Source organism: Bactrocera neohumeralis, chromosome 4, assembly GCF_024586455.1.
Source record: "Bactrocera neohumeralis isolate Rockhampton chromosome 4, APGP_CSIRO_Bneo_wtdbg2-racon-allhic-juicebox.fasta_v2, whole genome shotgun sequence".
Taxonomy (NCBI): domain Eukaryota; kingdom Metazoa; phylum Arthropoda; class Insecta; order Diptera; family Tephritidae; genus Bactrocera; species Bactrocera neohumeralis.
In genome coordinates this window covers 20,323,865-20,388,473 of record NC_065921.1, presented here as the reverse complement: position 1 = coordinate 20,388,473, position 64,609 = coordinate 20,323,865, and the positions used below count along the sequence as shown (strand labels likewise).

At 35.2% G+C, this 64,609-nt stretch overlaps 2 protein-coding genes and 1 non-coding gene across 3 annotated transcripts; 2 read left to right on the top strand and 1 right to left on the bottom strand.

Annotated features, from left to right (window-relative positions):
- The first annotated feature begins 13,501 nt into the window (after nt 1–13,501).
- Nucleotides 13,502–14,627, top strand: LOC126754985 (uncharacterized). The gene is made up of 4 exons (XM_050467225.1): nt 13,502–13,960; nt 14,035–14,120; nt 14,185–14,335; nt 14,395–14,627. Exons 1-4 carry the CDS (start codon nt 13,669–13,671, stop codon nt 14,529–14,531), a joined length of 666 nt encoding a protein of 221 aa, XP_050323182.1. The 5' UTR covers nt 13,502–13,668; the 3' UTR covers nt 14,532–14,627.
- Nucleotides 14,628–18,857: 4,230 nt separating this feature from the next.
- Nucleotides 18,858–32,139, bottom strand: LOC126754982 (serine proteinase stubble). Its single transcript, XM_050467220.1, has 8 exons — nt 30,653–32,139; nt 29,068–29,201; nt 28,430–28,660; nt 22,615–22,726; nt 21,699–21,952; nt 19,701–19,839; nt 19,040–19,194; nt 18,858–18,973 (listed from the first exon to the last, which is right to left on the bottom strand). The coding sequence occupies exons 1-8, from the start codon at nt 32,137–32,139 to the stop codon at nt 18,858–18,860; spliced, it is 2,628 nt and encodes an 875-aa protein (XP_050323177.1).
- A 31,298-nt stretch (nt 32,140–63,437) lies between these two features.
- Nucleotides 63,438–63,632, top strand: LOC126757711 (U2 spliceosomal RNA). The gene has a single exon (XR_007666782.1). It is a non-coding gene; the product is annotated as a U2 spliceosomal RNA (small nuclear RNA).
- Nucleotides 63,633–64,609: the final 977 nt, after the last annotated feature.

Sequence of the window (64,609 nt, the reverse complement as noted above, 5' to 3'; positions counted from 1 at the left end):
GAAAAAGTTAATACTTTCGCGCGTTATATGTTTAAGTACAATATTCAATGGTGGATTGCACAATATTTTATTACTGGCTGGTTTTTATAAAGACCAAACAATTTCATAGCAATCTCAATTCGATTTTCTCAAAAATTTCAACACTTTTGGGTTAATTAGTTAAATAAATTAAAATTTAAGAAGTACTGATTAATTTATACACCGTCTAATTGAATTAACATTATTATTCACAGTTCTCTACTGTTTTAGTTAGTCAAGTTTTCTATCTGTTTACACGTATCACATACAATTTGCTAATTGACTCAATTAATCGTTGCTCTGAAACACATGTTTTGCCAAATTTGGAATATTATTAAGCAGGATATACTTGTAATGCAGATAATTATTTTAATGTCAATGATTACATGACTATAATTTACGATCTTATAAGTGTGGTAGATATCTGGTTAGACTAGATGTTTTTCAAATATACTCTCAGGCTAACGACTTCGATTACTATAATTATTTAAGCTTAGAATTTTTAATTTGTCTTTAATATCGTACTTAAAATTGAGCAGAATGTATTGGAAATTGGAATGTTTGTGAGTTTTCTCAAGCTTAGAGAAAAGCTGAAAATAGTACTATTATCTTAATTGATATACAACTATCACTAGAGTCTTCTCGCACTTAGACGAACTTGGTATTTAGTAACAGTTGTCAGCTAATCCTTAAAATTGAGGAAATTATCCTCTAACGATTTTTGCTATTAAACACATATCTTGTTGTTTAGTTTGAAATGCCTCAAAGTATTTGGAAAGGGTCCAAAGCTCCTCCGTGTCTCAGAACCTCGATTAACCTTTGAGATTTTTTTAAAGAGATAATGTATTAAAAAATGTGCATTTACAGAGTTTTATGTAATTCAATAATTGATTTCGTAATAGCAATTTTGAACTCCTTCGATCCAGCAGACGATCTATAGAAGGACCTTCAAGAAAACGTGTTTCGCGATAAGAAAAATTATTTGAAATTCCAAAAACTAGAAAAAGTATTTATTACTAAAATCAATTACAAGAAAGGAAGCTTCAGCGGACCCACTCCAAAATATTCGGTTTAAGGGTATGCTGAAGTCGAATAGCAGTGCCTGTTCACCAGATAGCGAAAAGGCTTAAAACAAGCAGCTTGCTATATAAATGTGTATACAACTTTATACTGGTTGTGTGCTGTGTTTGGAACTCGCCTCGTAGAAAACGCTCCCAATGAAAAAGCAAACAATTGCTTCGGATGAAAGCGCCTGGTCGTAAAGTAAAGGCTAACATCACCATCAGGGCCCTGCAGGGGCGCCAGATTCAGAAAGTCCTGTTTACTTTGGAACGCACTTTGTATTTTATTTTCCTTTCTAAGGTTGCAATAATTGGTGAAAGCTGTTTTCTGATATTATGTGCATCAGTAACAACTCTATTCCAAACTATGGTAAAATAAATGCCGAATTATTTTCCATATGCTTGTACACCTTTTGTAATATTTTAAATACTTTTTCTGTAGACGACAATATTTTTCTAATGATGTACTAAGTTAGAACTACAAGTATTTCTTCGTATTTTTGATTGAGTATGAATACTTAAGTACCTTACATTTAAACATATTTTGTGACAAAAAATTGTTATTCAATTCCCCGGGTAAATTATTCAAAAAACATATATTTTGATATGTTGGTAGGACTATCCTTAATTAGAGTGCCAAATATGAGCGTGATCTGTCAACCAATTTGTTTACAGCCGCTGCTTACGTCTGGCCACCCCAGTAGTGCGTTGCGATTTTTACAATGAATAAAAATATCGAACAAAAATTTATCCCAAATTTTGTATTTTTAACCAAATTTCGTGTGCAGAATCGTTGCGAATGTTTGAAAAGGCTTACGTTGATTCAGTTTTATAAAAAAAAGGCAAGCCTATGAGTGGTACAAAGCATTCAAAGACGGTCAAAAGATCGTTAAAGACCTGTTCGTTCTGGACAACCTCTTCAACTGATGAAAATATTAAAAAAGTGAAGAAAATGGTACTTGAAAATCGTCAGGCAGGTGTTAAAGGAATGAAAAGAGAGCGACATCTCTCGCGAGTCGGTTCGAATGATTTTGATGGATATTTTGGTTATAAAACGCGTTCTTGCGCAACTAGTTCTGATAAAGCTGAATTTTTTTTTTTCAAAAATAGTACCGTAAACAGGTTTCACCGTATTCACCAGATTTGGCTGCGTGTGATTTTTCCTTGTTCCCTAAACTGAGATTGCCACTTCGTGAAACCCGTTTCCAGTTGATCGTAGAAATAAAACAAAACTCGCTTAAGGAGCTGAAGAACAACCCAAAAACAGCTTATGAAAAGGGTTTTGAGAACTCGAAAAACCGTTGGCATAAGTGTATTACATCTGATGGGGATTACTTTTAAGGCGACAAAATTAATATTGATGAATAATTAAATATTTACTATTACTTTTTATATTTTCCGGCAGTCAATTCGAGTTCCATATAAATTCCAAATGATTTGGATATAAATAATTTTTGATTTTAATACATTTTTGTGGGATAAAGTAAAAAAGTCTAAAAATTATTTTAATGACTTAAGGTTGGATTTTCGACTTTGGGAATCTTTTCATGATGTTTAAGGAAAAAAGTATAAATTTATGTTTGGGCCAGCGTAATATACGTATAAGGTTAAGTTAGGTCAAATGGCTGATCCCTCACCATGGCGGAGGGATTACACTTAGACTATTATATTCAGTGCTTTGAGAAATCAGACGAAAAATACTCTTGTGCTTGGATATTAGCTATCGAAAAAGCATTTTGAACGTATCACAAATTTGCTAAGGTGTTTTATTTCTACTTTTGCTATTTCTCTGGATATCTGAAAGTATGAAATTCGAGGTGTTTTTGCCTTGCTCTGGCAAAAGCAGAACATTCAAGGAAGTATTGAGATAATTTAATTTTATCGTCTTCCAAACAGCTGATGCAATTGGAATCCGAAGACTGAGTAGTCTTACTGCATGAATTCCGATTGGATAATGCCCTAATGTTAAACTAATGAGGACTTATAATTATTTTGCAGACAATTGATGGGCTATTTTTGGTAATGAACTCTTTTCGAGTTATCGAGCTTTGAGAACAAAGAAAATTATCTTTTTTAGTTCTAATGATGCCAGATAATTTAAATAATTCTGAATATGATTTTTTTAAGGTTGTAGTATAATTGCATCGAGCAAATAGAAGAATTTTTTCCAGCCCCTTGGATCAATTAAAAATTTTCCTGATTTTTTGTATGGTTTCGGTGTCCAAAAAAATCATTAAAGTTCGACCGAGTGTACTTAACTATTCGGAGAGTGTCTCGGCTATATTTATACTCTCGCAACAATATAAGGAGAGTATTATAGTTTTATTCACATAACGGTTGTTTGTAAGTCCTAAAACTAAAAGAGTCAGATATAGGGTTATATATACCAAAATGATCAGGGTGACGAGTAGAGTTGACATTCGGATGTCTGTCTGTCCGTCCGTCCGTGCAAGCTGTAACTTGAGTACAAATTGATATCATGATGAAACTTGATACACGTATTTCTTGGCTCCATAAGAAGGTTAAGTTCAAAGATGGGCAAAATCGGCCCACTGCCACGCCCACAAAATGACGAAAACCGAAAACCTATAAAGTGTCATAACTAAGCCATAAATAAAGATATTAGAGTGAAATTTGGCACAAAGGATCGCATTAGGGAGGGGCATATTTGGACGTAAAAGTGGGCGTGGCCCCGCCCCCTACTAAGTTTTTTGTACATATCTCGGAAACTACTATAGCTAAGTCAACCAAACTCCATAAAGTCGTTTCCTTCAAGCATTTCCGTATACAGTTCAAAAATGGAAGAAATCGGATAATAACTACGCCCACCTCCCATACAAAGGTTATGTTGAAAATCACTAAAAGTGCGTTAACCGACTTACAAAAAACGTCAGAAACACTAAGTTTTACGGAAGAAATGGCAGAAGGAAGCTGCACCTAGGCTTTTTTTTTTTTAATTGAAAATGGGCGTGTCGTCGCCCACTTATGGACCAAAAACCATATCTCGGAACTACTATACCGATTTCAATGAAATTCGGTATGTAATATTTTCTTAACACCCTGATGACATGTACGAAATATGGGTGAAATCGGTTTACAACCACGCCTTCTTTCAATATAACGCTATTTTGAATTCCATCTGATGCCTTCTCTGTATAATATACATATACATTAGGAACCAATGATGATGGCGGATTAAAACTTTACACAAATACGGTATTTGAAAAATTTGTAAATGACGGATAATGAAATCTCGACTATCACTTTATCATGCGAGAGTATAAAATGTTCGGTGACACCCGAACTTAGCTCTTCCTTACTTGTTTTTGCTATCAATTGATTCAAAAATATATTTTAAAATCACGATATGCGAGTTATATATCGATAAAGTATCAACAGAATAAGCAAATAAGTCCACCATCCTTCCATCAATTAATTTAGAGCATCAGACGCAACTTTTCCTTTAAAAACATTTCAGTTCATTCATAATTATATACTATGCTTTATGACCACTTTAAATACACATATACATACGCGTATGCGCACACACACACTCGTTCAATGAAATTGCGTCCTTGGCCATGACACCATTCCACACACACACACACACACACAACCAATACGCAGCCACACCACAAGCAACCTGTTCGCAAACCAAAAACACAAATTCCGCGCAGTTGTAAATTACAAATTTCATTTCATTTCAATGAGCTTGTCTTGGCCAGAAGGAATAGAACGCAAAGGCAGCAACAAGAGCGGTAACAGGAAAAAAAGATTGCAAAGAGCAAGCTGTGCAAATATGGCCAGTGTACTCAATGAGGTGGCGGTGGCCGCAGCTATTATTGCGGTTGCTGCAGATAAAGTGTGCCACATACAAAATGGGGCAACAGTGCGTCCAAACATACAAACAAATATCTATATAAACATACCTACATAGTATATATGCACATGTATGAAAAATGAAATAATTGTGGTTGCTTGTTATGACAGCTTATGACAGCCACAGTGAAAAGTGATGAATAATTTGTTTGTATGTCAGCTAGAATAAATGCTAAAAATCGCAACTAACTATGAAAAGTAATAACAACAATATTTTAAGCGGTTATTTGCACATATCTACTTGTGAGGTTTCGGAAAAATATTTTTTTCAGCTAATATATGGAATGAAAAATTATTTGAGATTGTTCTCCAAAAAATTGAAGTTGATCTTGCAAATGGTGTCGAAGATATGAACGCATTTGTGTAAATATTTTAACTTAGTGCACAAGCTCCTTAGATTAAATTTTCAAGAAACTATCGAAGAAAGAAGATGAGGGATAATAACTTCGATTTTTTTAACCACTCTGAAATGTAATTTTTTTCCACAAAAGAGAGAAGTTTTTTTGAGAAGTCGTCATTTTGTGAAAAATAAAATGTTTTATTAGCCCTTCGATCCATACATATATTTATCTATAGTAATAATAATTATACCACGAAGTTTCTAACACCCAAAATAAAGCATCAGAAAAACTAAAACTCATCAGCATGACGAGCTGAGTCTGATTTACCCATGACCGTCCTTCCGTATAGTCCCTCAGTTTTTGAGAAATCGATCTGAAATTTGGCACATATCTTCTTATACCCAAAAAGCTGCTTATTTGTCGCAAATGTCGATATCAGAGCACTATAGCATATAGCTGCCATATAAACTGAACGATCTGAATTAAGTGCTTGTACGGAAAACTTCTTCATTTGAAGAGATATTTTCACGAAATTCGAAATGAATTATTGTCCAAGACATTGCCACGAACTCCTAAGAAATTGTTCAGACCGGACAACTATAGCATATACCAAGCCATACAACCGATCGATCAAAATCAAGTTCTTATACCTTGCAGATGGGGCTTAGCTGCAACCGAAGTTAGCTATTTATCCTGCTTAGGTACCAAATATGTGGACCCCCGCACCTATATGTACCTTTTGACCGAAAATATTGGTCAATGTATGGGATATACAATTGAAATTCAGAGAGGATAATAATCCTTTCAAATTTAAGTCGGTTGAATGCGGTCAATACTTCCCTGAGCTTCCATATATTTAATACAAAGATTTTCGAAGTTCAGGTTGACTTTATACCGCATATAGCGGCCAATATGAGAGTTATAGTAATGAAAATGCGACAGCGTTAGTACTTTATGAAACCCAGGGAACATTTTTTTCGTATGTGGCATGTTAATAGTTATGGTATTGACAAAAGTAGATAAAATCGGGTCGACACTAAAGTCATTACTTTATATAAAATTTTGTTAACATCTGAAGGAATTTCCCGGTCTTTCGTCTTTGCAAGTTGTAAGAGTATAAAATTTTCGGCTACACCCGAGCTTAGTTCTGCATTACTTGTTTTCGTGATAATTTTATGCAAAATAGTTTTTCTCACCGCCTGACAGCTTTTTTTTTGGAGGTCCTCTTGGAGAACAGCAACGGTTCGTGGGAATACACAATTTTTTAAAATGAATCACCGTTTACTAAAGTACATTAAATTATCTGAATGTGCATATAATTATTATATTTTTTAAATAAAATACACCTTTGAAAAAAAAAAACACAATGAAATGCTTTTTTCGTGACATGCAAGTGGATATAACCCCTTAATTTCGTTGGTATAGTAGCAAGCTGCTTTATGAATTGGTATAGTTGATACGAAACATAAATTTCGTACAAAAAAATATTGAAAAGCGTTGCAAACATGCATAAATATTTATATTTATACTTACATATATATTTATTTATATAATTTGTGTCTTCAAAACTGATTTATTCAAATGAGCTTTCAATTTAAATATTATACCCAACCTTTTTTTAATTCTTTAGAATTCTTCGAAGCACATTACCGTTACTTTTGCCGCACTTTCAATCATAAAAGCACTAAAACTATATGTGAGCACCAATTTTTTATTAGAATTTTCTCCACACTGCGTGCATGAAATTTCACTTTAATAACACTTAAGCACTCTATCACATGCGCGTATAAATCTCTAAATATTTCTGACACCCAAATTACTTGAAATTCTTTCTAAATCACCTTAGAAAGGTTTCACTACCACTTGTTTGTTGTTCTTTTCACCAGCTACAACCGCGGTGCTTAGCTTTTGAAACGCGCACACACGCCGCCACTAACGAGCAGTCTTCAGCGCGAACGAGTGCTTCTACCACAAAGAACCACAAAGAATGAATGTTACGATGGAAGAAAGCCAAAATATCAGACCAAACGCGTCAAACGACAGAATCCAACTGATCTTGCAGCTTGCCGCTGATGCTGATGCCCACCGCTGCGGCGTGGCTGGTGTGTTTGGTGTCTGCTAATTGTGCGTTACGCCAACCTGTTGCTGAGGAAATGCCATAAGTAGCAATCTAAGCAACTATGTTGTTGCACTAGCAAGAACAACAACGCCAACAGCTCAGCAACATGTTTCACCAATGTGCGGCGCCGCGTACTGAGAGTTTTCAGCTGAATGCCGTTGTTGGCGTGTCTAAGGAGAAGTTTGTGTGTGTGCTGCCACTTAATGTAATGAGTTGAAGATGCGCCCAAAGCTGCGCCTCTCAATTCTTTTCAACTCGCCTGCAAATGGGCATGTGCTCAACTGATTATAACAGGTGTTGCATGTCCAAAAAGCATACAATTGCGATTATGAAATTTTCGTTGCAATCACTATCTCGTTGTGTTGCAATGCGCGCTTGCTGTGAATAAGGTGTCGTTCAAATACAATGCACGTATAAATAAATAAGTAAATTAGCAGTAACCGAATTGCAGATACTTGTGTTTATTTTTAATGGTGGGAACTTTCAAGTACACGGAGAAAAATTATGGAATAGATTTGAATCTATTGAATATTTTACGAAAATTGTTTATAGAATATAATATTACGAATTTGTTTGAACAGGTCTTCCAAGTCAGCAACAAAGCTATGTTTAATTATTGAGCAGATTGAATTGTATCATCTCAATGAAATTTTCCACAGAAGTTCTTATATTCCATAGTTAGACATAACCTCAAAACCGCGCCGTTATCTTTGCTTTCTCCAGACTGGATAAGGAAACGAAACAAATGGATCTGGTATTGAACGAGGTCAAGACAAAAAAATCTTCTGTCATCATACAAATTGGCGCTGCACTCGCGTAGATAATTTCATCTATCTTGTAACCAGCATTGAAAGCAGCAACAATATCAGCCTCGAAATCCAACGCCGAATAACTCTTGCCAACAAATGCTACTTCGGACTAAGTAGGCAATTGAGAGATCTCTCGATAAGCAAAGGCCAAACTTCATGCTATATGGTGCAGAGGAATGGACAATGACATCATCGCGAACAACACTGGGGAGAGATGTTTCTCCATCTCACTTTAACTCGCCTTTAAACGGATGTGTGAGACCGAAAGTCGTAAGCTGCTTGAGACATATATGTAAATAATCGTTTCTGGCCGTTCCCGAGTGAATGGAGTTCAGAGAACTTTCCTCATTTGCGTGAACTTCTCCACATGACTCCAACTCGGCTATAACCGCGTAGGCCATGTCTACGCCAGTAAAGAAGAAGAACATCAAAAGCACTTTATAACTGTCGAAAAATTCATACATTATAAAATTCTTCTGGTATCACAAAGGGCGTTCTAGATCGATGTTATTCAGACACTGAAATTGATAAATTGTTCTCTTAAAACAGGAAAATCAGTTCCAGCAAAGCAATGCTCCGTATCAAAAATTGAGTTGAGTTTTCTAGGTATTATTTGCTCTGGAAAAACTTTTAGTGACCAAGCGTCCGACAAACATTCTGAAAGTATGCTGTAAAACATTTGGAAGATCACTAATATGAATAATAGCCATCGATGACAACTATTTTGAATAATTTTATTGAATTTAGCCAAAAGTTTTTAAAGCAATCAGAACTTGTTTGCTTGCCTGCTATTTTTAAAAAGTTCTGTTTTATTATTATTAAAAGTTTTAGGTAATTTGCGGTATTTTTTGTAGACGTGTGGTTTTCAATGAGGCAAAACTTTTTTCGGCGTCGTTGTTTTTGACAACTGTAACTTAATTTATACTCAGTTTGGTTTGCCATTTCATAATGAACAAGCCGAACGACCATCAAGGGCCTTGCGCGTTCGCTGAATGGGCGCAATAAAAGATGGTCACCGATCTTTTTATAAAAATTATCTATCCACAAGCCATTGGTGAGACGTAGTTAGATACCCAAAAGGTCACTGTTTAATGTGATTTATGGGCAGAGAGAATCATTAGTCCATATTTCTTCAAAAATGAAACCAGCCTTAATATTATAGTCAATGTGGAGCTCTTAGCTTTAGTTTCGGCACTGAAAATATTTTATATTGATTCATAAAAAGTATGTATATATTTATAATGTTTTTTTTACTTTCTAGATAATCACTTAGTTTCTTACTTTTTAAAGTCACCACCTAACAAAGAAGATTTTGAAGCAGTAGCTAACCCCTGTCCGTTTTGTGTTCATATCTTCTTACCCCATAATTCGCCAACGAAAGCTCTTTAAGCTATTCTCTAAATTGAAAGTATACTTCGATTATAGCAAAAGTCCGGTTTGCTGCATTCAAAATATTTATAGTAGTGCTTTAGTGGTTTCGAGAATTTTCCAATTTTTTGTTACTTAAGAGTTTTGAAGAGTTTCGTTAGAAAGATTTCTTTTTTTTCTTATTTGGTATTTTTTTTTTGTTAATCATGAAAGATTCTCAATAGTAGTTCTCCAGTTGATTTTTTGCACTTACAGACTGCTAAAGAGAGTATACTCCTACATATGGAGAATACACATGATAAATTCTCCCAAAAACTCAATCGCATGCAAACTTAAGCAAAAATTATCCAAATCGCTCCAATCATCACTTCTGTATTACTCTCAAGTAAGTTTATTTTATTTGAACAGTTTTACTTGTATAAATATTGTATTAAAAATTTGAAAACTATTTTATTGCATCAAAATCTGTTTTAAAGTTCGATTGTGTGTTTATTCTTAAATAATATTTAAATTTTTTTAAGTTTTAAAAAATTAAAAATATAATTTTTGTTCTATCTTTCAGTTCCAAACAACATGCCAATCGAAAAGTAAAGCGGTAAGTGCTACTATTTATGTATAAAATTTATATTCCAATAGCAATTGATTAAAAAAAACTATTTTTTTAAATGTATACAAATTCATTAATTGAATGAATTATAATATCTCATTGATTCAACCATTATTATAAAGCCTCTGATATATGTATGTAGTTAAATTGTTTCTCATGTGATGCCACATTTATTTACATGAAAGAGAGAAAAAGAGAGTTTATTAAATTTCGATTTCACATTTATCCGCGCATCATCAGTACTTCACGGCATTCTTCACTCGTCCACAAGTACTATGAACTTCTCATTCATCATTGCACCACGCAATGCCAGCTGCTTAAGAACCTTTATAGCTACAACGTGCTTGAGCTTAACTTGATTGCGTATAATTGCACTTTCTCCTCGCTATTGATATTCTAAATAATTTTTTCATTCATATGGTAATTTAATTTTTCTTGGCAGCGCCGCACATTAATAACAAGATAAAAGCAAGAAATGTGGAAGGTAAATGCAAATGAGTAGATCTTCTTCGGTTTTATTAATGTGTGGACATAATTCTTTCGAAATATGCACAGTTGTGAGGAAGAAAATAGAATGAATGAAAATTGTATCGAAAAAGCTTTTGTTACCTAAAATATTTGAGTATTATTGTAAAATACAGTAGAAGCTTCTAAAAATTTTGGTAATCTTCAATAGTAAGCCTTTATATTTACAGCTAAAATAATAAATAATTTAATATACACTTAGAAATCAACTTTCCACAAACATTGATAGTAAGCACATAATTTTGTCTAAAGCCTTTTACGACAAAACTTTAATCACAAAAGGTTCCTATTAGAACTGAATTCTGATCGTTCAGTTCAGATGATAGCTATTGGCAATAGTGATCTGATCTAAATAATTTCTTAAGAGATTGCATTACTGCCTTAGGCAATAAGTCATGCCAAATTTTGTGAAGGTATCTCATGAAATATATACACTTTATTCCGGTCGTTTAAGTTGTATGACAGCTATATGCAACAGTCGTCCGATATTAACGATTGCGACAAATGAGCAGCTTCTTGGGGAGAAAAGGAAGCACGAAGCATTTAAGATGAACATCTCCAAAACTGAGGAAATAGTTCACGTATATACAGACGGAAATGGTGAAATCGACTTATGTACCTCATCATGGTATTCATTTATATATAGTATATATACATATATACATTTTATGGTACATATATCCGACGTTTTCTCCGGGTATTACAAATTTCGTGGCAAACTTAATAAGCCCTGCTCAGGGTTTATCAAACATAATACCTTCAGCTCATGTCTAATGTTATCAAAAAAGACCTCACTTCGACAATTTATTTTGAAAGCAAGCAAAAGTGAATCGAAGTTCTCCCTTTCAGGTTGTATTAAACAGGAATTTGTGGTAATAAAAAAGTTTTCTATAGATAATTTGATACAATGTGATGGGTTCTGGGCCAATCTGCGGAATCAGCATTTCAAGAGGGCCTTTACAGGAGACGAAAATTCTATGAACTGCTGTTGCATCAAACTATATAATACATCATTCTGAAGTTTATGCTTTTTACTTTTACAAATAAATTTAATTTTCCTAAGCAATGAGCAAAGATGAGAACAGTGAGATACTTTTTCTCTTTTCTATTAATTGGAAAATATTTTGGGACTCTAGATTGTACTTTAAATCAAAAAAACGAATTTTCAAAAGTTATAGGTTGGTATATCTATTAATCTTTCCACATGTCGGATGAAAACAAGGTCATTCTGCAAATATTTTTTTCAATATTTCTTTATACATATATGGGGTTTGCTTTTCTTTTTTAAAGCCTAACAATAAGTTATAAAATCTTAAATCGATTTAAAAACTAGACAACCTCAAGCTAGTGATTGAGCTGTTTTGGTGATACGTTGCTCTTCAGCACGCAGGCATATTTCTTCTTTTTAGACGTGATTATTTAATTGCAGGAATATACTAAAGCATTAGCCAATGGGCTTGGGTGATCTCGGAGTTTAGATATATATTTCACTCTGCTGTCTTCTACTTCTTTCTTCACCATAGGAATACCAAGGTCTTCACGGATATTTTCATTACGCATGTATCATGGCGAACAATCTTATTATTATCTGTTGGAAGAACAGATATATTGTTGTATCGATTTGGGTCTAAAACACTGCCCTGTGGTACACCAGCTCTTATCTGTCAATCATCAGATATAGGAGATTTCCTACATTAACCATAAATTGACTATTTTTTAAATAAGACTCCAATGTTTTATAGAATTCTAAAGGTAGAATACGCTTGAGCCATGTCTAGAAATATAGCTGAACAGTACTCTCTGTGATAGCAATTCTATTTACTTGCTCTATCGTGCTATAGTTTCCACGAAACTCGAATTGGTGCGTTGGTATTATATTGATTTCGTGGAGAAAAGGAAACATTTGCGATAGTAACACTTTTTCAAATATTTTGGAAAGACAGGGTAGAATTTTGATTGATCTTTATCAAGACGGCTATGTTAAGTCTTTCTCAGGTTTACCTATCAGGATAATCTGCGACTTTTTCCATGAAATTTCATATACATTGCATTGAAGGGCAAAGTGAGCACCTCTACAGCAATATTTGGCAACTCAATTAGCATTTTTGGGGTAATAATAACATATCCTGGCGAATTTTATGGTTTAAGTTCTGTTATAATTGTAATAATTTCCGAAGGTGAAGTCTTAAAACACTCGAGCGAGTCAATATCTGTGTTGAGTAAGATTGACAGTTTAAAGTTGTTTTTTGGGCAATTGGGTTCAATTGCCTTTTCTAGTTGATCTGCAAAACAATTACCCTTTTCCTTATCACTAATAAAACGATGTTTTTTGTTGTAATGAAGAGTAATTTCCTTGTACTTCCAAGGCTAATGTCTTCAACTAGTGAAGATTTGCGTATGATTATGACTCAAAAATTTTTTTCTGAGCCATATTTTAATGACCGGCACTGTAGACGTGCCACAGACTTGCTGCGGCAGCTTTTGTTGCAAAAAGAAATTCATTACCGCATACTTTTAGGCGTTTGAAAAGGTCAATATTGAAAAAGTTCAAACTTTCAAGTAACGCTGCTGTCAGCTTTAAACTATATTTTAGAAAATTCATGCTTTCTTAAATGATTTACAAACTCAGTACTACATTTATACTTCTGACTCGACTATCGTTCTTTTTATACACACTGATGGCCAAAAAAACCTGTATGACTGGCAATATATGTACATAAATTTCCCATATCACCTCTAGAAAATATTTTTTGGAAAACTTTTCACTACACAAAAGTCAACAATCATTCAAATGTGATTGTCTAAAATTTTAAATAAAATTTTTTTTGTCATTTAGTTGAACAAAATTTCGAATAATTTTAGTTTTTTGCAAAAATATCAATACATAAATACCAAAAATATAAAACAACAACAAAAAGCAGCCATTTGCGAAACTGCGCAAATGAAGCCCAATCGCAAGGACCCCATAGCGCCGGTGTGCCCGAAAACGACATCCACGATCGGCACAATAACCGCCGCCGCATTTGCAGTCGACGCGCCGAAGCATGATGACGAATTGCGTAATTTGCGCGAGAATGTCACATTTATCGGCTGGATGGGCATCATTGCCTCGACGACGCTGCTGCTGTGCACGGGACTGACCATGCAGTGGCATCACGATGTGGTGCGCTATCTGCTGCTGGTGCTACGCAGATCCACCGAAATGGAACGCTCACGCGCCATGTTGCGACGGGGTGAGTGATTGTGCTACTCCAATAATTCAAACTGAACTTAATTTCAATATTAATTTGTTGAATTTCGTTCAAAGTTGTATTGACGGTCAGCGTCAGCGCTTATTTCCTCTCCGCCATCAATGTTCTTATGAATATGTTTTTGCTCACCGGCGTGGCGAAGGTCAGTCGCTTTTCACCATTTTGTACTTTCGGAAATTAAATTTTATTATACTGTGAATTTGTAGCTGAACCACAAGCTTATGCTGCCTTGGCTGCTATTTCATGGCTTCATATTTGGCCTATTCGCCCATATCGCCTTGTACATAACCGTCTCCAGCTTGCTGATAGACCTCAGAATCTTCGTTTTGCTGCTCGCCTCCTTTTCAATGATCATAAGTAGAAAGTTAAAGTATCTTTTGGGCCACTTTTATCAAATAATCGATATTTATTTGCAGTGATTTTCGTCAAAATAACCTATGAAGTATTCAATCTTTGCAAAACCATACGAAGAAACCGGTTGACGAATGAGCAGAATTTTTTAAATGAGGAAGGTAATAAAAATAGTTATCTGATTTTACAGTCAGAGGCTTAAAAAACGAAATAAGAGTTCGAGCACAATAACCACTTCAAAACAATGCTTGAAATATTAAAATTATGTCTGTACTGCTTTAGAATACACTTTTAAATTAGACATTTAACATATCATTTCTAAAATAAACTAAATTCACAAATCAATCTTAAAGAAATTTATTTTTTAACTAAAATATGACTGAATTGTTCGACATTTTTTGTATTCTTTGCAACGGTCTTCAAACATTTCGATACCCATTCGATAATGCGAATTGAGTGGACTACTTTTTTCAGGCACTTTTTAGACCTAGGAAGACGCAAATACAGTTTTGAAAATTGAGAAAGGTCACTGGGAGCCGAATCTGGTAAAGACGGTTGCTGAGCAATAACTCTCGCGTCGTTTTTTGCCAAAAACTCAGTCACAATTATGAAAGGAGGTGACGATGCATTCAATTATTTCGGTAAGAGTATAGCGTTGTCATGCTTCCTACCCAAACTAATAACCAAAATACGTTTGAGTCAATTCATAAGAGAAGTTGTGATTCTCTGCTAACTCTCTAATGGCAACACGACGATAGTCAAGCACGGTTTGTTTAACTTTTTCGATGTTATCGCCATTAACAGAGGACTCACATGAAGCACGTTTTCGATGACTTCACGACCTTCTTTGAATACTTTGTGTCACTCAAATACTTGTAATAGCGATAAAGTAGACTTTCCAAAACCTTAATGCAATATTGTCAACGATTTCCTAGTTGTGATTCAACGGAAATCCAAATTTCAAGCCAACTGACTATAATATTTGTCCTCCAAGGTAAATATCGTCAGACAATTTTTTCGCGCCGTAAATAAATAGTTGCTAAGAATATGTTAATGAAGGATTTAACAATTCGATTCAAATTTAGTCTTGAGTATAGTCACAAATCTGACGTAAAAGTTCCGTTTTTCATATTGCTTCAGATAGTCACAGTCCTTAAAATCACCGTCGCCAGTACGGCATCAGTGATAAAGGTGATGGTGAGGGTTAGCCTTTTTATATCCAATGTCAACGTAATTTTTTTACACACTCAAAGTTTTAGAAAAGCTTAAATAAGAGAGAGTTTATTCCTTTATTAACACTCCTAGAAAAAAAAGTGAAAGTTAGGTCATTCTAGAGCTAAATGCTGGTCCAACCTCTTGCACACAGTTTTTTTTTATATATTTTAATGGAGTTGGAATTGAAATATGTCCCAAATCACTGAATACATATTGTCTGTAAAATATTGATGCTGTATATAATGCCTGTGCCTAAACTAAAATTATAATCAAAATCAGGGGTGTTTTGAAAATGTCATATCAGTACACATGGTATGCCTTCAAAATAACCAAATTTGTGGATATATATTAAAAATTATTATTTATTCAAAATAAGTTGAATTCAATCGAATATTTAGAACGATCAACCAACGTCCGCATATATTTTGTATGTCATTTATAGGAATGTTCGTCTGCACCTCGATTTCGGCTGCTAAATGGCTGGTATATCATCATAAAACGATTCCCTGTTGTTGGTTTTAAGTTTTAGAAATAGAAAAAAGACACATGGTGATAGTTCAGATGAATACGGATAATAAGAAAAATTAATTTATTCATCAAAAAAACGTCCACTCTTTTTGATTAGACAAAGACCTTTCTTTTACCCAACTCTTCAGTTAAAATTCTCCAAATCCTTTGAAACAAAATCGATGCCATTATTTTTTACCACTATATTACAATTTTCGAATGTGGCTAAATCTGGCTTCTAGATAACTCTCTCTCTGATCGCACTTTAAATCCTCACAACCAGTTTTAAATCATGCAGACCACATATGTATGTATAAACATAAGTTCGATTTACATATTCAACACTAGTTCTAAACAATTCGTGTGTCTTATCGAATTTTAATTCACTCAAAACGGTTTCCCCGGAGCGGTCGTTTGAGTTTGCTGAATAGTCAGAAGTCACACGACGATAAATCAGTCAAATATGGTGGCTGCGGCATCATAAAAAAAATTTCGCGAAAAACTCATGAAGAATCAATGCAATATGCAACGGTGCTTTATCGTGCTACAAAAACCTAAAGTTATCGGCCTCTTTTTACGAATAGCTTCACACAAACGACGCACAGCACTCCAAGCGTACTACTTGTTGGTTTGGGCGATCGAAAAGAATTCGGAGTACACCATACCTCGATAATCGAAGAAAACTGTCAACATAACTTTACTCTTTGACCAGCTTTAACGTGTTTTCTTCGGATTTGGGTCACCTCTGGCACGATATTCGGCCGACTGACCTGACCGTCTGTTTCCGGGTCGCAAGCATAGATCCAAGACTCATCGTCAGTAATACAAGGTGTGTTCCAAAGTAAACAAGATTTAAAAACAAAAAAAAAAAAAAAAAAACAGAGCAAATGGTTTCTTTGGCAAAATCAATTTATTTTATTCAAAATAGTCTCCTTCTGCTTCAATACAGCTTTTTGCACGGTCCAAAAGTAAGTGGGACGAGTGTTTTAGCTCGTTGGCCGGTAGGGCCGCCAGTATGCCGGTGCAAGCCTTTTGAATGGCCTACATGTCTACATAACGCTTTCCTTTCATGGGCAAATGCATTTTTCCCGAAAAGGAAGAAGTCGCACGGTGCTATATCAGGTGAACACGGGGAGTGGTTAATGGTTAAAATGTGATTTTTGGTCAAATAATCGTCCTTCGTTTTTGGTCGTCAGTCAATTTGTGCGGAACAAATCGTGCACACACCTTTCGTAAGCCCAAATGTCAAAATGCGATAAATCGATGTTTTGGTTTTGATTATTTTGATGTGGCGCTTGGCGCGAATGTCACTGACAGTCATGTCATACCAACCTAGATAAATAATACTTCGACGAATGGGTTTTTGCGCGAAATTTAAATTAAAGAGTCTTACTATTTTTCGCCCACAGTGTATATTTGATCTTTGTGGGCAATTGTACACTTTTTCGTTTATTGAAATGACGCAAACGTTTACATCTATTTAAATGAAGTTATGTGCATATGAAAGAGGATGATTGTATATTTGAAATATTGCAACTTGGTATTTAATATTTTCATGGAGAAAAATAGAGATCTTTAATATTAACACTTTTTCAAATATTTTGAGGAGCCAAGGTTGGATACTCCGTGGTCTGTAAGTCACGTACCATGTTAAATCTTTCCCTGGTTTATCTAACATGAGGATCTGCGATTTTTTCCATGAATTTGGATAATAACCAAGATTGAAAATTGCATTTAAAAGCGAAGAGATTATTACTACATCAGTATTTGGTAGCTCAATTTGTTAATTTTATCATGCCCAGTTTTTTTTGGGGGCACACCCTGTAGACATAAAATATTATCAAAATTATGATTTTATGTATATATGTAATTATTATATGGTGTTTGCTGACTTTATTTTATTAAAACTACTTCTAGTCTTTATTATATATGTAACTGATGAAATATAGACCCACCGCTTGAGATTGCAGCGTAAATCTACTACTGGGAAAAGATTGCCACACTTAAAGACCAATTTCTTTTAATAATGTCATACATTTAAAGAAGTTATTTTCCAATTAATTTATTGTTTCTTAATTCACATATAAATTATATAAAAATTAATAACTAATTAATAGCGCTACACACTATTTACATCACTACTGAAGCTATACACATTCGTAAATATATACTTATGCATGTATTTATATATATATTGCTTTCACTTGCAGAGCATTTAAGTGCATAATTATGACTAAATAGTATATATATAGTACAATAAACCACCGTTATAACCAACTAATTACAAATATATATGTATATGTATATTAAATATACAAATCTCTTACCAAATATGTATATATATGTATATGCTCACTTAGGTGATATATTTATAAATATTTTCATTTCATTTGTTTTTAATATAAATACAAAGCTTAGCTTACAGCTGACAGCTTACACTTAAATGGAGCAATGACCCGTTATGCGCTTAACTCATTAATTTAACGATTAACAAACATTAGTACATATTATATATGTATAAGTGAGTGAAAATGCCAACAACAAAGAAAAAAATGTGTTTCAATAAAATAAGAACTATTTACAAAACTCGAAATAGATGTGAAATCGTGAAACGCTACAAATAAATATGCTTTACTAAAACTAAAATAGAAAAGTGGCTAGCGAAAGGTTGTAGAAACATTTTTGGAAAAATTAAATAAGAAATCGATAAATGTGAAAGTTTTGAGCATTTTTAGTTTGCGACATATAAAGTATTACAATTTCGCAGTAGATTTGATGTAAGTGAAGTCGAAATAATTCACTTGTACTACACATTCGTTGTCAGACCGACGACATAGGATATCCAATCTACCGTATAGGGTACACGATGATAGATGCCCGGCTGGCCGCGCGATGCGCACGAGTAGCCAGCTGAAACCACGCCTGCGTGAGGGGAAAACGGAGTAATTAGCAAATGTTGTGCAGGGATATTAGTTACGATTTTCTTACCTATTAAATACCAACGGCCATTCTTCTCATGCATCAACGGTCCGCCAGAGTCACCTTGACAGGAGTCCTTGCCGCCGTTGCGATAGCCAGCGCACATCATTTCGGGATAGATGACAACGTTGATGCCGTTTTGACGGTGCCAGCGTTCGCAAATGCTAAGACAGGAAATATATATATAGTTTTTTTTTTTTAAATAGAAGCAGAATAATGTAGAAAAAATTAATCGATAAAAGTTCAAATACATCGGAAGTCTCAATAGTGTATGTCGACACCTAAAATGAAAAATTAAAAGCAGAGTTTTTTATCGCTTATTTAAATAAATTTTCAGCTTGATATAACAATATATAACCATTTCATAAAAAATCAAATGGTTTGTATAACAAGTTTTCCTTCGTCTGTAAGCTTATGGAAAGTGATGTTACGTTATTTTGCATTTTAGGTGACGATATGTGCTATACATAATCTCAAAACAAGGCTTCAAATTTATATTAATTTAATCTTTCACAACAAAATAATGTTCTCCGTACATTTTAATCTTCGATTTTCTAAATTTAATATTTCTTTTTGTAAATCGATATAATTTTTTTTTCTAATTTATTATTATTGCTTCATTAATTTAAAATTTGCCTCAAATTATAAGTTCGCGGTTAAGTTTACTCACCGGTTCTCAATCACTGGCACATCCACGGCTTGTAAAGTCTTAGGCCTCAGTCGTGAGCCGGGATTTAAAGCACCCCAGCCCGCTGCCCAACCAAATTTTCCCAGAAAGTCCTCATTCTTCTCCGGTAAGCAGATAGGAGCTTTAATGAAATTAAAATAAAGTTTATTGAAGTAAATTTAGTAATCCAAAGGCATTTTAATTGTAAATAAAATACAAAATATTTAATTATTGATCAATATTTATTTTGTCGCCTTCAAAGTAAACCCCACCAGATGAAATACACTTATGCCAATGAATTTTCCAGTTCTCAAACACATTTTAAAAGCATTTTCTGGGATGGCCTTTAGCCATCTACGACGGTCCTCCAGAACGAGACTTGTCCCACTGGTTAAAAATACACAATTTGAGACAAATTCTTTTTTCGATATTTTTATCCATTTTAAATCGCACCGCTCTACTGAGGTGGCACCACAAAAATAGACTAATGATTTGTAAACATTCTTCGAGTTTAACTTCTTAATAAGTTGCCAAAATGTATTTCGTTTGACAAATTTGACAGGTATTCTTCTTTCTTTCTGCTTTCGTTACTAAAAAAATTTCTCTTCTCCTACCTTGTGAGAGCATTACTTCATATTTTTTCATCAGGGAAAGTTTTAATTTTAGAACCCTAAAATCGAAGTGGTTATTAACACGAGACCACCTAAAATATTAAATTAGTGAATATTTCAATGTTTTTCAAAAAAATAAAGTTTTTCCCAGGCGCAATCAATTCACCGTAATCCTTTTTCATTGTTATTATACTCTTGCAACCAGTTGATATAAGTAGATTATTATAGTTTTTTTCTTTGCAAGTTATCTCATTGCGCTTAGGATTCGGAAATAAAAAAATTAGTGCTCATAATAATAAACATATTTAAGCAGTCTTTTTAACGAAGCATCCTAAGGGCCCCAAATGGACTATTAAAAGACTGCAAGGTATTTAAAAACGAGTTTTACATTTTCGGAAATGTTCTTTGACCATTAAGGAAACGTAGTGGATAAGCCACGAAAAAAGGAGAAATGATGGGACATCTAAAAATGAATCAAATTTTGTATTAATCAACCCCTTGAGGTAGGTTTAACTAAGAAAAGGACAGACATTCAAGTAAAAAATGCATACAGGGACTTCACAGCAAACCTAAACAATGTTTGAATGACAACTTTGTATAAAAATGGTTCACTGAAGTCAGCTGAACTTATTTGCGGCAAAAATAAGATGGATTGGATATTGCAAGAAGACGGATTATCGAAATATTGGAGCAAACTCTGCGCCGTACTGTTACTTTAAATTGACCATCACAGTCATAACGTCGTGCATTAGAGAATATGTGGGTATTAATTAAAGTGAAAATATCAAGAAAATATTTGACGCCAAAAAAGGTCCAACACACCTGGAGATCGCACCCTGTGGAATATGCGGAAATTTTAGATGCGAGTTTTAGCAAAGATATCAGGCTGCAATAGACAACACACGCTTGGGGCAAGTATTAAATAAACGTCAGCTATAACAAAACAATCTATTTTCTATAATTACAACAGTTTTCCCAATAAACTCTAGTTACACCTTGGAAAACGAAAAAGGGATGTTTTGAACGAACTTTAATTTGATATTTATTGTTCGAGATTTTTTAATATAATATTTTTTTAAGATCAAAGCTAAATATTTGCATTCTAAGCAGTGCAAGAGCGATCCCTGCAAGGATCGACCTCTGAACCAAACCTAACTTAACTTAATGAGGGTCACCTAAATTTAGAGATATTCTGTCCTTATAATCGCACTAAAATTATATTTGCTGTAAGTTATAACCCCCATGGGTTCAAATTCGATCAAACTTATATAACTACATTCAAATCTTTAGAATAAATTTCCATTCAGAAAGGTGGAATTATAAGAATTTGGATAGAAAAATGTGCCAACATATGTTGAGCCTAAGCTCTCATCCATAAATCAACACTCACCTATATGCGGCATAAAGTGCACCGGTCGCTCCAGCGTCAAAACGGACACATCGAAACGATCCGCCTGCGGTGTGAATTTGAAATACGGATGCACATCGATGCGACGCACACCGAACGTGTAAGCTGGCAGTGGTTCAACCGCGGAGTTGATTACATAATCGCCAAGAGTGACATGGACCTGGCGTGGTGTGGCACGTGCCACACAATGACCAGCGGTGACGACGTGACGGCGCGACACCAATGAACCGCCGCATCTGTGGAAGAAAAAAAGAAGATTTAAGAAAAATAAGTGCAAGATAAAAAACAATAATAATAAACTTGCAAGAAAATGCATATGAAAGCATGTGGCAAAATGGAAAATAATTTTTTCCAGATAACACAAAGCACGCGAGTCTGTGCAGGAAATAAATGTTGCGTATACGCCAGTGTTGACAAGCTGGTGATTAATTGGTAAACAAACTTAAAACTGGTTGACGCTTGTTGTTGGTGGCTGGTGTTGTTGAGGTCAACATGTGCATAGGACAGGATGGACTACATGGATTTATATACATATATATTTATATTAATATTTAGACATATATTTACTTATGGAACATGCTTTAAAGCGCCTGCGCTGCAAGTTGTGGCAAGGTACTGTGACGCGCCGCTTATGCAACGCAGCTCTAAAGTGTTGCAGACGGCATATGAGCAATCACTTACTTGCATATTTACCAAAATACAAACAACTTTAGTGATTATGCAACCGCTGCGCATTTTGGCAAAGCCATTTCGCGAGCTCAATACTTCAATATACACATACACATATATGTATGTGTGTGCGTGTTTGTTAATTTTCCACTTTATGACGGAAACGCTCAGTTCCGGTTGTTGTTGTTGTCATTTTTTTGTAAATAAAAAATTTGATGTCAACACTTACCGCGAGGATCCGATACGTATGTACGCCTGCCAGGGAAACGAACCGAAACCGGCATCGTCGCCGCCGACTATGCGCCGCTGAGCGGCCTGTTTGGCCAGCGAAATGCCGCAACCTGGAAAATTTGCAAAATTTCTGTGAATATTTTTTTTATGATTTTTCGGTTGGTGAATGGTGAAAGAGATATGAGAGTTTGTGATTACACTGCAAGCTACAAGCAAATGTCCGTTAACAATACAACTACGAGTATATACGACCAGGAAAGATGGTGGTGGTGGTGTTTGTTGTGGTGGTTGGTGGTGAGTGGTGGAAAGCGAAGTTCACATTTAACGAGCGATAGTTGCGATTAATGAGAGCGTAATTTTGGATATGTAAATGAGCGAGAGCGGCAGAGCATTAGTAGTGCGAATGTGTAGCAAGCAACGCTAGTGGTTGTGGTGTGGCAGGGCGCGCTTGCAAAATACCAAGCAATCAATTGTGTAATAGCAATAACAATAATAACGGTAAAGTAACACAAAACCAATTTTCGGTGCAATGCAGTAGATTTCCGAAATCGTTAACCATAATTTCGTTTCGATTTCGGCGCATGCGCGCCACTCACTTGCTGATCTTCCGCAACAAATTGGCCAACCGCAGCCGCAAACGAAGGTTGCGCTTACTTTGACGCCGTTTAGGGATTAGTAATGCGGTTGCAGCAGCAACAACAACAACAATAAAGAGCAACAGTTACCGTTAAGACACGGCTTAGCGGTGTTGGCGCGTGCTTTCGCAGCAAAAATTTTACAAAAACAATACAGCAAACGCGCGCTGCATAAAGTACGTGTATATAGTGGCATTCATGCCACAAATTGTTGCACTAATTATTTTCATTAGTGTTTGGCGCGTAACGGGCATGCAGCAGCGCACGGGTGAGTGGCTTAACGGTATACATAAATATATTTTGCATTTGTCTATATATATTTGTTGGTATGTAGGCAGGCTTAGGCGTTTATACTTGTACATATGTTGTTAATCGTAAGTAGAAAGCATTTGGTTTGTTGAAATAGCGGACGGTTCGTTGGTTTTTGAAGGGAACTCTACCTTTTTGTAGTTTTTTTACGGTTTAGTGAAAGGATTTCGTACTTAAATGTGGGACCTTAAAGCAATCGGTTATAGTAAAATATGAGTATTTAGTCTACTATCCAACTAGATTATTAAAATTGTTGTATTAATTAATTAATTTTACCGAGCTGAGTGCAATGCTCCAACTAACTAGGCAATTATTGCATGCAATATAATCGAATGTGATTAAGATAGCATTATTAGAAATATGTTTATTGTATGTGTGTATATAGATTTCTTGTGTAATACTATTAGGGTGTGTAATTTAGAGTTTATATCTTAAATTTCGGTGCGAAAAATGCGTTTATAGCGAAAACATGCTCATGCAAAATTTTTTTAAATATTTAAGTAAATTCACATTTCTATATATTTTTGAACAAAATAATATGTTTATTTAGAGCCTAGTCATCGTTCCAACGGCTAATTTCTTAGTATGAGCTTATGTTTCGCAAGACTAAATTTTGCAAGAAAACCTATGTTAATATTTTCTACAAAAAATGTCGAGAAATTTTTTTTTTATTTTTTTAAATTTTTTTTGTTATAAATTCTGTAAATTTAATTAGCCATTTACAAAATAATTAAAAAAAATAAAAAAAAAATATTTAAAAAATAAAAATCAAATACCAGTTTAAGTAATTTTTGACTATAAATTTCAATTTCTTTCTTTAATAAATATTTTTTCTTAGTCTACTTAGTCCCTTGGATCCATGTTTCCAAATAGGGATCACATCGCCTCAATATCACCTAGCAGTATATTGAAACTTATCAATTTGCTGTGGCTATTTGAGACGTTGTGAATTAGGACCGGATACAATAGATCCTAGGTCGCGGTGCATTCCTTACTTACTTTTCTAATCTCATCTAGTCTACTGGAGAACAAACAAAAAAAAAATTAAAACTAAAAAAACAGATTTTTAGGGCATATTTGGTCGAAAATTCTTCGACGAAAATATTAAAAAAGTGAAGAATATGGTGCTTGAAAATCGTCAGGCAAGTGTTGGACAGATGACAAGAGAGCTCGACATCTCTCGTGAGTACGTTCGAATGTTTTGGTAGATATTTTGAGTATGAAATGCTCGACTCGTTCCGATAAAGCCGAAGTTTTTTCAAAGATAGTACCGCAAACAGGTGTCTGTGGACATGCTTGATTCTTCGAATTCCGATCATACATTCGTGGAGAGCATAATAACTGCCGATGTGACATGGGCTTATGAGCTCCACATGCAAACAATTCAACAATCATCGGAATGGAACAAAACAAAATTCTTTGAAGAAGCTGAAGGCCATTCCAAAAATTACTTATGGAAAAGGTTTCGATAACTGAAAAAATCGTTGACTTGAGTATATTGGATCTGCTGGGAATTACTTTGAAGACCACAAAATAATTATTGATGAATAATTAAATATTTTGCGTTTTATTTACAATTTCCTGGAACTTTCTTGTCAAAATGTATAATACGGTTAAACAATTATCTTTTAATAATCAAATCTTCAAATTAACATACACCTCGAATAACGATTACGAATTAATCATCAACTTGAAAAATTAGTTTTTATTTTTTTTTTTTGTTAAACTTTTAGAAAAATTATTTTACATATTTTAACAGTTCATATCATTGCTAAAATTTTCCCTGAATTTTGTCAATTTTATGTTTTAGAGGTACAGCCCTCTAAAGTGTAGCCGTGTATAGTCAATGTAAACAATCAGTCCATCTTTAAACGCAATTTTCTAGAAGCAATATTTTTCTTATGAAGTGATTACTCGGAAAAAAATATTCCGATCACTATCTTTCTTTCTTCTTTTTTCTGCATATTCCATATTTAGCTCCATTCTTCTTGCAGTGGCATACCAGTTTTCTCATACAATCAAAAATCGAATTTTGGACTCGTCATAAACGAACAAAATTTTGATTAAAATACAAATTTTTTCAAACATTTGCAAAAAAATTTTGTAAATTTTTAAATTTTTTCGACGTAGTTATTAAATTGACAATGCCTTTTAGTCTGGTTTTTTATTTGAATTTCAGCCACGAAGAACGCTAAAATCACTACAGTATTAGAGAAAAGTTTTTATCGCCATCAAAGATCGCGTGTAACGCGAATAATATTTAAATTTTTTTTATCAAAAAATTATAGTGTAAGAAAGCTTTGAACATATGCTTAAGCTTTAGAATAATTGAGATAATTGGAATTTCCAAAAATCGCCTTTTTTAGTCTGACCCACTAGGTTTGCTCTTTAAACTGAACGTTAAAAATATTTATTGAACTCTCTATACTTATTCATCGCTATCAAATTATAGCAGTATTTTGCTTTTACAATTTTCATTTTATCTGGCACACAATAGAAGCTGATTGGCTGGAGTAGCTCGCTCTCTTACATATTTCCAAATTTCAGAATATAACTGGCTCCCAGATAATTGGCAAACCGAAATACTTGGAGCAATTTAACTATCACTTGAGATATTTTAGAAAGTAATCTGAAAAGATTTCTTCAATAGGTCAAGCGTACTACACTTTTTCAAATAGCTTCAAGCGATGCCCAATACACTTTATATTTAAGTAATATTTTCGCTTTTGGCACAGAATATATAAGCGAAGTTTACACAAGTCATTGCAAATCGTTCATCAAACTTAGAAGAGCAATCTACTTTATTAATGTAATTAAAGGGAAAGCAAATTTTATCTTTCTTATGAACAAAATGTCAAACATTTTTCTTTAGAAATGATGGGCGTATTTCAGCTAAACTTCATTCTGTATAAATTAAAATAACAAAAAGAAAAAAAGTAGCACCAATCTCCGACGATCAAGTAGTCGTTGAGAGCGGTTTAGATAGTCACTCATTTGGTTCCTTTTAATCTTAAACAATTTTACCATATGTTTGGTGTGTGTGGGAAAATAAAGTAAGAAGTTTTAATTTAAATTTCGCATGAAAAGCCATTCGTCGAAATATTTTTTCTTGGTTAGTTTGACTGTCAGTGACATCTGTGCCAAATGTCACATCCAAATAATCATTATTGATTAATATACGCCTATCTTTCGGAAGGGCATAAAGTGCCTTCGGCGATTTCTACGATGAGTGAAATTATTCAACAAAGAGTTACAATAAATTTTGTGTGCGGAACCTTCAAAATGCTGGAAAAGACCTTAGGTGATAATCGGTTGTCGCGGGCAAGTGTTTTTAATTGTTATAAATTATTCAAAGAGCGTGAGAACGCGTTGATGAACCACGTCCAGAACGGTAATCACCATCGACTGATCACTAGCACGTCAATAAAATATAGAAATTGATACTTGAGAATCGTTAAAATATCGGAAGGTTTTGAAAATCATTTTGAAAAATCGTTTTGGCCTAAGAAAAGTGAAAGCACGATTGTTTCCAAAATCACTAAATTATTCCCAAAAATAGCGTCATGTTAACGTCTGTGAAACAATGCTTTCCGACTACCAGGAAGTCATGAAAGATATTATGACTGGCGATGAGTATTGAATCGATGCTTTCGACCTGAAAATAGACGATCAATCGACCGAATACCGTGATAAAGGTGAGCCGAAGCCGAAAAAACCACGCCAGCATAGGTCAAAAATCAAGGTTTCTTCGATTGTTGAACTGTGTTGCAATCCGAACTCCTTTTTAGCCATATTGTGAAAATTCATCGTTTGCGCGAAGCTATTCTTAAAAAGATGCCGAAATTATGGGCCGAGAACTATTAGTTCTGTCGTATGCTGCCATGACTCTTCGTGAGTTTTTCACCAAATTTTCTAACAATACCGTGCCCCAACCACCGTATTCGCTTGATTTGCCTCCGCGTGACTTCTGGCTATTCAGCAAACTCAAACAATCACTCCGGGTAAATCGTTTATTCGTGAACTTGATTTTAACAACTGTTTCGAGGAGTGGAAAAAAAGTTGACGTAAGTGTATAGAACCAAGGGGAATACTTTGAGGGGACGACATAGATTTTGAAGAATAATTTAAAAATTTTCAAATTATGAACAAAGTCTTATTATTTTTTGCTAATAGTAGTATTTCCATAACTTTTTATGTTGAGACGAAATGTGTTTTGCACGAAAAAAATGTTATATATAAATTTTGGAAGGAATAACCCATACATATTTCGTAATAAAATCACTTTTATAAAAACTTAATACGGAAGGGCCCAAAATAGATCACGGTTGAACTTTTTTTATGTTTGACAATATGCATATAGTTAATCAATAATTAATTACTAATTAGTTTTCTCTTTTGTTTCAATGAGATAACTGCAAATAAATTTATACATTATATATTATGTCTTTAGTGTATATACAAAAGTCAGTTGTATATACAAAATTGAACCGATTTTGGATGAGCATATGCCCAATTAAACCATCCTGCCAACAGAGGGCTTACCCTTATTCCTTCAAACCCACAAGGTAATCTCTCTTAAGCCAAATAATTATACTTTAGAGTTCTCCAATAAAACAATTGAACAATCTACAAGAACTCCCCATATACACCACCCCATTAACGGCAATAACACCTAAACGCCAAAATAATTTCAAACGCTAAAGATTGTGCAACCCGCATAAAACCATACAAACAAACATACATGTTTGCAAATATATATATAATAAATTAAGTTTCTTGTAGCCATTTCCAAGCCATACTCCACCACATGCCGGCGTGCAATATTACGTAAATGACGTAAGACCTAATTAGTAAACGTTCAGAACTCACTGGCATCATTTTTAACCGGGCCATAGTTTTTATGCGGAAGATCAGTCAGATCGATTGTATTGCCCACGAAATCGGAGGTGCGTAGGTTAGCCGATTTGGCTGTGCGATGACAGCAACCGCGCAGCAGGCCATTACATGTGCCCTGCAGTAGACCGCCGCTCATCCAACAACCGAGAAAAAACTCACAAGTACCACCGCGGTGTTGACATTCTAGTTCGGTTGTGATATCGACTGAGAGAAAGTTGCGTGTGGAAAAATTAATATTTACATATAAATAGCATGGGTGCAAGTAAATCTAAGACACCGTAGACAATATTGATTTCTAATTTATTGGTTTGGTTTTGAATTTTTCCCAACTGAAAGTAAAGACCGGTCTCCATGCCAAAAAGAATTCAAATAAAATAATTTAATTTTTTTTGTATTTTTTTTAAGCATTTTCACTGGGCAATCTAAAAGTGCACAAAGCAACCAAAAGCATTAGAGAGCGCAAGTTGGAAGAGTGTTGAGAAGTTTTTTCTAGTAAGTATTTTTTTCGATATCTATAGATCTGGCTATGTAAGTACGCATTTGTGAATATTTTTTAATGTGCTGTTGTGGATTGAAGTTAGCTTCTGTGTGTAATGAAACGGAACGCTTACCTTTTTCCTTGAATGTACCCGACGATGGTGCGCCCGTCAAACTGCTCTCTGATGTGCCATCAATGTCTTGTAAGCTGAATTCGTTGCGTACATCTTGAATGGCGGCCAAATCGTTGAGGCCGAAATTTTGATCTCTAAAGAAATTATACAAAATTTTATTATAAAGGCTAAAAATAAATATTTTCTTTAAATAAAATGTGCTCAATGTGTAGTAAAAGTAGCTGCACTTCTGATAAAATTCCAAAATTTGGTGGATGCAAAGAGTTTAAAAATATTGTTTGAAATGTTTCTACAATTTTTAGTGGTCTACTAGTATGCTAGTCAATTATTTCATTCAGCATTAAGATAATTTTTTTTTTTTTTGGAAAAAACGAAATCAGTCTATAAATACGCGATTTATAAGTATCTTAGTTCCAGCGCCACCTATCGGGGTTTTATTCTTTAATGTCGAGATGGGTTAGGTTAGGTTAATCTGGTAGTCAATAAGCCACGCAGAGACCAGTTTTGGTCCTTTGTAATACCAGATGGAGTTCAGTTCTTATGTCCAAGAGAAGTAGTCATCCTTTACGATGCCTGCGCTTGACTCGAATTTTAACATACTCTGTGGCCTCAGTATCGATACCTTCTCTAGTGAGGACCCCAGATGCTTACAGTGTAGTCTTGCCATTGCGAGACAAGTGCACAAGCGATGCTCCACTCTCACTCTTTCCCTGATTCCCTGCTCTAGACATTTCCTGCAGTCTTCTTGATCTGTCAGCCCCATTCTAAGGCCGTGAGTCGCCACCAGACAGTGACCAGTTGGTATTTTAATGTCGACATAAGTTATCTAAGAAATAACGACAGAGAATTTCCCTGAAAATTGTTCACAATAAGTAAGTTGGTCATGCAAGTTTTTCCAAAAAATTAGCAGCTATTTGGTGCGAAAAGAATGTACACAAAATTCTATAAAGATATTTCAAAAATTAAGAGACGAGAAAGATGGACGGACGGAGTGGCTAAATTCACTCAGCTCAATATCATTTGTTTTTCGAAATAAGACCTTCCCTATAATGCCAACTCGCAGTATTTTACCATCCCTCTCGGGGGGAATCCATGTACTGGTATTACTTTTACCAGAAGGTCCTCTCGTCTTCCTAAGCAATGGCCGCCCGCTCGAGTTACATTCCTTTATCGAAAAGGTCGATTCCGCTCTAGTTTTTTCTAAATAATTTTTCAAGACTTAAGGGTCCGGCCTCAGAGCTAGTATCAACCTACCGGAAAGGTAGTGCCAAGGTGAGCATTGACGCACGCCCTTACTAGGCAGTGCGCTCAAAGCCGCCCAGCGCAAAGAGGGAGTCGTCTCAACTGCACTTACCACACCAACATAATGATGACGGGAGGTGGACGTACTCCGAGACCAACCAGGTTTTTAACGCAATAGATTTTAGCATTAGCCTACCAGCCATTTCTGCAGAGTATCATCCCTACATACTAAGTTGGCTGAATACCTCGGCTAGCAGCTCAGATCTCAACGAAATTCAAATACCAAATGGCAGATACACTAAACCATTTTATACCATCAACTTTAATAATATTCACCACTTACCTGAAAGCCACGCTATCGCTGAAATATACGCCATTGCCGGTACCACTAGGTCCCGTCGTGCCAATGTTATCGTTAACAGGGAAGACGACTCGTGGACTGCGTGACGATTTGAAGGGGAAAAAGCGACTCTTTCTCGAACTCTGATAATCGACGGGGCCATTTGGTCCGACGTATTCATTAAACGCTTTCTGTGGCACAAATGGGCGTGGCGGACCCGTACGAAATTCCGTATCACCAAAGAACAAACCGCGTTGTGGACGCTGTGGCACCGCTGTTATGGGACCATTCACATCACCAAACTTGGTGACCTCTTCACGAAACAATTTACCCGCAGCGATGGCGGAGCTCAAAGTATGCGGCTTGTTATTGGAAACCAAGCCGGGAAATTCGAAGGGATGTGAAATTGGTGTGGCGTCGCTGTTTTCATAGATGAGCTGCCGCGTGTGACGTGTGTCTTGCGCCAGCGCGTCTTCGCTATAAGGTGCCTCGAAACCTGTGGCTTCCGTGAAGATGGGATTATCCTCGCGGTAACCTTGTGGATAGAAGGGACTAGCTGGTTTGAGGCTATAACTCGGAAATTTGAAACCATTGCGACGCGCCGGATCCTCATCATCAAAATCGGCTTTGTCTGTGGATGTGATTGGTGCGCCAGGCGCTGGCGCAGTTGCTAGATCGCTGCGATCGGTGCGCGCATTTAATAACTCTTCGCCGAACTCTTGAACAGCCGCTGCGACAGCATGGGCTGGTGGACCCAAATAACCAAACGAGCTATTGTTGCGTTTTGGCAACAATGTTGTGCTGGTAGCTTGCTGTTGCAGCGGTATATAGACATAGTTGCGCTGCCGTGAACTACGCGTCGCGTTCACTATGACCGGAGCGGCGACTGGCGCGGTTGCTGCGGCATTTGCGTCAGGCACGACTTGCTTCGGTATTGTGATGGGTACATTACCGGCCGCAGCATTGTTTGTACTGCTGGAGAGTTCAATACCGGGTGCTGGTATTACCTCCACGGTAGTAATAACATCAGAGCGACGCTGTGCGGCGGCGTTGTGCATTTGCATTTGTGGCTGTTGCGCGACCGCGGCAAGGGCGCGTCCACTACGATAAGCGCCAAAAGTTTGCACTACTGTGCCATCGGCGCGTCGGTGCCAATCGGTAAAAGGCGCTTCATCCAACTTGCTGAAGGTATTGAAAGGCGCGTAAAGGTTGCGCGCGTTCCGTTGGCTGTCGGCGGCAGGCGCTACAGTTACCGCTGGGGCTGTATTCAACAATGATGCTTGCTTCAAATGCGTCGTATGAGGCGCGGTATACGCTGTGCTTTCGCGCACATTACGCGTCGTTTGTGTTGCTTGTTGATGCGCGGATGCGGTTTGTGACGCTACATTGCCTACGTGGGCATGCGCTGGCGACCGTTCAATGGCTAAAGTACATAACAGCAAACTGTTAACAATTGTGGCTAGCAGACTCCATTTGGCGATTGCTAACATCTTACATTGAGCGCGGCACGTGTAAGGCGCGGCGGTGAGCGTTGAGAAGAGGTCAGGTACGGTAGGTGGAAGTGGTACGCGCTGAAGCGTTGGAAAATCACTGTAGTTTAAAGCGGTTTAAGACTGATGGGTGTGGTAATATATAAAAGTTGCGACAACGCGCTTACTTGGCGCTCAGCGCTAACAAGGCGCGCGGAAGTACACTTAAGCGGCAATATGGTTACGTCCACCAAGATCAAGGTTACGCTCAAATTGAATACACTAACAACTATATTTGCCGTTGCTATTTATGTCACTGCTACACTGCGCTTCGCATTCCTTAGTGCGTAGTGGCGTTGTTGAGCAGCGCGCGCACCATAAACTGCAGGTTGACAACCTCTACAATGTTTCGGCAAACAAATTTGCAGCAACTTCACACGTTTCTTTAGTCACGCAGCGTTTGCGACTTGCACATGCTTTGGTTCCTGCACCGACTTCCTGCTCGCGTGCTACTCAAACGCTCTGGCGTGTTGCGGCCGTCGCCTTCTTTATGGTCGCGCTTCGCTAATTGAACGGAACTTGCCGCTTGCGTTTGCGCTTGAACTTGCAAACACCAAAATCGTGCTGCCCCAAGCGCTGCAGTGTGTGTGCAGCAACTGCAATCAAAACCGAAACCAAAACAGTGAAACCAGCTGTGGTAATCCAATTGTCGTGGCCAAGGTTGTGGTGGCAGCGCGTGCAGCGGTGGTGGCGGTGATGGCGGCGGCGGCAGCGGTGCGGTCGTTGCACTTGCCGTTAGTCAATTGGCGATTATTGCGCCAAATATGTTGTAAATATGTTTGCTTAGTTTTTATTGTTGTTGTTGTCGTAACATGTGCGCACACGCTTGAACTAATTCGTTTCGGAATTGCCGCGCCGTGTTTGTGCGCTTGTTGTTACTGCCGGTGCTGGCGCTGGCGCTGGTGCTGTGTACCTGTTGCGGATATCTCGTGCAGCTGGTTTGTGGTTTGTGTTGCAATTAAATGCGGCAATTTAAGGCAAATGCAAACAAGTTGCACGCGTGTGTGTATTAGCTATTTGTAGCTTTGTTATTACGCTCTTATTGCGGTTGCTAGCTTTGAGGTTATGTTGCGTTTTTTCGCTATTTTCTTGTCGTTGTCGCCGTCGCTTCGTTTTATGACCGCAATGCGGTTGTTGGTCTCTGCCGCTGCCTTGGCTACTGGTCAACTCACGCGCCTAATTGCCAGTTTTTTGCGTTTTTGATTTTATTTCGCTTTTGATACGCTCTTCTTCTTCTTTTTCTTCTTCTTCTTCAGCAGCGAATTCAATAAGCAAACAACGGCGCTTGAAATGATCAGTTGCTCATGTGGCACTTAGCCGTGCGGTGTATGTGTGCGTGTGTGTAGGCGCACAACTTGCATTGATTTGCTTCTTTCACTTGTAGTTTCCAGTGGCTTGTGGGCGTTTGTTGTTGCTGCCGCACTTAATTGCTGTTCATGTTCCGTTGTGATTTTTTTCCCAGACACCCAACTACAACAACGATCTATAGAAGAAATTGCCGCCAAACTGGTAGTTAACTCGCGTGCCTCAAATGAGGCGCCCAGCTCTGTGGTGCGCTGAGTGGCTCAAAACGTTTGTGAGCACAAACAATTTGCCGTTGTTGCAATTAAATGTTGTTGTTGTTGCGCTGGCAACTATGCGGCAGCTGCAATCTTAGTTACAAAAGCGTTCGCAGCAGCTGCATTTGTCGATATAACAGTTGTTGTTATTGTTTATGGTTTCTTTATAGTCTTGTGTGGCAGCAGCTTTGTGTTTCCTTGTGTGTGTGTGTTGCCTGTAATGGTAGATAATTTGAAATAAATCTTTATTAGTACACATTAGCTGCTGGTGAAAATATGAGTAATAACTTGGAAAGCTATAGATAACATAATAGCTGTTGCATTAATTTGATGGAGGGTCAGATGTGAGTTGATTGCGTTTTCAAAGCAAATAAATTTTTAAGTGTTTATGTGTGGGGGTCGGTTTACCCGCGAAAGCAAGTAAGAGCAAGGAAGGAAATTATGATACATGGATTTCTAATAAATCTTTGTACGGATTTTGAAGTTTGTTGAAGTACAGTCACGTACCATATGAGTTCAAATTTTAGCACTTATGAAGAACTGTCAAGCGTTTTCCCCAAAGAGTTTAGATCTGAGGAAAAAAGTAAATATTTTTCGAACTACAAAAGATTTCCGACGGCTCGGTAACAAAGGTCTTCCACTGCTGTTATTATTGCAGCCTTCTCCATGGATGAAACCAAACAAAATCCCTACTAGAATTGTACTGTCTGTACAATAACCTACGGTGGAAGGTATTATAAAAAGGCGTCGTTTAAACAGAAGCAGTTGAATTTTATCCAATATTTTTTTCGTGTTTGGTCTGAATCTGAGAGGGCCTTCAGGAGGTTAAACAATTGCTAGTTTTATTTAAATTCACACTCGATGTATCACTTAAGAAAGTAAATAGATTTTCCTGGTAGCTGTAAAGCAGATTAACTAACCATTGTAGTCACCAGCCTACAATTAGACTGCTATGAAGAGAATATATATCTATAAGCTGCTGGTGACTTGGAAGAAATTTAAAAAGCAAGGTAGTGAATCATTATTTCTACTCCAAAATATCTATTCTCCTCTTCTACGCCGTTTTTTCTAAAGTTTTTTTTTTCTATTTCCACTGCTTTACTTCTACTGCTTTACTTCTACTGCTCTCTTCTGGCACAGAGCCTCAAATTTTCTTTCGTTGGGAAAATCAGAAGCCTCGCTATTGATTCAATTGCATTATCGTCGTTTAAGGAATCATAAACGAAAAATTGTTTTCCTCCTAAGGTGTTTCTGAACTTGCGAGGTACATCACCAAGGTCTTCCAAACTTCTTAGATTCGTAGGAATATTCTTCAACCATTGAGGCAATTGTGATAAAATACCATAAGGAACTTGCAGCAGGGACGTTCACAAATCAGATGGCGGAGCTTCTGGATGTTCCTCGTCTCGTCTTTTTACACTATTTTTCAATTTAACGGCCTCTTCAGCTTCAACATTTGCAGCATGATTTTCGTGAGGAGATTCATTAGGGCCTTTTATGAGTTGAATAGCCTGTAAAGCCTCTATTAGTTACTTTTCACTATTCATCATCGTTTTACACGCGCTGTGCACTCAGGGTATTTCTTGCATTTGCAAAATATCCGATAATTTGTCTCCGTGATTTTAAACGGATTTTTCACCGCTTGAACATGTTCTGCGTTAATTTTCACTACAATTTAGAAAATATTAATTTCCACAAAAAATTTCGACACAATTTTCATAAGTTTTTTACTGCGAAGCTATTTGCAATGTCAATAAACAAATAGGTTACAGGTATTCCTGAGTCTCGGTAAAAAAAATGCCTTATTTGTTCAACAAGCAGGCAAAGATGACACGTATGGCATATGAACTACACACACCGACTATTAAGATTCAAAAGGGCATAAGAACTCTAGTAGGAGTGCCACCAGGTCACTATCTTATTGGTAGACATAGCAGCAGAGCGAGGATGCCAGACTATAGAGCGCCTTCCATACGAATACAAGACTTTATATAAGAAAATAATTGCAACTAGCGGTCGAGAGATTCATAGCGATGTCTCGGAAGACTTATAAAACTTTTTGAATTGATGAACTACAACTGCAACAGGAACTCTGGATCCTAAAGGACATAATGGAGTGAGGGCATTTCATGGCCTGTGACTTCACAACAAATCTCCTAAGATTATGTCGTCAGACATTATGATTTACAAATATTTATTGCCAATTAGTACTAATTTCAGTTGATTCATTGTTAGGTAAATTTAAATTTATCACAATTATGAACATATGTATATGTAGGTTAATTTACTGAAATTCTCTAATTTCTCAATTAGAAGAGCGCAGTGACTTTATAAATTTATATTTTTTATATAAGGCACTTTCAGGTTCATGGACTAGTAGAACTAGTACCGCATTAATTTGTAACTACTTTGAAAATCGGTTCAGTATAGCTTATTTATTGCTACTATTAATCGCTCTTTCAACAATGAATAAATATATAATTTCAATAATATATAATTCTTTTTAAAACCCTATTCTTATTTTTAAAAACTAGACTCTAGAGTCAAAAAAATGTAAGGACTAACTACAAGACATAATGCCGTTTGGGTTTTAATTTTTTATTGTCCACCAAAACTCGAGTTTGAGTCTATGAGTTAATGAACAAATGGCGAAATTAAAGCAGGTAATAACACGTATCATAATAAGTTCGACTCGTTCAATTAGCTAAGCAATTATTATTTTAATTGATTAATATTGATTAAAGGAAATATTTATGTTTTCTGTGAACTCCTTTGTTGACTATGTAATACTTTCTTCCACTCACTGAACTCTCTGCACATTCATGCTGACTTTAATATCGATTAATTGTCAATTAAATACTAATTGAACAATTAGTTAATTGCTTAATTGTATGATAAATTGAAAACAAGTAGATAATTATGATGCAATGATGTTAAATTGCTGAAATCTCGGTTGCTCAATTGGGAGTATGCTGTGACTATGTATTTGAGGCTTGAGCTTGATAACTTGATAATAGGGTTTATTTTAAGCTTCTTTTCCCCTTTATAAAATAAGTAAAGAATCAGTGAATTTTGTGCTAGTTACACAAAATTTTCCATCAATAAGCTGAGTAACAGCGAAAGTTCTTTTGATATATGTATAGAGTGATGAAAAGTCTATTTGGGTGATTATTATGCCTTAAACAAGGTTTGTCACGAAATGTTGTAACAACTGGAAGGAAACTTAGGAGTCGTTTAAAGCATTTACAAATGTTAATGATTAGCATGACGAGAAGAGTCAATTTAGCCATGTCCGTCTATCTGTCCATATGTACGTCCGTCTGTCCTTCTATCTGCTTGTCGAAACGCGAACTAAATAGTCACTCAGTTTTTTAGTTATCAATGGGAAATCTTGCAGGCGGCCTTTCCTCTCCAAGCAGCTGCTTATTTGCGGTATCCACAGTGGGATATAGAGGTATGTAGCTGACAAACACAGCGATCAAAATCAAGTTCTTGTATCTTCCTTGAAATTGGCATGCGTTATAATTCAAAACAACGGTATAAACTCGGAAGAAAGCGTTCAGAATGGATTACTGAAACATATAGCTATCATACAAAATGAACGAATGGAATCAAGTGCATGTATGGAAAACTCTTTTATTAAACAAGAAATCTTCACGAAATTCGACGTGGCTTATTTCCTGAGTCAACGGTATAATCTTCAAAAGGAAACATTCAGATTAGAGCCTTTTAGGTTAGAGCTGCCAAAAAAATTGACCGATCAAAATCAAGTTCTTGTACTGGAAATTTTTTGTGAAGGGTATTAAAGTTTCGGTGCAACTAAAATTAACGTTTTTCTTGTTTCTTATTTTTTTTTTTAATATTTAACATGCATATCATCAATTAAAATGCAAAACAACCTATCATCAAAAAAATCGAAATTCATTTTTTATTGCTTATGATTCACTATATCATATTATATATGTAATATCGTAAAATTTTGAAGCCTTCGCTCGCAGATATAACCAACATGTAACCTATATATAACCTATATATAACCAACATATAACCAATATATAACCAAAACTCAAATTTTGTTTCAATATGCGTGGTTTCTATTATAACGTTTCTCCTTCGCCGTAAACATTTGAAAAGTGATGTTACGTGAATTTGGATTTTAAGTGAAAATATATGTACATATATGTAAGTACTTATATAATGTAAATTTACATCAGCATCTAAACCTTTTCCCACAAAACAAATTACATATTTCCACCGGCTAATCGCGAACAATTTCAGAAAACAAAACAAATTTCGATTAAGCAAGCAACAAACACAATTTATTTGTTTACCAGAAATTTTTCCGCTTTTCCTCGTAAATATAAATATACGTCACAAATGTATATATTACGCACATAAAAAATATTTATTGCTGTTTGTCGCAAAAAACGCTTTATGACTCCCACAAATTGACGTTATTAGACAGTTAAACGTTTATGATTGCTACTGATTACTTAAACCCAGCAGCCAAGAGGCGACGGATATGGCCACAATGCTTACAGCTATCTGTTTAATGTCCAAAATCAGCAGTTACTGCAGCGAGCAAGATGTCTGCAAGCAATCAAAATTTACATAAATTAACGAATATATATAGGGATATCTAACAAATTACCATCAATTTGACAGTGACCATCAAGTCCACTAATTTCGTAATTGCTAACGGTTAGTTAAATAACTTGTTACTTTTATTGCTGCTGTTGTCTTTAAATATAAAAACTCATTTGAGGGTGCAACCATGCGTATGCTTTTGGTTTGTCTAATTTTACAATTTCAGGAGTGGGTATTTTATTGAAATTTCGTTTTTATGGTAACTTCGAACGCATTTGAGTTTACCACACTGATAATGTGAATAAGATGTATACAAATACTTGTAAAACTAAAGTAAAAAGTGCCCAGTATCAATATTTTTTGAATAGAATACCAAATGCGAACAATTTTGAAGTAAAACTGAACCAGAACACTGTACACCACTCGGTTGTATATTGGACAAAACCATTGTTTTCGAGAGATTCAGTGTAAAGAGTATTTTCCATTTTTTGAACTTAACTTCCGAAGTCAAACAATTTTACTTCGAGTTTTAAATTTTTTTCGAGAGGTTCTGTGCAAAGGTTATTTTCGCGTTTTTCGAATTTAACTTCTAAATTATTTATCGAATTGAATTTCAAAGTCGAAAAATTTACTTCGAAATTCAAAATTGAAAATTCTTCGAAATGTGGAGAAATTAATTTTTACTTATGACTCAAATCTATCGAAAAAAAAATCTAGAACTTATTTGACTTCAAAGTTAGCGTGCAAAGTCGAAATATAAGACTTCGAATTTCGAAATTGAGAATTTTTGACTGTTTTGGTCCTATGGCCGGAAAAAAGTCGTTTTTGCCACTAAATCAAACCCCGCAGACATTCTTCAAACTAAACTTAATTTCATACTGCATCAATAAAAGTAGTTATTTACAACAACAGCAAACATAATCTCTTTTAAGCATTTTTATTTTGCCTTTAAACTTTATAAAAAATAAATATTTACTTAGTTAGGTGGCAACTCTTTTACAAAATATGTTTGAAGCACGAATGCAATGCATACATTACGAAATCTTTTAACAAATTTCTTAAATTTAGCTCACATTAAATTTCCTTGTTTTTTTATACAGGTGGCAACGCTATTTCAATATAAGCTTGATTTAAATTTTTCTTTAGGTTTTTCCGATAGAGTTTTTTTTTAATTTCTTAACTCGATTTTTAATATTTTGCTAAGTTTACTTGTTCAATAGGTGGCAACTCTGTGTCAAAATATGCCTGAATTACGCACTTTCTGAATACTTCACGGAATGCTTTTATAAGTGACTCATTTGCTTTAAATTTTTATGGTATTTTTTGTACAAATGGCAACTCTAGTTTGATAAAAGATCAATTTATTACGTATTTGCTTAGAGGATTTGTTAAGTTTCTTAGACATGAGGCAAATTTGGAAATATTCCTCTCAGTTTTATTTTCGGAAGGTGGCTCCTCTATCGTATAATTGGTCTGTAAAGTCTGCTGGGTAACTTAATTTTTTTTTGTACATATGGCAACTCTATTTTAATATAAGTTCAATTTAAATTTCTGAGGGAGTTTTCAGAGTTGTTTACCATATTTTTGAATATTTCGATTATTTTGTTATTTAATAGGTGGCAACTCTATGCTAAAAAATAGTAGAAATGCACAGTTAAAATTTAATTTCTGAGAAAGTTTTCAGACGTTTTTACTACTTTTTTAATATTTTGTTAATTATATTTTTTTTAATAGATGGCAACTCTCAAAAATATTATTGAAATGCGCACTTCCCGAATACTTTACGAAATGCTTTCATAAGTGTTTTATTTTTGGCACACATTTATTTTTCATAGTATTTTTCCAAAGGTGGCAGCACTACATTAATAAAAATTTAAATTCTTTCATACTTGCTGAGATTTTTTTTAGGTTTCTTCTTACACTTTTTACAAATCTTGCAATATTTTGCTCAGTTTTCTTTCTCAATAGGTGGCCACTCTATCGTAAAATAGGTCTGTAAGGACTGCGGAAGTAATTTTAAAATTTATTTGAAACTGTTTAAAAATAATAAAAACCATAATTGAAAAATATTAAAAAAAAAATAAAAAAATATAATTTCAAATTATAGAAAAAATTGTAAATTTTCGAAATTGAGCTTTAATTAAAAGTAATGATGGAAAGGAGTGAAAGCTCATCATACTAAATCAGAATTTGCAAACACTAATTGTTTCGTTAAATTAAACTTTTCAACACAAAAGTGTTTAACTGGTGAAGAAAACGAATTTGCGGAATTGATGAAAATTGCAAATTTGTAGCCTTTGACCAACAACAACAACGAAATCTCGAAAAATTATTTAAACGGAAGATTATGCAATAAATAGTCAAGCAACTAAAAGCCGCATTAAGGTGTTAATCAGCGATGTTGCAGGTTTTCCTCCTTCGTGCGGCTTGTTCACCTTTATCTTTGCTGTTGTTGTTGTCTTGCACAGCATCAATAATTCAATTGGCTTCATTTTGCAGCTGCAAAGCGCCACAGCAGCGCAAGTTCAAGCACAAAACGGCAGGTTCGCTGCTCAAGTCTTCAGTATCAGAGTTTGTACGAAGACAGGCCACGAAGTCATCAGCGAAAATGAATTTGTTCACAAAATTTATGCTTATGCTTAAATCATTTTATTTTTAAGGGAAGCAAAGTAGTCGCAATCCTCTTTGTTGTTATTGTTGTGGTTGTGGTTTGTTTGCATGCAGCATTCAGCTGTGTCGACACGAATTTGAACTTCACACTCCCGCTACGGAAGACATTACTCAATTGCATTTTAGTCAATGGCGATAATTGTTGTTTTTCATGCAGCTCTTGTGAGTCTCCCCCTCTTGCGGTTCGTTTGGCAACTTCGCGCTGCATGTTTTCCTTTCATTTCATTTCAATTCGTTTCATTTCGTTTTCGATTTGTTGTGTTTGGCTTTCCGTGTGCTTTTCGCTTTCATGCATTGCATTACCTAATCACGAGTGTGCTGAACTCAACTCAAAAATGAAAGTGGCAACACGCCAATATGTACATGTGTGTGCGTGTGTGTTTTTGCAATAAATAAAATGTGGAGAAAAACCAACACTTCTCATATGTTGCGTATTTTCTGCATTTGTTTGCTCCTTTTTTCGTATCTCTCTTTGTGCATTGCACCGCCTCGTCCGCTCGTTTTGTATACGAGTACAAATTTAATATTTAATGACAGTTAAATGTATAAATTATGTTATTTTACTTTGCCGGCGATTTGTTGGAACATCCTAATTTTGTTGAAAGATTTTCAATACTTTTTGCAGTGTAACACCATTGCCACTATGATTAATGTATGTTAATGTATAATTTATTCTTAAACATACGTATGTGTTCCACACCTTCCGAAAGCAAATAAAAGTAAACAAGATGCGATCTTTAATTTCATCGTTAATAGAAACATTTATAACGTTGATAGCGGGTTTTTCATTAAGAGCGCTACAAAAGTTCATCAATCGTCGCTGGCTTGTTAAAGAAATAGTCTAACGGCGTTAAATCGCACAAGCGAGGCGGCCAATTGACTGAGCCATTTCGTGCGATAACACGTTCACCAAACTTGGTTTTTAATAAATTGATTGTGACATTCGCTGTGTGGATTGTGACGCCGTCCTGTTAGAACCATAGAACCATATATTGTCCAATTCCATATCATCCAATTCGGGCCAAAAATATTCGGTTATCATTCAGCAAGTATACTGGTGGTCGAGCAGCTTCAGTTCTTTCGCCAATTTGAACTTGTAAGGATGTATGCCAAGATTTTTCCATAACATTCGCTACAACGACATCACAGAGATGCCCAACGCTTGAAAACGACGTGTGAGAAACTGATTTGGGTCTTCCTCAATTGATGAGCTAGCAGCAACAATATTCTCGACAGGGCACTTGTTTTTCTCACTGGCATGGAAACATTTTGTACTGTGCCTGTGGATTCAATTTTTTCCACTAGACGCTCAATTGTTGATCTGACAGGACAATTATGGTGACCGTAAATTGGACGTAGCGCTCTTAAAGCCACTGGCCGCTGACTCCGCATTTCGGTAGTAAATTTTTATAATTTCCAAATGTTGTTGGAGCGTATATCTTTCCATGATGAAGTGGCAAATTTTACTGAAGAGAAATGTAAAAAGAGCGGGCCGTCGTTTGCTGTCCCTATCGGTTTAGTTTTGTAGCGTCCCTATTGAAAAATTATATCTAAGGATATTTAAATATGACCAATTATATACAAAATATATAATGAAATATGTGTTCATAAACAAAATTCCAGATAATCATGATGAAGCATAAGTTACACATTGGTGACTATTATTGAATTTCTGTTAGTAAGCAGCCTGTATACTTGCCTGTCTGTGTACCAACAACAAGCAGCTGTTTAACACTAAATGTAAAAAACAGGCAAACCCACATTAATGTTGCAACTTATATCTTGTTTAAACCGACTGTTAATAGCACAACTAAGAGAAATTGAAAATAAATTAGCCGCTGATTGTGGTAATTTTGAAGCAATTAACTCATAGCCATACTCGTATTTAGCTTAATTGACCATAGGCGTCATTGCAGACATGTTCGGTGTGTTCAGTGAGAGCTCTGTTGAAATGTTGCAAGGAACAGAAGGTTGCAGTTGCTTCCTTATGTTTGAATAATTACGAAGTTTTAACGATTTTATTGATTTTTAGACTTTACTTTAAGATGTTTTTACTAAGTGTTCACTAATATTATTTAAAATATATATTATATACACTTGTAAGTCATATATATATTATATACACTCAAAAGTGCATTTGTTTGTGAATGTTTTCTCTTGTTCCCGTAATACAACTTTTGGAGGACCTTTGAGAAAAGGTACCTGGCGACGAGGCAGACTTTTCCGCTAAAATTTTCTCAAATTCAAAATCTAAAAGTATTTAGTGTAATTATAACTGAATACAGGTATAAACCGAGGGCCGGTCAAAAAATTAATTTTTTTTTCTGAATGGAGGTTTTTAAAAAATATCGATATTTGTGAAAAATACGTGAAAACTACTCAGACGCTCTGCAAAACAAATTACTATAAGAAATTATTAGTCATGTGAAAATTTGACTTCGATCGATCAAGCTGTTTTCAGAAATATCCCTTACCGTACCAAAAAATAGCAGTTTGAGAAAAACACGTTTAAAATTGTGGTATTCACTTACATTAAGTTGACAAATTATTAAAAATGCGCTCATATCTATGAAATTATTTGCCGAATTAATTCTTAATTTTGCTACAATATTCTCAAATATATATTGAACTATTCATTTTTTTCAGTCCCGTCACGAAATTTCCTTGGAAGTACCGTAGAAAAAGTCCCTGAAAATTTTAGCTCTTAATATTAACATTAAGAACTGGACCAAGGCATGTAAACATTTTCCATAGAAAATACACTACAATCGTGAGTTTTTATCTTTAAATTCCTACATATAAGAGGTATTTTATGGCATCGCTTTGACTTTAGACGCATATTTCTCAGAATTGTTCACTCTACAAAAGTGTCCAGTGCAACAAAGTCGTAACTCGCACCGGCGTGGTAGTACCGGGTTCTAAACCTGATTTTTTCATGAAATTCGCATTTTTTTTGTATATATCTATAAAAAACATGTTCATGACAAACTTGTAGGAAATTTTATTTGCTACAAAAAAGGTCCGAGGTCAAAATCGCTATCATTAATACTTCTCGACATATTCAGCTTTTTTAGTAAGGCTGTATGGAATTTTCATAGTTTTTTTTATTAAATACTATCTATGACAATTCTATAAAGCGTTTCATAGCACAAATATGAATAAAAATTAGCTGAAAACCGGGAGTTTTTATTCTGTTAGATGCGGGATTAAATTTCCGACAGAGAAATCGGCAGCTGAAACCATCAAGAACACCACAAGCGAAACAACGTGTCTTGATTGTTTTTGTCGTTTCAAAGACGACAATTTCGCTATTAACAACCGTCCGTGTGATTGAAAGCCAAAGCCCTTTGAAGACGGTGAATTGGAGATGCGGCTCGGTGAAGATCCGTTTCAAACGCAAAAAGAGTTTGCTTCAGTATTCTGAGTCACCCGCTGGAAATGACGAACACTGTGCGAAAAGCGGCTTCAATACGAGGAGAGCAACAAAAATTTAATTCTGCTGCATGACAACGCTCGCCCGCTCGTGATAAAATCTCATTAAAACCTACGTAGAAACGCTTAAATGGAATGTTTTACTCCACACGCCGTATTGCTCAGTTATTGTACCGTCTGATTATTATTTGTTCCATTTGATAGCACATAGTCTGACTCAGAAGCAGTTCCACTCACTAGACGTCACCTAAACTTGATAATAATGTCCTGCTGATATAATGGTAACCACGAACAATGAAATTCCTTCAGATTTCAGCTTTAGTGTGAGTGACTTTGTACGCACACGCAACAACGACATTCTTCATGTAAATTTTTCCTCAAAATTAATTTCAGTTGTCTCCATTGCTATTATGCACGTTTATTGCCGCATTGTCTGCTATTGAAATTTATCTGCATGGATAATGTGTATAGCATGACAATTTGTTTCAGCGATGTTAAGCTTTTGCACTTTATGATGCAGCAACAATGGCAACAAACGGCTGAAGAAGCAACATGAACACAATGCGCTGGAAATGGCTGAAAACTGCAGAAGCTCAAAATTGGAAATGAAAAAGAAACATTGAGATGGTTGAATATATGTATGTATTTATAACATAAAAGCGGCATGAAAACGGTGTGGAAGTTGTGCTAAAAGATGTTGCCAGCATGCAATCTGCAGCATAGTTCAGGTTAGCGGCAACGACACTGTGGAAATTAAGATGCTTTTGCCGCCGTTTTATACAAAAAACGCGATGATTGTAGGCATGCACGCGCACATTTAATTTACAGGGTGCAATGATTGCTCAATTAGCGTGTGTATTTTACGTAACAGGCGGGAATGTAGCGGCGCGCTAACACATTTCAAAGCGTTTATTGTGCCGGCGTCAAACCCTTTGTGCGCGCGATCAAACGCCACAAATGCGCAATCACTCAATTGCAACGCACAAAACTATTGCATGGCGGTGCAATTTCAGTTATACTATTGTTTGCAGTTTTTCAAGGCATTGTTGTTGTATCTTTCTTTATGAAAACGTAATGGCTGAGGAAACAACAACAGGCCGTATAAACAAAAAAACCTCGAAATTCATGAAAGAAACGGCTTGTAATGCATTAAGCAAGCAAAGCGAAATGCAACTGAGACCAAAAAGCAAAACAAATTAAAAAAAAAATAAAAATTGATAAAAAAAAAAACAAAAAAATATGAAAAAAACGAAAAAGCAAGCATACACCGCTGCACGTAAGTGTGTATAAATAAATAATTTTTGAAAAAGTTAAAAATCTTACTGCGAAACTTTCACTATTCAATAACTGAAATAAAACCGAAACATAAAAATGTTTTCAAGCAACACAGCAGCGTTGAAGGGCTCTTACTTTCCTACCTGAAATGCACACCCAATGCACGCAAAACACACAAATACACTTACACAAACACTCCCACACGCAAGTTGTTGCGCGGCAACGTACACCCACTCCTTTGGGGCACGTCATGAAGCGCCAACCCACACTCAGACTCATAAATCTGCACAATAAAACATTACATGCCGGCTATAAAAAATACACATACACAGCAACCGTTATATAAACACATACATACATGCAACACATAACACCGTAATTAAAACAAATAAAACAGCAAGCGAAATGCTATAACTTGCAACGCTTTGTCAGACAAAAGGCATGGCGCAGCGAAAGACTCAAGCCACAAACTCGTTTCCGGCGTCCTTCGCTCAAGGCCGCATAGGCTGTACACACACACATATTCATATATATGCATAGGCTTACACTATCAGTGAAGGGGCCACGACTGCGCAATGAAATTGTGAAATGTCTTCGAAATGCATACCAGATTTGTTTGTATGCTTGTATGTAACTGTGTGGACTATATAAATGTGTAGCTATTCGTATGTTTAAGGTGTAAATTAATGTTAATTACTACATTTTTTATTGTTTTATGCTCTTCACGCAGATCCGGTCTATAAAAATGCACTAATAAACAAACGGAGGCTTTTTTATGAGGCAATAAGTGTTATGGCTGCTGGAAATTGTTATTATTTGTACCAGCATTGCACATCAAATATAAACAAAATTGAATACTGGAAGTATTGGACAATATTGACATTTTTTAGAAAGTTCTTTACTATATTAAAATTTGTCAAAATTTCTTTCCATTTAATTATACGATCAGTAATTAACCTATCATATATCACAAGACTCAGCGCATGCTGACACTGAGCTTGAATGATCTATACTGAAATAAGAGCTAACTAATTTTCGCTTGATCAACATAGTAAACTGAATTAGAAAACCTTTTCTTGAAATCTATTCAACCAGAAAGATCAAAATATACACCTTTAACCGAGAGGAATAATTGAAAAAGCCGCCAAGTTTTTTTCTTACTCATTTCTCTTTTATTACTAAGAGAAGCAAGTTCAATCGAAAATAAATACAAAAAGTATAATCCAATTTATGAATGGTATGAGATTTTTGAGCAATAATTTTTAGTTTAATTGGTTACATGTATACAGTTAGAAGACCGAAAAAAGCTAATTTTCCAGAACCTTTTCTGAGCATAAATTTTTATTTTCAAAACCAGAAGTTAAATATTAGTTAAAAACTGATCGCGTAGTAAGCTTCAAGCGTCTTCTCAGTTTGATAGCTTGTGTGCGATAAAAGCAGCATACTAAGCGCCTTCAGTCACTCCGCAGTTTATCAGCAAAAATTTTGTCGGGTGTTTGACATAGTCCCCTGTGGGTTATGGTATTTTTTTATATTCTGGATAAATCAAACATTTTCCCCAATAAGACATATCACAACATCTTTTTGGAGATGTATTGTGATTAAAAAAAAAATTAAGAATGAATGTAATACAAAATTATTTTACAGATATTTTAAAACTAAAAACGATGATTTAAAATTACAAATTTCACTAGAAAGTTAGGGCATACAAAAATTTTAAGTTTAAGGTTAATTCTTCCATCTACTTAGTCTTGCCATAAATTCTGTTACAAAGCTACAGCTCTGTACAATCTATACATCGAGAACAAATTAAGAATTATTATAATTTTTATGCTGTGTATTCTCGTACATAATAAGCAGATCAATATTTTCTTTCATTTATTAACATTGGAAGGAGGAGCTAAACGAAATCTGACTGGTATGACTTCATTACAAAAGTGTAAAAACAGCACAAGCCAAAGTTATAAAAATATAAAAACTGTTCGCAAACGCTTTTGCAGAAGAGTCCCTAGAAAATACAAAATTATGTCAAGTGGCATGTATATGTCGACTGGGGAAAGCAGGATGTTTTTGAAAGCGTAGTAAAGCAGTTAAGCAATGCTCTCTTCATTGGAGAGCATTGGATCTTCCGGAAAGCTTCTGCTCCACTGGCTTGAAAGCAATATTCGTGGTTTTATAGCTGCAGATTACTGGCCTTTTGGAAGTCCAGATTTCATTTCATTAGACTATGCTGTGACTGTGATTTGAAGAACACGGCCTTTCCAAAACGCCGGAAAAGTTTTTAGGGTCTCAAAAAGTATTTAGTACGACCAGTGTCATCAATACCAATAGGAAGTGTGTGTGAAGCCATTTATGAGAGGCCGAATGTGTTTATGAGGGCTTGTATGAAACAAAAGGTGACAATTTTTGGGCCGCTCATTTAGTTATGTATTATTAAATAAAATTAAATTCATTACAAAATTTGTTAAATTTTAAAAAAGGCCATTGACATCACATTTTAGTCAAAGCTTAACATTTAAGGGGTGAGCCAAAGTCTAACTTTAAGAAATCTTTTTGGCAGTTATGTAATTGGTATCGAACTTCTTTTATTCTTTGGCATTTATTTGTAGATTATCTCTTTCAAATGTGGGCCGCAGGCCGAAATCGAAGCGAGATTGTCCTCATGGGCCTTAGACTTTACATATTCCCATCTCAGTGGCCAATCGACAGACCCAAAGTGAAGTTATCTGCTCACCGGATTCTTCTCTATATAAACCCATTGATTGATGCAATGTGTGGGAAGTGGCGTTTTCTGGTTGAAACCAAATGTCGCCGACATCACGAGCTGCAATTTCAGGCATCAGATAGTCGGTTATCATGGCGCTATAACGGTCGACATTGACGGTTACGTTCTCACCAGCATTATTTTGAAGAAATATGAACCTATAATTCCACCGGCCCACAATCCACACCACCGTTTTTTTTTTTTTTGAATGAAATGGCTGCTCTTAAATCTACGGCTATGTTGATTGTTGACATACCCATTGAGCTGGAATGGGCCTCATCGCTGAACAAACTTTGGCTCGTAAACGTCGAATGTTCTTGGAACTTTTCAATAGCCCATAGAGCAAAACGATGTCGGTTAGAAAGGTCGACTGATGCAGTTCTTCACAACCTGTATTTTGTATGCTTTCAATTTTAGATCTCGATCGTATACACTGTCAGCTACGACAGCTATATTTTCTTCAGTGTGCAATGGACATGGTCTATTCGGTCGAATGTTATCCAGTAATAAATGCTGGGTTTCAAGATGGTTGATGTTGTGTATATGCGTTATTCGATTTCGAATTTCAATTCTCACAAGTAACAATCATCTAATGGACCCAACTGGTGAAACAGTTCAAATGTACTTATATGCGAAAATCACACCAAACCAATTTGAAATTTCACAATATCGTAAAGGTCAACTCCATGAAGACATCAAACGGCTGTTGCGCAAATGCCAGTGAAAAATGCACGATTTCACAAAATTTCAAGCTGCACTTGCGACTTTGACTCCAAACTTCTGTGATTGACAGTGACACAAGAGCAATTTAAACACAATTAAAAAGCCACACTACAATCAACCTAAATTCGGCTTGCCAGCAAACGAAAAATGCAAAATCAAAGGTAAAAGGTACACAATAAATTGTAGAAAATTAAATACTTCAACTGTCTGCTGGTAGTTCAAATGATTATTTCTTAATAAAAAATCCGATAAAATAAAGCCATTCGCAACGCGATTGCAAATTGTGAAACAAAGCCGACAAAACGGCGCGCAGTTTACGTAAATCAATGGAGTTTGTACATTGAACTCAGCCGATTTTTTACCACAATTTTGTTGGCATGAAGAAATTCCGTACTGAAGAAGAAGAAGAAACAGAAGAAGAAATGTAAAACATGCATGCGGTAATTGGTGTCATGCCATTGGCATATTTAAACGAATAAAGCAAATGAATGTTTACACACAGCCATCAATACGAATTTAATGTGAAGACGTGAGGTGATATACATACATATATTATATTTATACTATACATATATCATATACTCACATACATATGTATTATATATGCACAATTAGACACTTTAGTGTTTGGCTGCGATCGATTGCCTATGCGGCTCTGTCTGCATTCGTTACGCTTGTCGCTGCCAAACCCATTTTGACGCAACAAATTAACGGCACTATTGGGTAAGGTAAGTGACAAAGGGCGAGCCCAATAATATTTCGGCAAATGCCGGTATTTTCTGATTTACAAATCATTTGATTGCGCTTTGAATTTGTATTTGATTGTATAGACACGCTTTTGATTGAATTTCGAGGCAAAATTTGCTGAGAGAAATATTACAAAGCAATGCGGTGGGGTACCGTTCATTAGCGAGACGAAAAACCAGACTCTATTCGCGCTCGTTAATTTCGTATTGCTTTAATATTCAATTCACACTTGCGCGCCTGCTCAATCATTGTGCTTGGTCAATCGCTTGAAGCGTGCAAATTGAATTTGAAATCGCTTGGCGTGTGAATATCGGCTATATATTATTATATATGTATATGCATATGTATAGATATAGTATATGTTGTTTGCTAGTGAGTTTGCGAACATGTTCCCTTTTTGTCAGCATAAGAAGCTCTTTGATTGCTATTACAAAATTTATCATATCTCAAATGTATATTAATTTATTTATAATAAATTTAAAATGGACCTTTGCCAAATGCTTCCTTTATAAATATATTGTTGTATTTTATTGTTAAACCAATATTTTTTATTAACAGTTCTTTATTTTATTTTTTATTAATACGTTTTTTTTTTTTTAATTTTTAATTTATTTTTTTATTTTTTTTTAATTTTTTTTAAATGTTTTTTTATTTTTTTTTTTATTTTTTTTTTTAATTTTTTGAAAAAAAAAAAAATTATTTTTACCTAAAATATTATGGGAAAATTTTCATTTTCTCTCTTATAATTAGAGAAGTTTAACAAAATTATCGATTTTTTTCTTACATTTTTTTTTACTCATATGTTTATATCCAGAAAACTAGCCTTTCATGCGTAATTTTATATTTTTACGTTAACGGAAAAAACTTAAGCAACACTTATTTTACGTTATCAATACTTCTGAACATTTCATAGTGTAATTTGTTTCAAACCGGGTGGCAGCATTAATTTTATAAGACTATTTGGACCTTTTTATTGCTGGATTTTTCATATTTAAAATTTATTTGAATTGGCAACATTGCCGCCCTTCTCTTAAAATATTATTTTCAATTTTTTTTTCAAATCAGGTGGCAGCACCAATTCTATAAGACCATTTAGACCCTTTTAACTTTGGATTATTCATGTTTTAAATTTATTTAATTTTGGCAACGCTGGCACCTTTCTCTTAGAATATTATTTTCAATTTAAATCAGGTGGCAGCATCAATTCTATGAAACTATTTTAACCTTTTATCTCTGCATTATTCATATCTTAAAGTTCTTTAAGTTAGCAACACTGCCACCCTTCTCTTAAAATATTAATTTTATTTTTTTTTTCAAATCAGGTGGCAACGTTAAAAATAATTTATTCTCGATAATGCTGATTTACATAAGTAGTACTCAGTTCATATTCATATAACTGTGAAGTACCCTTTTTAGATTAATAAATATTTAACAATTAATAAGTGTGGCAACGCTGTGCAAAATGTTTTGAAACTCATATATTTGGAAATATTAAAAGGTTCGTGCTCACTCTGTCTTGCACGTTTTTATATTAATTTTTCTTATACATATAAATCAAAAGTGAGGTGGCAACTCCATAAAGTTAAAAATTTTAATATGAAACTTTTTTGTTCTATAGTTTCAGAAATTTCAATTTGTAAAATCTTTATTTAGTTATATTATTTTATTACAATTAAGCGCAATTTATTTTTTGGTAAGTCTGGCAGCTTCAAAATTTCTTTATTGCAGTTTTTACCAAAATATTGAATTATTTCTAAAATTATTCGTATTAAAAATTTATTAAGGACACAATTCTTTCAATAATTGTTTTTAATAATAGTCTCATTTTTTGGATTTTTTTTAACAGCTGGCAACTTTAAATTTTTTTCTTTTGTATTTTTTTATTTTGGCACTCAGTTCACATCTATAAGCCTTTTAAGTTCTTTTTATTTTTAGATAAACAAATACATTTTAAGTTTAATCAAGGTGGCAACACTTTATGACTTTCTTAAAGATAAAACTTTCAAAAATATTGAAATGTTCGTACACACTCTGTATTTGACTTTTTTCATACCATATATTGCATACATATGTAGTATTATGAAACTTACATATATTGGTTATTACACATATATTACTTACATAATAAATTATGAGTTAGGTGGCAACTCCACAAATTAATTTTTTTATAAAATTATTTAAGTTTTGTTTTCTGTAATCCAACTTTTAAGTCTCTCTTTGACATTTATAAAAATCAAAATTTACTCATTGAATGCATGTGGCAATCTCAATTATAGAATTTCATATTTACTTTTTCCACAAAATATTAAAAAATATTTAAATTTTTACCTGCAATTGTGACATACTTTTTTTATTTATAAAATAACTTTAAATTCACTCATAAAAATGTGCTTTAAAATTTCACACTTATTGCCTCGCCTCCACCCACTGTACTCAATGGTATAAGCATTTATTTACTCTTTTCCAAGCAATGCGGTAGCAAAGTGACGTTTCAGCGATTGGCTAATCATCCTCTCTTCTTCTTATCGCCTTTCACACTCTGCATGCAAATCGAAAATCAAACAAACGCCATACAACAGCAATAATAACAACAGTGGCAAGCGCTCGCCTTCATGACGATTATGTAAGTGTAAGTGTTTGATATGCAATCGGCTTTATTGTGTTTGTATTTGTTGTTGGCGTTGGTGTTCGTGCTTGTAGTGTGCTTTAACCCAATTTCGATTCGCTTTGCGGCGTCTTCATTTTCACTGCTGTTTATTTTTCCCCTCCCCTTTCATGAAATTTTAGTTATTTGTTTTTTGTGTACAACAAAAAAGTATTAGATAATAACAATCGCGCAATAACGCGATATAAATAATAATAATAGCTGTAGTAATGGCTGCCTAATGTTTTATTGTTGTTGTTGTCGAATTCGGCTGTGCAACTTCATGTTATTAGCTGCATACACAAAAAGGGAAGGCAAGCTGGCTGATGGATTAAAGACTCGTGTCTACAAAAGACTTAAGCGACAAACTTGATACGCTGAAAGTGCAGCAAATCTTGTTTCTTGCGGAAAGTTTTCATGTCGTGGTTGTTTTAGTTGACTAGGAGTGGGATAGGCAGATTTTCGCTGTAATATTTGTTGATTTATAGATAGATATCTAGATATTTAGTTTATTTGGTTGGCATGACATCTGTCCAACACACTCAGTCATTCAACAAATAAGATATTTTTTCCTTGTGTTGAAAATATCAAATTTTGTACCGAAAAGTGATGATTTGAAGAAAGTATTACTATTTTGTTTCCATTTAAAGAAAAGTGCTGCAGAGTGGCATAGAATGCTTATCGAGGCTTATGGTGATCATGCATTAGCAGAAACAACATGTCAAAGTTTCAAAGGTTCAGAGATAATGATTTTGATGTGAAGAAGGCAATGCTCTGGGTTTGGTGGGATCAGAATGTTGTTGTATGCCATGAGTTTCTAAAATCTGGCGAAACTGTTAATACTCATCGCTACAGACATCTAATGATCAATTTTTAACTTGCAAATCGCCAGAAAAGTGGTCAAAATGTGTAGAAAGCAATGGCCAATACTTCAAATACTGTTTTTTTTTACTTTTTCTCCCAAATCATTATTTCATTTTCACAAAAAAACGTTTATTTCATACTGGTACACCTAGTACACAAATAATTTTTTTTCTTTCGAATAAGTCAATACCCAACCAAACCTTAAAAATTAAGCGACTTTTAAAAGTAATAATATTAATATAAAAATTTGTGTTTAAAGCGAGCAAATTTAGTTTTCATGCTCTTTCAAAGGCAAAATACATGCATTACCGCATCGATTGCAGCATAAAGACCAGCCCACTTTTCTGGTTCAACGCATACACGTGCTTAATGATGAACCATGATGAACCAAATGTTGTGGAATATTGTGCATGAATGATTACAATTTTCACTGTCAAGTTGCTTAACGAGGCGTATGATTTGGCCTTACATAAAAACTGAAATGCTTTGTACAGAAATATAGATAGATATATTTATAAGCATGGATGTTTGTACTTCCGATATTTATAAGTATACTTTTGAAATTTTGCTTGCGTAATGACTGAAAATTTTTTTTAACAATAGTTGTAAAGTTGTTTATGATATTAGTCGGTATTCACTCAAAATAATAAAATTTTAAAAATGGCCTCTGGTATAAAATATCTAAAGCATTACATGTGAACTGATTGACTGTTGAAACTAATTTTCTAAGTTTTATATAGGCATAGTAGCAACACGTAATACCTCTAGCACATTATTGCGGAAGATGAGCTCATCTGGTGTCCAATAGAAATAGATATTCAGGCGTTTGAGTCTAACATAGTTTTGAAATTATAATAAGGGAGTTAAATTTTATATTTTTTAATTAAAAATTGTAAAAAAAATTATGCGTTCGTCTGTATGAATATCACTTAAACGAATATCAGCGATTTACGCGTGTCATTCTTTTAACATATTAAAAAGAAAAATATATAAATAGATTGAAATTTGAAGAATGTACTGTGACCTGTGGTCTATTATGGCCTGCTTCTGTGATCACAACTCTTCATTTCACGTTATTCTGGAAACGAAATAGCTGATAAGATTACCAAAAGTGAACTCCGTCTGGCTACCGAACCAGTACAGGAAATACGGAGGTCACTAAAAAGGATATACAATAAAATGTTCGAAAATTCTCACAGACAGATCAGAGAACGCCAAACCACTCGTTAGGTTTCGAAAGGACTACAGGATGGTTGCTGGCCTAGTGACAGGTCTGAGCACATGTAACGACGATACAGGCAGAAAGTGCAGAGAGCTAGACATGAGTAAGATACTGGAAAATTGCTACGCCTATCTTCTCTAAAGCTTTGCAGTGCAAGGGACTAGATGAAATATCAAAATTATTTCAACTCAAATTAAACTGAGCCTCCATCTGGTATTTCTAAAGACCTGTATGTATGGCATGACAACCGGCCGGTATAACCTAACATAATCTTTACTGTTGATGCACTAAAAAATTAAAAAAAAAATATATATTTTATGAAATTAACAAAACAAAACAAAAAAAAAAATAAATATGAAATATAGGCATGATAGCGACATCGGTCAACAGGAATCGAATCAGAGTATCTTTCACTCTACGTAACAAATAGTTAGACGTTTTTACACGTCACATCAAAATAATCATTACTGTTTAGGATACGCTTGTCTTTCTGAAGTACATAAAGTGCATTCGGCGATTTTTACGATCAGTGAGATTATTCAACAAAGATGTTCTATTAAATTGTGTGTGCGGAATCAAATTTCTGATGCCGAAACGAATGTTAGAAAACGCCTTCAGTGATAATTGTTTGTAGCGAGCAAGTGTTTTTGATTGGTAAAAATTATTCAAAAGAATCGAGAATGCGTTGATGAACTACGTCCAGGACGGCCGCCAACATCAACTGATGATCTACGTATCAATAAAATAAAATAATTCTTGCATGAGAATCAACGGTTAACAGTCAGAGATCTTACTGACTTTGTTGGGATATCGGAAGAATCAGCGAAATCCGCTGTGAATGATCATTTGGGCTTAAGAAAAATGAAAGCACGATTGGTTCCAAAATCACTTATTTTTTTCGAAAAACAGCGTCGCGTTAACGTTTGAGAAACACTACCTTCCGAGTACCAAGATGTCACGAAACTTATTATTACTGGCGATGAGTGTTAGATCTATGCTTATGATCGGAAACGGACGATCAATCGGCCGAATTTCGTGAGAAAGGTGAGCGGAAGCCGAAAAATCACGTCAATGCAGGCTAAAAATCAATGTTATGTTGACTAGTTTCTTCGATTATCAAGGGGTGCACTCCGAATTCATTTAATTTTTATTAATTATAATATATAAAATGTCTATATGTTCACATAAAATAAAAAGTTTGCCTAAAAACATTTTTTTATTATACTATTGGCGTATTGAAAACTAAATATATAAAATTTAGTTTTAATTCAGTTTGGTGTGGCCTTCATCCAAGGCTTATCAAAGGCCTCTTAAAATCAAATTGCTTTTTATAAAAACCGCTTCCTTAAAGCTTATCATTGAACAACATGTTAAAACGCTGCATATTTTGGCTTTTTTTTCAAGTTTTCTTTAGTAATTGAAAGCATTTCACCAAAAGTAAATTTACCTGAGCCCATATGCTTTACCAAACATGCATGTATATTTACTTATATGTACCTTATATTTTTCTTTTTGTTGAATTTAACAAATCTGTATTAACTGTTATGTAGTTCCCGAAACTAAAAATACCTCGCATTTTATTTGGTCCAAGGTGAACGTCAAGTTAACGCAAAAATTTCTCTGCTTATGCAATTTAACGAAAACAAACCGAAAATCAGCCCAAAACTGAGAAAGAGGTCATGTAACAGTCTGCTTGCATTACCAGTGCTGTGTAGTAACTATAAGGTATAGATACAAAACATGCAAGAAAAAAATAAAACAAGAAAAATTGAAATTAAAACAAGAAAGAAAAGCAAAAGCGAAACAAAAAGAAAAGAAGTGCCTTTATATATTTAAATGTGTTTAAAAAAGAGTACGTAAAATACACAGAGGTACGCTTAATATTTACGAAAACCTAGTGAAGAGCCATACAGGCGCATGAAGTGGCCATAAATCTGGATGTATGTGTGAGCGTAGACGGTGACGTAAAACAACGCGAGGATACCCCGGATATGCAGAGCGTGTCATATTGCCAAAAACGAAAAAATAATAACTTCATTAATTTTGTTGTGCTGCTGCTTGTGTAAAGTGGTTGCGCGCTGGCGTTGAAAATGAGTTGAAGTTTTTTTTTTCTTTTTTAATTTTAATTTTTTTTGTTATTTATTTTTTTTTTTATTTTCTTAATTTTTGTTTTACTGCGCTCAAATTTTTTAGGCCAATGAGTTTGGCTGCCAGTCGGGAGTTAACGTAATTCCTTCACTTCTTCTTTTACAATATTTTTTTGTTTATTTATTTATTTTTTTTTTTTTTGAGGCCGCATATTTATTTTCGGCAGCGCTCTAGTTATACTTCACGCATTTCCGCATTTGCACTTGACTTATTGGCCCTTTTTCGAAGCGTACCAGCTGCCGCTTGCACGCTGCCGTCGCTTTATAAACTGGCTTGAAATGCTTAACTGCATAATTTTCCACTTCAAGTTTTTGGTTTTTGGCGTTTTTGGCTGAAGATGTGCGCGCAGTTTTTGTGCTCCACACGTAATAAGGCTTTTATGAAAATTATGCAATGAAATTTCGTCGGCGCTGCTTGCGGCAAATAAAAATGCCAAAAAATGCGTGCATTTTAGGTCGCTACAGTTGTTGCTTTATTTCTTCATTTCGCTGGTGTCTATTTCATTGTTTTATATTTATATTATTTACACACACACGCACACATTTCACTCATAGCTCAATTTTCGTATGTGCAACGCGCAATCATTTATTCACAGTATTGTTTAAGTTTGTTGTTGTTGTTGTTTGTCTCGTCGATTTGCGTATGCAGCAGGCATTTCTTTATTAGTTTTTGCATCACACTAATTGCCTTCATTTAGTTTTATTAACACTCCTTTTTTAGATTGTCTTTCTTTGGCCGCTTCTTGTGCCTACAGTTTAGTTCAGCACTTGCGACACTTTTGCGGTAAAACAATGGCAGCAATTATGCTTACCCACTTTTGAATCAGCTCTGCAAGCGCATTAGATAATATTGTTGCAATTTCTGTGCTGATTTCGCAATGCTTTTTTATTACAAACTTTTTGCTATTATTATTTGATTTTTGTGCACTTAATTATTGTTTTACTTTTTGTGGCACAAAGTTACGCCGTTTAATTGCCGCAGCATTTAGGTGTTACTTCTGCGCATCATTTATCATATTCGACAGCTGATGTGGTAAGGCAAAATTTAATGGATAACAGTAATTTGAGTTTCAACGAAGCAGCGGATGTGACTAAGGTTTTTTCGTATTGCGGAGTGTTATAACATTTACGTTATGATATTACAACACTTTATAGTAAAGTGGAATGGAAGCTGTTATAAAAATACTCAGAACAGATTTTGAAAAAAGAAAATATGTTAACTTCGGCGGCACCGAAACTATAATAACTTTCAAAGTTCATTTTTAATAAAAACTGGAGCAAAATCTATAAAAAAAACTCGTTGTCTTCATTTCTATTAGACACTTTGTATGACAGTTATACCCTATATACTTGTATAATCGAAAATTCTAGCGCTGCCCTAGATAGTAATCTGTTCTAAATTTCATCACGATACCTTCTCAAATAAAAAAGTTTTCCTTACAAAAACTTCAGTTTGATCGATGAATGTCATCAATATACTATAATAGTCCAATATCGACAGTTCCGGAAAAGAGCATCTTTTGAAGGAAAAAGATGCTAATACAAAATAACTCAAACAAGTAAGGAAGGGCTAAGTTCGACTGTCACCGAACATTTTATACTCTCGCATGATAAAGTGATAATCGAGATTTCATTATCCGTCATTTACATATTTTTTTATTTTGCTGTAAAATTAATTAGATTAGTAGTTCCTGAGATATGGTTTTTGGTCCATAAGTGGGCGACGCCACGCCCGTTTTCAATTTTTACAAAAAGCCGTGCAGCTTCCTTCTGCCATTTCTTCCGTAAAATTTAGTGTTTCTGACGTTTTTTGTTAGTCGGTTAACGCACTTTTAGTTATTTTCAACATAACCTTTGTATGGGAGGTAGGCATGGTTATTATCCGATTTCTTCCATTTTTGAACTGTATATGGAAATGCCTGAAGGAAACGACTCTATAGAGTTAGGTTGACATAGCTATAGTAGTTTCCGAGATATGTACAAACAACTTAGTAGGGGGCGGGGCCACGCCCACTTTTCCAAAAAAATTGCGTCCAAATATGCCCTCCCTAATGCGATCCTTTGTGCCAAATTTCACTTTAATATCTTTATTTATTGCTTAGTTATGACACTTTATAGGTTTTCGGTTTTCGCCATTTAGTGGGCGTGGCAGTGGGCCGATTTTACCGATCTTCGAACTTTTTTATGGACCAAGTGACGGACGGACAGACAGAATACGTGTACCAAGTTATCATCATGATATCTCAATTTTTACTCAAGTTACAGCTTGCACGGACGGACGGACGTTAGATTGGAACTTTTTGAAGATAATTTCATTTAAATGTTGACGGACGGACAGACGAGCAGACATCCGGATTTCAACTTTACTCATCACCCTGATCCCTTTGGTATATATAACTCCTATATCTGACTCTTTTAGTTTTAGGACTTACAAACAACCGTTATGTGAACTTTGAAAAAACAAATAATACTCTCCTTAGCAACTTTGTTGCGGCAATTTTGCTTATTTACGTAGCCATTCAACCAGAAATGAGAGTAAAAAATGGTGGACTAGCCCATTCATTTATGAATATAACGTAAATGAAATTATCTTCAAAAACGAACAAACGGGAGGACAGTCGGACGATATATGACAAAAATCACAGGCTCACATGCTCAGCACGTCATGCTGACCATATGCATTTGCATTTTGTTGTATGTACATATATACGACGCTTCCTTCTGGATATTAACAATCTTCCGAGCAAACTTGATATACCTTTTTTTGGGTTTAAAAGACTTTTTACTAGCTTTCTAGTAAAAAATATTTTTTAAAAATCGTTCGCACATATTTAAAACAAATTTTTAGTATTTTTGTATCGACAGGGAGACCGCAGAATCTGTTATAATTCGCATCAAGCGCAGGTATTCTATGTAGATGATGACTACTAGCAAGTGAACTCCATCTGCTATCGCAAGTGACCAAACTGGTCTATTGGTGGCTTATTGCCCTACCAGATTAACCCAACCTAACCTAACCTATGTATTTATAAAATTTATGAGAATGTTGACTGTTTTACTTCAGCGCCTGATTAAAAATAAATTTTGTTCAACTAAACAAGTGCTGAAAATTATAAGACCTAGACAATTAATATGGGGTCGCAACCATATTTCATATGGTGCTTATCAGTTAATGATCTCCTTATTTAACTAAATACAATGTTGGCAACTTGGTGGGAGCTCGAGTAATACTTCGTATGATTATTTTAAGTATTCAGCGCGTTATTCAGTTCTGGTGAATAAGTGCTGAAAATTAAAAGACCTAGAGAGCATGGTATAATACTTCAACCATACTTCATATAGTACCTTTAAGTATTCAGCGCCTGATTCAGCCAACATTCTGTTCAGCTGTATGAGTCTTGAAAACTAAAAGAACTGGCCTTCTTAGTATAGGACTGCAGTGATAATTCACATGGTGCCTTTAAATATTCAGCGCCTGATTCAGTTAACATTCTGTTCAGCTGAATAAGGGCTGAAAACTAAAAGACCTTTATGAAAACTTTCTTATGGGCCTTTAAGTATTCAGCGTCTGATTCAGCCAACATTATTTTCACCTGAATAAGCTCCGAAATCTAAAAGATCTGAACTTGGTATGTAGTTCCAAAATTCAGTGTCTTATTCAGTCAACATTCCGTTCGGCTGAATAAGATCCAAAAACAAAAATACCTAAAAATTTTGGTATAAGATTCCAGCTATACTTCATATAGTGAGTTTAAGTATTCAGCGCCTGATTCAGCCAACGTTCTGTTCATCTGAATAAGGCTGCAGCCAGCATTTCGTTTAGTTGAATAAAAAGACGTGGAAAACTTAGTATGGGGCTTCAGCTTCACTTTATATGGAGAGTTTAAGTATTCAGCGCTTAATTCAGCCAACGTTCTGTTAAGCTGAATAAGGACTAGACGGCCTGCAAAACCTGGTATGGGGCTCCAATCATATCTAATATGATGAGTTTCAGTATTCAGCGCCTGATTCAGCAAATATTCTGTTCAGCTGTAAAAATTTTAAAAACTAAAAGATCTAAACAACTTGGTATGCGGCTTCCGCTTTCGCTGTTCGGTGCACACAAAACATTACATAACTTCTACATTACGCAGTAAGAACAAAAAATATTCCATTTTGCGTGTAAGTGATATTAATATCAAACTAATGCTTCATTTCAATAACCCTTGTATGATTTAGGTAGTTCCAGAATAATTTTCAAATCAGCTAATTTCCATTATTTTCTTTGTTTAACAAGAAAATCTTGGCCACCCCTAATATATAGTGCCACTGATTGATTTACAAGATATAAAATAGTTTCGTTAAATGTTCAAGTAGCTTAGGGTGGTCAACAACGCCGAATTTTTCCATCGAAAATACAATAGAATTTAGAAACATATGTAAATCACCTTCCAAGCATAATTTTAATTTTTGCGTTAAAAAATTAATACGAATTCGAGCGTTAAGTCCTCAAGCACTTACCTATTTTTCTAAAACAGCATGCGGTAATCGCAGTAAAAGTATTTAATGTGCAGCTTGTTATTCCGTACGATATCCGCAATTATACTTTAAGCACTGTGATAAATCTGCGCTACAATCGTTTCTGCAACACTTTTCTCAACTCAACTTTCTTCGCACACTTTTCAATATTCATATACACCTATAAAAATTGGAATCGAAATGGAAAGGTAGGAAAATCATATAAATATAGATATAGGCATGTAAATCTTTAGCACTTTGAGGCAATTGATTGCTGATTTTTAATTTTTGGACGTGTTTACACAATGATTCGTTGATTTTGTTTTTCAACAGTTCATGTCTGCCACGAAAATAAAACACCAGCGCGCACACATTTGTTTATTCAATGCCAAAATAAGGTTTTGTAAATTATTTGCAATTTTTAAGTAAAATGGTAAATTGTCGTGTATACACAACAACAACAACAATGGAGAAGAAAAACAAAAATAAAACACTACACGACACTGCTATGACTGACTGTTGCTTTTCTTTGGCTTGCGCACGCAAAGCGGCGCACGCACACAAACGCAGCCGAATCGAAATCAAATCAAATCACTTTCACTGCAAAATAACACAAACGAACGTCAACGATGGAAACGGTGCGACAATGGCGCCACGAAATTAAAGCAGCTAAAATGGCGTAAAATAATATTTTTGTATTATATTTTTTTAGTAAAAAAAATGTTACTGTAAACTTTGGTTTTCTAAAAATTCACAATTAACAGAAACAAAAAAAATTAAAAATTTTATTTTGTAATTTTGTAATTTTTTTTCATTAAAACTCACAAATTTTTAAAACACTAAATTTTTTGTAATTTTTTTTCCAAAATTTATTTGTTGTTTTTTTTTTTGCGTAATACAATCTGTTTAACGTATTTCGCCTATATTTTTTATCAAAATCCCTTGATAATCCTTATTTATTCCTTTGGGCACAAATAATCCTTCGCACACTTATATATACTATATATTTTACATATACACCACGTCTTTATTTACCGTTTAGCTGAAGAGCGATTCGCGCGCGTACTCCACGAATGTAAAAACGTTAATAAAATCGAATGCGGCATGAGCTAACGGTAAAAAACCAAAATACACTTGCGCTCAGCCGATAGCTGCGCAGCTGACTATACCACGGCGACAACAGCAACGACGCTGACGACGGCGACAACAATGTTGCCAAATCGTTTTTGTCTCATGGACCAGCGCGAGAGTTTCAATGGTGTAATCGAAAAGCCGAACGCCAAGCAATGAGCGAACAAAAATCGATAGTCGCGTGATGGTAAAACCCAATGATAAATCGGCAACGACCTTCATGAGTTGAAATCTCAAAGAAGTCTGAATGCGCATGCGCTCACAGCGCAAGCCAAAGCTGCCGCTAGCTCACAGTTACAACCGCCAACTCTGCTACAAAGCACAGGCTTTGTAGTTTTGCAGCGAGTTGGCGGCGAACTTGTAGCTGCACCGAGTTTGTTGCTTAAGTCTTTGGTGTTTTGGTGTTTTGCGCTCAGAGTGTAAGCTGGAAATTGAAAATTGAAGAAGTGTGGAGAGTGTGGAGAGTGCACAAGGAAAAGAGAGTGAGTGATATGAAATGCAAGAAAGCATGTAAAAAGCGGTGGCATAGCAAAGGCCGCAATGAGTTATTGTTGTAGTCGAAGAAAGGGTGGATAAGGCGAAGAGCAAATGACGGCGAAGAAATGTATGGCGCTTTGGTGCTTGTGGAGGGGCTTTGAAAACACAACCGCTGCATACCGAAATAGTAAGGCGTATGCGATTTAAGTGATTAAGCAACAACTATTGCAACAATGACGATATAACACGGTATTCAGCTGTTGTACACGGGCGGGCGTCTGAGTGTTGTCTTCAATTAACGAAAAGTAAATATGTTTCGTTGTTATTGTTTGGTTGTATAAGGAATATATCTACGCCAATAAAAGTGAAGAAGATAAGCAATACATTTTATTTTATTATTTGTATAGTAGATAATTGTCATTATTTATTGTATTGATTGTTTCTGTTTTTTTATTTATTTATTTTTTTTTATTAAGGAATTATTTAAAAATTCTAAATTATTGCTATAAATTTTCTATAATAGGCTTCTCGGCGTTATGGTTAAGATCAAAGTGTAGTATCTGTTTTTGTCAGCTTAACATCTGATAGATCCTCCAACAGTGGACAGCAAATGTTAAACTAATTTCTGGAAATCGACGAAGTGTTTTAGGGGCTTGCTTCAAAATAAATAAATTAGTGAATTAAAACGCAATCAAGTCTGGGTGGTTAAAATAATAAAATTTAAATCCATGCTTAAAGCGTATGTCAATGAAATTGAATTACACTGGTCAACAATGTTTTTGTCTCACGAACGTTTTGATGACTTTTGGTGTACGCTCATCAATAGTAATGGGTGACTTTATCAATAGCATTTTTTGGATAGATCACGCGTGAGTCATGTCAAACTGTCATTATTATTGTTGTTCAGCATTGAATGGGTTTCCATCATGGAAAAACTAATGTCCGAACAACGTTTATAAATCGTTAAACTTTATTCGGAAAGTTCGCGTTCTGTCAAGAATGTATTTCGTGCGCTTCGCTCAATTTATAGTCAACATGATCGAACTACTAAGCGAACTATTCGCAACACCATCACCTATCTTGAGACCCAGAATTCATTATTGGATAATATTCGACCGATTCGGCGCCGTTTGCCGTAACCAGGACGGTCGTATGGAACGACTTGGCGCATTTTACGTCGAGATCTTAAATTGAAAGCATACAAACTATAGCTTGTGCATGAACTCAAGCCGCTCGACCTTCCCAAACGACATGGCTCGCTCTATGGGCTCCTGGAAAGTTCCAAGAAGAACTTCCGACGTTTTCGAGCAAAATTTTGTTCAGCGATGAGGCCCATTTCTGGATCAATGGGTATGTAAACAAGCAAACTTACCACATTTGGGACGAAGAGCAACCTGTAGAGATTCAAGAGCTGCCATTTCATCCAGAAAAAAGAACGGTTTGATATTGTTTTTGGGCCGGTGGAATCATAGTTCCATATTTCTTCAAAAATGATACCGGTGAGAACGTAACCGTTAGCGACGACCGTTATCGCGCCATGATAACCGACTATTTGATGGCTGAAATTGCAGCTTGTGATCTCGGCGACAGTTGGTTTCAACGAGACGGCGTGACTTTCCACACATCGCATCAGTCTATGAGTTTATTTGAGAAAACATTTCGGTGAGCAGATATATCACGCTTTGAATTGCT

Coding starts and splice junctions, on each gene's coding strand:
- LOC126754982 (XM_050467220.1), bottom strand. CDS start 32,139: ATGTTAGCAATCGCCAAATGGAGTCTGCTAGCCACAATTGTTAACAGT. Junction 28,661..29,067: donor GGGTACATTCAAGGAAAAAG/GTAAGCGTTCCG, acceptor ACTTTCTCTCAG/TCGATATCACAACCGAACTA. Junction 18,974..19,039: donor TGGCCGTTGGTATTTAATAG/GTAAGAAAATCG, acceptor CCCCTCACGCAG/GCGTGGTTTCAGCTGGCTAC.
- LOC126754985 (XM_050467225.1), top strand. CDS start 13,669: ATGAAGCCCAATCGCAAGGACCCCATAGCGCCGGTGTGCCCGAAAACG. Junction 14,121..14,184: donor TGCTCACCGGCGTGGCGAAG/GTCAGTCGCTTT, acceptor GTGAATTTGTAG/CTGAACCACAAGCTTATGCT. Junction 14,336..14,394: donor CTCCTTTTCAATGATCATAA/GTAGAAAGTTAA, acceptor ATTTATTTGCAG/TGATTTTCGTCAAAATAACC.